This window comes from Nymphalis io, chromosome 7, assembly GCF_905147045.1.
Source record: "Nymphalis io chromosome 7, ilAglIoxx1.1, whole genome shotgun sequence".
NCBI lineage: Eukaryota > Metazoa > Arthropoda > Insecta > Lepidoptera > Nymphalidae > Nymphalis > Nymphalis io.
Genome location: NC_065894.1, coordinates 8,625,053 through 8,697,141, shown reverse-complemented (window position 1 = coordinate 8,697,141; position 72,089 = coordinate 8,625,053). Strand labels below are relative to the sequence as shown.

General features: G+C 30.8%; 4 protein-coding genes and 1 non-coding gene across 6 annotated transcripts; 3 read left to right on the top strand and 2 right to left on the bottom strand.

The window, feature by feature from the left end:
* The first annotated feature begins 27,449 nt into the window (after positions 1-27,449).
* Positions 27,450-34,801, top strand: LOC126769532 (uncharacterized). Of its 2 annotated transcripts, none has more exons than XM_050488393.1 (5): positions 27,450-27,697; positions 31,167-31,253; positions 31,950-32,162; positions 32,937-33,066; positions 33,944-34,801. In XM_050488393.1, the coding sequence occupies exons 2-5, from the start codon at positions 31,185-31,187 to the stop codon at positions 34,036-34,038; spliced, it is 507 nt and encodes a 168-aa protein (XP_050344350.1). In that variant the 5' UTR covers positions 27,450-27,697; positions 31,167-31,184; the 3' UTR covers positions 34,039-34,801. The 2 variants fall into 2 exon arrangements, with proteins under 2 accessions (XP_050344350.1, XP_050344349.1); XM_050488392.1 differs by lacking the exon at positions 27,450-27,697 and adding an exon at positions 30,572-30,700.
* A 1,619-nt stretch (positions 34,802-36,420) lies between these two features.
* LOC126769477 (uncharacterized) lies at positions 36,421-38,139 on the bottom strand. The gene has a single exon (XM_050488322.1). It carries the CDS (start codon positions 38,112-38,114, stop codon positions 36,504-36,506), a length of 1,611 nt encoding a protein of 536 aa, XP_050344279.1. The 5' UTR covers positions 38,115-38,139; the 3' UTR covers positions 36,421-36,503.
* Positions 38,140-51,086: 12,947 nt separating this feature from the next.
* LOC126769509 (uncharacterized) lies at positions 51,087-54,462 on the top strand. The gene is made up of 4 exons (XM_050488367.1): positions 51,087-51,564; positions 52,466-52,586; positions 53,790-53,970; positions 54,329-54,462. Exons 1-4 carry the CDS (start codon positions 51,193-51,195, stop codon positions 54,435-54,437), a joined length of 783 nt encoding a protein of 260 aa, XP_050344324.1. The 5' UTR covers positions 51,087-51,192; the 3' UTR covers positions 54,438-54,462.
* Positions 54,285-59,378, bottom strand: LOC126769534 (multiple coagulation factor deficiency protein 2 homolog). Its single transcript, XM_050488394.1, has 6 exons — positions 59,282-59,378; positions 56,870-57,026; positions 56,275-56,410; positions 55,444-55,534; positions 55,031-55,174; positions 54,285-54,457 (listed from the first exon to the last, which is right to left on the bottom strand). Exons 1-5 carry the CDS (start codon positions 59,292-59,294, stop codon positions 55,035-55,037), a joined length of 537 nt encoding a protein of 178 aa, XP_050344351.1. The 5' UTR covers positions 59,295-59,378; the 3' UTR covers positions 54,285-54,457; positions 55,031-55,034.
* Positions 59,379-70,748: 11,370 nt separating this feature from the next.
* Trnar-acg (transfer RNA arginine (anticodon ACG)) lies at positions 70,749-70,821 on the top strand. Its single transcript has one exon. It is a non-coding gene; the product is annotated as a tRNA-Arg (tRNA).
* The last annotated feature ends 1,268 nt before the right edge of the window (positions 70,822-72,089 follow it).

Here is a 72,089-nt window from a genome sequence, read left to right as displayed (position 1 = left end):
GTAGTTCTATCTACTGGGCCATATCAGCCTTTAATATTATAATTATTAAATTTTAGTTTTTGAAAACATATTTTATCTTTGAAGTTTGTTTTGTTATAACATTTCGCTAACAATAAATACATGTAATACAAATAAAACTATATACTAGATATATATATACGTCGAGATAATATTTAGCATTACATAGATTATTGATTTCACTCATTCTATCCTTTGTTTATAAAATAACCCCTTGTTTCAATATATAATACAAGCTTTAAATATCTCAGTGTGAAAACTAGGTTATCCAGTGATGAGTTTTAACAAAGATTATAAACATTTTAACCTCCTATAAAACATTTATCTTAAGAAAATAAAAGTATGAACGAAAAATATTATGTATATTTTTTCAAAATTCAACGGCCAACATATTTTTGTATGGTACATTGTGCATATATATTGTACTAGTTTTAATATTGATAATTGATTTAGAATATTACCCCGAAAAGAGATATCTTAAAATTGCTCGAACTAACCCTAACAAAATAAAGAATACTTTATATATAATGCTTAGTTGAAATGTCAAAGGCAAATGTTTATTCATCGCTTAACTACAAACAAAAGTTACGTATAAGACAAACTATTTGCACATTTACTAATACAAAGAGTCATTATAAAGTAAAAATTCTCTACTTTGCGCATTCACCCGAAAATACTGTATCATTAATTTAGCTATAACTTGCCTACAGGAAGTAGTTTTACGATTTGTGGCGTATTATACTTAGATCGATCCTCTCCTGTTTGGCGATTTATAACATTGTAAAAACTTTTAGTTGCTCGTTTGTTTTGTACGAAGTTGGCAAAAAGTTATAATTGTTTGTGGCATATTATTGCTTCTATTTTTTGCTTAAATTTATGCATTTTATTCGAATGTAACTATAAGTTCTATTAACAATATGATTATGGTGATATTAGGCCTATGTTATGTTTGTTTTTTACTTATAAAATATTTTTATCGTAATAAATCTGGTTTAAAACATAAGATATATGTAATAAATACACTATATATAAGTACAAAAAAGGTTAATTTGAAGCAAAATATAAGCAAAAATATTACACACTTGATACAATAGCTGGGTTGTTTGCTGAAACGATATCATAATTGTATTTCCGGTAGCATCCACACTAAGCAAGCTTGTGTCGTGTATACCTTGCTACGATTTACAGTGTTTCCACCTACGATTTATAGCGTGTTCTTGAAACATTTTGTAAACCTTATACAATTTTTATATTTTTTAAGTTTCAAGCTGTTACGTTAGCAATGTTAACCATTTGACCGCGGTGGTAAGAATAATAAAATCATAAAAATTTATTTTATTCATTCGTATTTGCTCTCACTCATATATTCGGATTTAGTGAGTTTACAATTATTATACTATTGAATTCTAGTAGTACTCGCCTATCGCTTAAAAGTTGCTCATTGTTGACAATTGAAGTAAAACATGTATGAATTAACATGTTTCACACATTTATTATCTACTATATCCATTTTATAATAATAATAATATCCTGGGACATTTTTTCACACACGGCCATCTGATCCCAAATTAAGCTTGTACAGAGCTTGTACTATGGAAACCAGACAACTGATATACTACATATACTATTTTTCTTTTTTAAATACATACTTATATAGATAATTACACCCAGACTTATGAAAAACAGACATGTTCATGCATACAAATATCTGTCCTGGGTGGGAATCGAACCCACAACCTTTGGCGTGAAATGCAAGCATCCACCAACCACGCCAACCGGCTCGACTATAATATTAACCTCAATATGAAAACAAACGCATACTGTCTCGACTTCGTGGAAATCAATTGTTTCATTACGTAATATTTTGAATATCAAATAATACACAATTATTATAATAAAATGAATATATCTCTTTTTCGGTTTCCAAGGATTGCGTCTTATGTTTACGTTATCTACATACGAGTTTATAGCGGGCGCGGGCGGGCGAAATATGATAGACGTAAAAGGCACGTGGAAAGTTCGTAGCAACTAACGACGTAATTTCATGTCCAACAAGTTTGTTACTATACATCATCAAACATGCATCGTTATTATTATAATTTATAAGCAATCACTGATCTAAATAAAAAAATAGTGCAATCGTTAAGTAAAAAATAATTGGGTGAGATTATTTCGATGGGAGTAAAATCACAAAGTCAAAGTGAAAGTCAAAAATCTTTATTCAATCTTTAGAAGCGTAACACTTACTTATTGATTATCATCAATCTACCACCGGTTCGGATATAAGTAATTTTAGTGCAACGTTTTTGACAAAAAATCTTAACTTCGGCCACATGTATTAAGTTCAACGCCGTCTTCCTTATAGTTTCAAATCGAACTACGCAATCCTGATTGTAAAATTAGTATGGACTAGTTAGCTTAAATCAGAACACATACCGACCCCAAACGTGGTTACGAGGTCCAAATTCATTACGTTCCTAACAAGCTTAGTCGATAGGTAGTAAAACTCAGCGATTGTTTTAATTGTGCTCCCTTCTCAAAGATATCTTACACCAAAGCCTGTAAGCCCCCAGGACCTTTAGGTCTATTCGGGAGAAATTCTGACCTTCTAAGTCTCAGTACTCGTCTACATTAAAGTAGATGTGAATTTATATTTATAATCCAATCCGTATGTTTTTAATTCATTAAATTATTTCGCCAATAACGATTCTTTAAATATTTGATATATATTTATGATATTCGTATTAATTTCAAGGGAAATAATAAATAGGCTTAACTTTATGATAATTCATAACATTCAAGGAATGAACTTTTCTTTTAGCTCATTTCATTCAAGCCTCAAGCATAATTTTCTCTTTATATTTTCAATCATAACAACTTACAATATAAACTAGAACGTTATAAGACTGGTCTTGTATAATCAACTGCTAGTTGCTACCCGTCCATTTGGCTAACTCAATTTAAATGTAATCATTTTAATATTATGAATTAAAAATATTATCTGAGTCTTCCAGCATAGTCGTCTGTATTGTTATTTTTTCGAATTTTATATCGTATCATATATGCTCATTTTTTGCTACTTTAATCAAGGACTGTAATTACAGTAATTGAAGTTTTTCTTATAAATGTTTTTTAGAGGGACGAAACCCCATGGGCGGATAAGGGTTAAAATACTTCTAGGTGCCCGAAATATATTAGATTTTTAACATTATATTAGTAAGATCGTAATATTTGCTATATTTAAACACTACAAATCATTTAATAATGATTAAACCGCAATTGGAAATTTATCAATAGCGACCAAATTGCCAATGACATCAGATTAATTTTATAATAAGCCAAATAACACGCGAACAGTTTCCTATTTAAATACATTTGTAATTACTTTTGCGTTCGACTGATTTCATTTTTACACACACAGTTATAAACAATACATCGAAGTTTGTCATTTAATATTTTTTGCCATATTGTATGATTGGATGTATTTTATTCAAACACGCATAAACGGCTGGACGAATATAAATGAAATGACAATGCCATATTTTCAAATGTTTCTTAATTAAATAAATTGTATGAAAATAGGTCATATCGTAATGAATTGTGACTGAAAAAATGAAAGCACAGATACTTCCTATCTTTTCTCGCATTTCGTCGTATTTTTGTATATTACTTCCTTGCATTATTTTTGTTTCAAGATATTTTAGTCACCGAAGTAAAGCGTTATGTTATTTTGATAATAATTATCAGTGTTTATTTTAAACAATATAATTGATCTGAAATAGGCTGAGTACATAATCACAAAAACGCCAATACATGCAAGTACAATGAACAAAATATATAAGTTACTCAATTTTTCTTGAAGAGTTGTCCGTCAGATACTGACAGGCATTTCGGCAGTATATTTAGGCTAACATTTCATGTCAAATCTATTATTTCGCTAAAAATTAACTTGCACAGTATATATACGATAGCGAAGAAAACAATGTTATGTTTTATTTGGAGGTGATTTCGTATCGTCCTGAAGTTAAAATGGAATGTGTATAATAAATTCTCATTTTTTGGCATATAAATAACTAGTGAGGGGGAGGGAGAAAGTATTAGGTATCTTTTGTCATTTTCTGTACCCCTTACAACGTCTATGCAAAATTTCGTGATGATCGGCTTAATAGTTAAAACGTGAAAGCGTAACAAATAAATAAACTCACTTTCGCATTTATAATATTAGTGTAAGCATGCTATTTTTAGAGGCTTGCTTTGCTTTGCGTTAATTATTTTTATAAATTATCAAAAAGTTGCTATGTGTAGTGTATAAAACTAAAATATTCAAAGTCATCGTATATTTCATCCAAGTGGAAGCGACGATATTCTTGTTTCATCAGCACTTTTCGTGTTCATCCAATGTGCATGTGTGCGTGCATGCATGAGCCGAACTATTGTTCCAGCTCGCCTATTGGAAAATGCTCGCCTCGTTTATTTGTGACACAATAGAATGATACAGGGCATATGACAGGTAAATAACAATATTCTAAATTATATTTTTAATAATATGTGTAAAAATAAATAAACTATATAAAGACGGCATTAAGCAGCTATTTATTTCTTTAAATAAAAAAGTAAAAATAATTTAATATTTAGGTAGATATGCGTCTGATTTTTATTAATTGGGTAACAGTACTTTATATACGTACAGTACGACGGTACGGTATATCTAGAATAAATTGAAATTCTAAAAAAATTGCAAAAAGCAATTTTATATGTTTATTGAAAGACAGACGAAATAAAAAAATCCTGCTATACCAAGGTTGAAGAATATCTTTTAATTTAATTAATTTATTAATTAAGTATAAATAACAAGGAGTTATAAATATTTAGAAAAAAGGATATAACAATTAATGTTTATTAACATTAATCCTAACTGATGTGATAAATGTGAAAGTGGGTTTTTTTGTTTGTTCTCATATCTTAACTCATCAATCATTATGAATTCTGCGACTTTAAGAGGGGGAAATGGAAAACATCGTGCGATCTGCAAGCGTCTCTTATCCTTAAGAAAAGAAAAGGCGGCGGAAAAAACGCTTCTATTTTCATATTCGTTACTGGTGTCTACACTAATAATAAATCGACGATAAATTGAAGAACCGGTTGGCGTGGTTGGTAGATACTTACCTTTCATGCCGAAGGTTGTGGGTTCGATTCCCACCCAGGACAGACATTTGTGTGCATGAACATGTCTGTTTGTTCTGAGTCTGGGTGTAATTATCTATATAACTATGTATTTACAAAAGAAAAGCAGTATATGTAGTATATCAGTTGTCTGGTTTCCAATGCACAAGCTCTGCTTAATTTGGGATCAGATGACCTGTCGTGAATAATGTCCCAAAATATTATTATTATTATTTATATAGAAACAAACAAAACGTACGATATTTGAAATACTTAAAAATAGATTGAGGTCTGAAGACCGTTAGTATTACTTAAACATTTTGATTAGCCATATCAATATTTACTTTATAAGAAGGTAAAAATCCATAAAATAGAACAGAAAAATAGTTATATTAGAAAACAATCTCATAAAAAATATTATAGATATAGAAAAGAATATACCATGGCATGAAGACATCAGTAATCGCTGTTCTTTATATTGGTCCCTACTAATACTGTATATGCCAAAGGATATTTGTTGATTTTTCCTTCTATCATCAACATGAATGTTTTACATAGATATAGCTTATATGTCGGTCTTTTGAGCCCGGAAAATGCAAAGAAAGTAATGCTGGTTAATATTATTATAGAGTACATTTATAAAGAATCGAAATAGCTAAGTGGATAGAACATATGAATATTAATCGATGATTGCAGGTTCAAACCCGTTAGCTCCACTAATATGCTTAATTTATTTGAAATTTATCTCGTACGCCGTAAAGGATAGCTCTGTGGAGAAATCTCCATGTGCCAGATCAAAATCTGTCAACTGGTGGTGGGGCTTTGTGCAAGCTTGTCTGGGTAGGTTATGCCTATGTCTGTGGGCGTTGGTGACTACTTACCATGAGGTGACACATATGCTCGTCCTCTTACCTATACTATAAAAAAACCGTATTGGTGTGACAGTATAAGCTCAAAGTAAAAAAGGCTTTAACGTAACAGTGGGACATTTACATGTCCTATTACTTTACTTTACTTACATTTTCAAAGCATCTATAGAATGAATATGTTTGTACATGATTTTGGTTTTAAAGATTATTTGTAATCGACATGATCTATAGGTAGAAATACGGGAGAGAATTCCTTAAACTATAGTCCGCGTTGCTTGGATATATGTAAATGATATAATATTACTAACGTAAATTGTATTTAATTTTTTTATCTTTCATATAGCGTAATTCTTTGATATTGTTTGCAATAAGTTGACTTATTACTGTACGATAGTAAATCATACTTTCATTTCTATAACTGTGGTGTTTAATAGCTTGGGAGATAAACTTGTACTTACAGACGAACAGACAGATATTTTTTTTATCGCCCACGCTCGTTTTTTGATACTTTTATTTAATATACAGTTACATGGTTTCTACTGTTTTATTATACGTAAAGATATCACATGACAAATATGATATTTATGTTTAATAATCAACAAAATATAATTAAACATAGAATTAATATCCACTTTTAATGTCCAATGTACAAACATTGTACTAAGAAACAATGAAAATATTAGAATCGAAATGTTTCGAGGAATTCAATATTCACTGGTCAGGATAATTTGAAGCAAAAGTTATGCGTCTCGAAACACCAAAATAATTGTATTAAGATTGTTGTTGTAATAATATTCTACTTATTTTATTTATATAATAAGTATAAAGTAATAATCATAATAATTTATTTTCAATTAGGTGCCAAACATAATCACAATGACGTCACTGCGAATACCTTAATGAGACAAATGAAAACTAAATGGCGTCATGAATGTATCTCAGAGTGCTAACTACTCTTCCAGATGCATCATTTCAAATAAGTCATAAATGTGGAAAATAATTCATAATTCACTAATTTGTATAAATTATATTTTGTAAGTATTGTAGAAGCTTGTAAGTAATAGTGTAGTGCTATTTATTAACAGCATATAATTATTATCAATGTGAAAAAATTCAAAGGCTAATCGCTATATTTTATGCATTTATTCACAACAGTACTTTTTTTATTTTGATCGACGTTTTTTTCTTTTTTCCTCAGGTTCATACGGTACGTTACATCATTCTCATCGTATTCGTTAATGGCGAACCTTGATTTACTTAACTTTTACTTAAGTAAGATAAGGATAATTCTGTAACAAGGAACGCTGCAATTTAAAGACAAATTGTTTGTCTACGTATAAGAAGGCTTTGCACAATAATTTCCAAGTCGACTTTTTGTCCCTCATAAATAGAGCGGTAAAAGTCACGTCCTAGTTAAACTATATCTTCCAAGCCTACTAAAAAAATTACATGTGATTAGATAAGACTTGAGAAGATCAGCAAGGTAAAAGCTGATCCACAAGTGCTCTTCCCGGGCGAAACAAACACTGGCTTCCAGACAGGATATTGTCAGTCACGTTTCTTATCCTCTTCTCCTTCTTCATCTCATAATCCCATCACTTGGGGTCGGATCTTCTCCCTTTTCCGACCCATGTCAGATAATCTTGGGTTCTCAGTTCATGCATATGGACTTTCTTAAGGTCTCTTTGTATGTTTAAAAAGAGACCTCAAGAAAGCCCATTTGTCTCATGGTCGCTTTTTTAACCGAACATCTAAAATATTACATTAGCATATTTCATAAACAGGAATTTCGAGTTATTACACTTTTCCATTCTCTGCATTTATCAGTCTGCCTACTTATTTTAATAAAAAAATTAAACCTAACAAACAAACTTTACAGTACAGTAACAATCTATTAATGTCCCACAGCTGGGCTAAGTCCTCCTCTCCCTTTTGAGGAGAAGAAACAAACTTAGACCTTACAATATTAGAAAGTTTCAAGCCTTTTACTTTGTATGTGTTCGCGTCGTTATAAGTTTTTGACGTGGTATTTTTTTAGTTTTGTGTTTTAATCATTATCTAGGAGTACCTCATTAAAATGAAGCGGATACTATTATTATATATATATTATACTATTTATAAAAAAGCAAAAATATAAATTAATTGTATTATATTAAATTGCGTATTCGTTAAGTTTAACATGAGTAAATAAATTTTCTTATGCCAATTTTACTATTTTTTTGGATGTAAATGAGAGGAGAGTAAATACTTCAACCGAATTGTAAAAAGAAGTTTCGTTAGATTTTTAAAAATTCAGCATTCTACACCTATTAAATAATAATAAAGTTCAGTGGAAATATATTTGACAAAATTACAACCGACTCATGCCTCGTCTTTGTTCTCGTGTGAAAGAAACCTTAAGTGACTTATAAACACAAATTAAGCACATAAAAATTCAGCGGTGCTTCTATAAGCAGATGGACAAGCAAATGGGCCACTTGATGTTAAGTGGAGACCATCGTCTCCATATAGACATTGGCGATGTAAGAAATATTAACCATTACTTACATTGTCAATGCGCCACAAGTCTTGGTGACTGTTACACCGGCTCCTCCATCTTTTAAACCGGAACGCAACAATACTAAATATTGCTATTTAGCAGTAGAATATCTGATGAGTGGGTGGTACCTCCCAGACGAGCTTGCACAAAGCCTAACCACGTAGATGCTTGTCCAGGCGCGTATTTAACACGATCTTACCGCTGGGCTTTTACTTATTACACCTACTATAAACTATTTTTTAATGAAAGAATATTTGAATTAAGATTTACATGAACTATATACAATTAAAATTAATTAAGTGAGCATTTTCATCATATTTAATAATTATTTATATAATAAAATAAATAAAATAATAAAAATATTAAAAAAAATTACACTTATATCGAGTATCGTCACTTTGACTACAGCTTACATATATTTACTGCCAGTAAATAGTATCTACTTTGATAAATAAAGGCAAGCGTTTTGTTGTAAGAAAACCTCCATTTATTTTATGCCTTTTTTATCTTTAATGCTATTCCTTTTTCCTGTTCGAGGGATCGCCTTAATATTTTTGGGTAGCGCAAAACAAAATATATTAAACTCTGAAAACGCAAACAATAACATGTACACTGTTAGCTATGAATAAAAATAAATAAAATATTTTGAAATTCTACTAAAATGAAATATTAACAAAAACACATGTCGGTTGGTGGCAAGCATCGCCATGTTGTTGCTGTGTTAATAGCCGCTATATTAAACTTTTTTTGGCATGAATAAATAACTTATAGCAGTATAAGAATTACTATATCAATGTATGGATTGCTGCTTGCTCTATAATTTGCACAGCAGTCGAAGAATAATAAAAAAGTAATATGCTAACTTAAAGTGTTCTTTATTCTTGTCTTCTTCAGTAAAATTGCTGCGTTCATTGCGTGTTGAGCCTATATAATATCATCTTGTGGTCAGTATCCAACTAATAAGTTGGTTCACATTAAAATGTATGCTATGTTATAGACTTTTAAATAAATAAATTATAATGTTAATGTATGAAACCAAAAATAATAAAATTTGTTTGCTAATATGGGTTGGAAACGGATATTAAATATTCAGTACATATTAACTTTGTTGTTGTGAAAATTTCGCTATAACTGGGAAATTTAAGTTGGCTATAAAAAGTTTTTAGGATCCTCGCATAGACGCAACGCAAGTATTACAAACTTCGCCACTCGACTCCGCGCCCGACCGTACCTTAGTTAGCGCGTTAATATTACAGGGGCTGAATCCGACAGCGTGGGTGATGACGGCCACAGTATAATATTTTTATTGCATTACCATCTCTGTATTCTATACAATAAGGTCTAAATTTCCTATATAAAGTTAACGGTTTGTGCGTAGGTAAAAAGGCACAAAGGTCTTAAGATTACTTTTATTTTTACAAGGTGCTTGGAGAGGATTTTTCGTCCACCATTATTCTCCTTAAATTCTGTTTTATGTTGCATAAAGAGAGCCATAAAATTACTTTATTGTTTTTTTAATACATTTATTACGATGTCCTTAACTTATGTAAGTATGCCAATATGACGGAAGCTCATGACTCATTTACACGCTGTGAGCTTTAAGGTTTTATTGAAGCGAGAAAGATTTTTTTGTTCGTTTTTATCGTTATCGGTGCTTAGTTGAAGCAGATTTTTATCGATTAATACTAATAATTCAGTGAGTTTATCTAGAAATAGCTACTGGAATATGACAAATACGAGTATTTGAGTAAACAATTTGAACGTGTATTTATTAAAGCTAACCACGCAAACGTATTTGTGTTAGCCTATTCGGATTTCTATAAATATATTTAGGTATTTTCTTGTGTAACGATTTTTTTAGAATTGGTTTAAAATACTTTAATTAGAATAATATATTCAAATAATATAAGCTCATAAAGTATTATTAGGCTGTGCATACGATATATAGGCTAACATGCTTAAAATGCTTGTTTTTGCTTCGTATTAATTGCGTTCGCGCATCATCCGATGATTAAGTTGTTTGTGTTGGGGCCATGTATCATCATTAGGTATTTAACAGGGTGTAAGCATGATGTAAAAAATAAGAAAGGATTTCCGATATTTTACAATTTTATACCTAGTATTTACGCAATGTTTTACTATAAAATAAAAAAGTAGTTTCTAATTTAATTAAAATAGGAATTCATATACATATACTAAATTCGAATCCCGTTATTTCATTGGATTTGAAACCCAGAAGACTATCGTATTACTACTTGTATAATAGCCTCTTTCATGCAAACGATCCTTTTATATATTTTTTAAATTAATTAACAGCTTAAGCCATTTCTTAGGCATTGTTGTAAAACCGCCACAAAAGGATTACTTACTCTATGCAATTGAGTACAGTGCAAACGTTTCCAAAAATTTACAATAAAACAAATAAAGGTGTTTATTGCACCTAGCACTAAAACCATAGCATTAATTATCAAATAATGTTTTATAATATATTATTAAATATAAATATTTTAATTATCTTTTTATGATGTAGTGTTTATGGTTTTGTTGATTTCTTAAATATTTTATAAGTAAAGTCTCTTCGGCGATAGTTAATCTATATTCCACTTTTCTATCGTAAACTCGGTTCCTGCGTAAGACAGTTATTTATAATGGCAAAGATTAAATAGAAACCGTTTTCTAAAACATTAGTAATCGTGTCTAAGAGTCAAACATATCAAAATATGGACAGGCAATTTTGGATGAAATGTGAAATTACAAATATATGAGTAAGAGTAATGGGACCTGCTCTTAAGGAGCTTTGGAACTCAATTCTTCACGCTGCTACAATGTGGGGTGATGGTGGTCTGGTGATACATGATAATCACCCGACATATACAGGTTTTCTTACGATGTTTTCCTCCGAGCAAGATTAATTGTAAACACAAATTAAGGACGTAAAAACTCACGGTGCTTGCTGAGGATTTGATCCCGCAATTCGATTAAGATTGTCATGTTCTAGCCTTTTGGCCATATTGGCCACATTTATAAATAAATTGTAAAAAGTAAATTGAATTACATTGCGTTTTATATAATAAATTTATAGTATAGTTTAATTATTCAAAATGTCTTCTTCATAATTCTATACATGTGTGCCTATTAAATTTCATTTCGAGTGTTTAAATGGTATTTTTTTGTAAATTAAACGTACGTTTTACTCAAAGTAAAAAAATATGAGTAAAACTGAAAAATACAATGACCTTGATATTTTTTTAAACTTCGACGTTACAAATGCAAGTCTAAAATCGCAGCATCAGCTTAATGTACTAAAATATGAAGTTCACCGAGTACTGCAGATGTAGTTTATGTAACAGCGAGCTCTTGGACCGGACCCAAAACTTAATACACCTGCTTACATAATCATAGCGCGAAATCTCACCAAATCCTCGTCATCGTCGGAGAAAATGTTGTTACGCTCCTGTGACGTCATGGCTGTGAGAACACACACAATAAATGTACGGAAAAAGGCCTCATGGCTCACTAACACAGCACACTGTGGACCATCACAGAATAACACAACAACTGCATCCAAAGTCGACCGTTCAAACTTACACGTCCTGTTTGAGACATTGTAAATAATAATATCTTAATTTTTTTTAATTAAAAAATTCGAAAAAGTATGTACCAATAATTTTTAATTTATGAGATATTTTTTAAAGTAATATTTAATTAATAAATTTTAAAATAACATCGAGGGATTTCGAAGCGCATCGAACAATATGTCCGTACTGAACGAAGTGCGGGAGCTTACTGCGGAGGGCGGGTAGGAGTACTGCGGCGTCTAGTAACTATAGCAACGCCTAGGCCTTACTTTGGCTGATGAACTCCACTATTATAATTTTAACCTTTTTAAAAACCAATCACTATGAGTGAAATTCGCAGTATTAGGGATCCGTATACAAAATTTTAATCAGCAGAAACTGAAAGTTCTTTTTTATACATATTCTAAACATCTTGTAAAAGTTCATCATGAAAATTCAAACAAAGTAGATTTATATGATTATTTCATTTTTATAATAAAAGCCAAGGAAAGCCTGATGGCTAATGATCACTCTGAGGAGCCACTTTAAGAAATCCATTATGCTTGTTATACAATAATTATACTGGCTTACTAACCCTTCAAATTGGAACACAGCACTACGAGGTGTGTTATGTTGCTTGGTGGAAGATAAATTTATCAGAGTATGGTTATGGGTACCCAGATGAACATGTATAAGGCCTATCATTTGTAAATGGTACTGTATTTTTTTAAACGTGGTAACGTAAATTTCATGACTTGGTCATAGTGAAATTCATCTCTTATCGTTTCTACGTTTTGACACGTATTTACGACTTACCGAGGAGACCACGACCCCAGGCAAGGAAATGACTCCATTGAGCGCCTTGTTATTCAAGGTAAGGTGGATGGCATCAGACCACGTGGAAGGACGTCCATGCGATGGACCGACCAAATAAAAACAACTGTTGGCGGTCGTTTGCATGAACGCACCAGGCTCACCACTAACAGGGACTTATGGCGAAGGCTCGTGAGGCGAATAACATCTGCGCTGAATAATTCATAATACTTCATGGCGACCACGACCGCTCTGACAAGAGTGTCACGACGAAGAAGAACGTAAATTTATTTCAATAAAAAAATGTGAAGTATTTGGTGTGATCATTTAAAAACAAAAAACAATACAAGTATTTATTGCATTATTTATAAAAGAATTTCTTGCAGTTCATGACGAGCCGGTTGTCGTGGTTGGTAGATACTTGCCTTTCACGCCGAAGGTTGTAAGTTCGATTCCCACCCAGGACAGACATTTGTGTGCATGAACATGTCTGTTTGCCCTGAGTCTTTTTTTTTTTTTTTTATAGAATAGGAAGGTGGACGAGCATATGGGCAACCTGATGGTAAGTGGTCACCAAACGCCCTTAGACATTGGCATTCTAAGAAATGTCAACCATCGCTTATAGCCAATGCGCCACCAACCTTGGGAACTAAGATTTTATGTCCCTTGTGCCTGTAATTACACTGGCTCACTCACCCTTCAAACCGGAACACAACAATATCAAGTATTGCTGTTTTGCGGTAGAATATCTGATGAGTGGGTGGTACCTACCCAGACGAGCTTGCACAAAGCCCTACCACCAGTAATTCTGGTGGTAGGGCTTTGTTAATTAAGTCTGGGTGTAATTATCTATATAAGTATGTATTTACAAAAGAAAATTATTATGTGTAGTATATCAGTTGTCTTGTTTCCATAGCACAAGCTTTGTACAAGCTTAATTTGGGATCAGATGGCCGTGTGTGAAAAATATCCCAGGATATTATTATAATTATATTAGTTGTGACTTAATATAATCTAAATAATTGTAACGGAATAGTAACAAACAGTATCCAAATATTTTATCAATAATTTCATATAACATCTAAGACAATATATTATATTATGTATGTTACCGATTGTAACTCTGACTTTTCTCAAATGTTGGAGTTTTTACTGCGATGAGTTAGTTCCACGTAAAAATATAAAGACTAGAAAAACTTAGTACTCCAGCTTTTCTAAATATGTTATTCCTTACATTATATAATAAATATATAATTTAAGTTAAGGATAAATTTAAATACTTATATGAATTAAAAACTTATTAGTAAGTAATTTAAGCGATAATTTCCATATTCGAATTTATTCATAGTTTACACAAACTTTTGAAAATTATGGTATGTGGTAATAAATAACACGTGAATCTTAAACGATGATCGTGGGTTCAAACCCGGACAAGCTACACTGAAGTTTTTCATGTGCTTAATTTGTGATTATAATTCATTCGTCCTTTTAGGTGAAGGAAAACATCGTGAGGAAACCTGCATGTGTTTAATTTCAATGAAATTCTGCCACATGTGCATTTTACCTGCCCGCATTGGAACAGCGTGGTGGAATAAGCTCCAAACCTTCTCCTCAAAAAGAGAGAAGAGGCCTTAGCCCAGCTGTGGGACATTTATAGACTGTTACCTTTATTTATATTGGCTTCCAAAACATAAACTTATACCTCGTAGTTCTATACTGTATGACAGTTATGGATAAAGAAGTGTAGAGTGCAATTTTTCTCTAATCAATGTCAATACAATGTACTGTAGTATTTATTCAGTTAAAATTATGATGATTTCAATTTTCCACTTGTAATATAATAAAAATATATTTCATATTTATATGTCTCATATATGTTTTGGTTTACAAGTAATGTATAATTCTAAACAAAGCAGGCGCTGGACTGCCGTATTAAAGTAAAGAAAACACAGAAGCACTTTGCTTATACTGTTTTATATAAAAATAAAATAAAAAAATATATTTCATTTGTATCATAAAAATGGTAAAAGAACATCCTTTGTCCGGAAAAACATTTCATAATTCAACTCTGAAACGCGCCGCGTTTGTGCGGATACAAAAAGATGTTACGGAAAGTCGAGTTTATCAAGAGTAAGAGGAACTTGTTTAATTTATTGTCATTAAGTATATTATGGACATTATAAAATCGCTTAATATTATGATACTATTTAATGAGAAAATTTTAAGTATATAGTAAGAATATCTTAGTAATAAAATCCATTTTTTAATTTATTATTTTTATTGAAGCAATAATTTATCAGTCAAATATATTTACAGCACGTTTTATCAAAATAATACTCCATGCAAAAATAACATTGTTCCACTCAGCATATCCATTTGTTGGCGTAAACGGTAGAGTAATAATAAACATAATTAAGGTTTGTTTCAGAGACAATGTTCGGTAAAAAGAGGCTTAAAATAAGACAAAAAGAAGGATCTAAAAATAAATCTCGTCAGAATAACAAATTAGAGGTATTACAGTCGAGGTGGAATCTCATAATGTTAATGCTCAAATGCTCGTGTCTCGTTGCATTAATCTGCTAGCTTCGTAAGGGTTGCCACTGTATTTACAAAATAATGAATACATTTCTTCATTAAGTTACTTGACTATTTAATTTACAAAATATCTATAATTTATATTTTTTTATTATTTACGAACAGTTATGATAACTATTTATTAGCGTAGGCACCAGTTATTTGAAAAAAGAAGTGTTTTTTCCGCCTCCTCTTCTTTTCTTAAGGATAAGAGATGCTTGCAGATCGCACGATGTTATCCATTTCCCCCTCTTAAAGTCGCAGAATTCATAATGATTGATGAGTTAAGATGTGAGAACAAACAAACAAACTCACTTTCACATTTATAACATTTGTTAGGATTAACGTTAATAAATATTAATTGTTATATAATTTTTCTTCTAAATATTGATAACTCCTTATTATTAATACATAATTAGTAAATTAATTTAATTACACGATATTTTAAATAAAACCTTGGTATACCACCATTTTTTTTCATTTCGTTTGTCTTTCCTATAAACATATAAAATTGTTTTTTACATCTTTTAGAATTTCAATTTATTCTAGATATACCGCATTATATTTTAAAACAAAAGAACGAAAAACAGCATTTGTTTTTATTCTGAAACATTTAACTTCATACCCTTTTATTACTATTATGTACACATAAAATTTCAAGAGTTAGCTATATTGTAACTGATTTAAGATACTCAGTACTATGAATTTATAGATACAAGCGAGCTTCGATTGAGGCTCAAAGGCCACACAACCTTTGTAGTCACTTGCTTGCACTAACTGTCCTTTAACCTGCAATATCATTTATGAGAGTTCTGTATACAAACAAGGATCCCTTTTTATTATATTATGTCCCTTTGACTGGTTATTATTTTAACGGACTAAGTTCAAATAGTAAATAAAATAAGTGACATTTAAAATTATTACAAACTGACTGTTTAACCAATTGGATATTCCAAATCCTCAATTTACCTCGACCACGGTGCACTATTCTAACTATTCTATGCCTTGAGAGGCAAGTCTTACTAAAATACTAAACAAAAACGAAGCTTACATATCATTTACGGTCAGAATAGTTAACCAAATGATGAATAAAACACAATTGAAAAACAAAAACAAAACACATATTGCAATAAGCTCAATGGGATATCTTATCCGATATACGGCTAGTTTTTCATATTTATACATACATATATTACTCGAGCCTGTTAACCAATAAGCTCATAACCACGGCAGATGCAACTGTACTAATGATAAAATAAAATAAAATCTATGACTGAGATTAAATCAACATCATCGTTGTCATTATTTTGGGCGTCCACTGCTGGTCAATGGCCAAGGAGGCCAAGGATTTCTACGAAGACCGGTATTGCGCTAACCGCATCGAACGGCTTCCCACGACCTTCTCAATATCGTCGGTCTACCTTTATGGGGCCTGCCCAGGCTGCGTCTTCCGATTAGTGAGCCTAGAATATTTCTACCCTAGCAACCGTCAGTTTTAATACTATATTATGAGGACTACCTATCTATTAATATAATTCAATCAATTACTAAAAAACATAGATGATTATTTCAATTCCGGGTTCCTTTACGAGTAAACGTTATTTATTATATGAGCTGTTTCGTACTTTATTATGACGAAAATTGCGGAGCTTTATCTTTTTGTTCACAAAACTAGAGCGGCTTTTATGTATAGAAAAGCCAAATGCCTGTAAAATACTTTCAAAAGACGAAGACTTGCCCTCCAGGCTCTAATGTTAACTTTGATGTTGTTTGAACTGTGGTAAAGAATCTGTCTTTGTGACCAGCGCAACTATAATAAAACATGTATTTAATAACATCTAAAAATTAATATCATAAAAAAATTATATAAAGCCACAAAAGAATATATTATATACATCTGACAGAGAGAACTTGTAGTAGTAGGAACAGAGAAATAATTTTGAATTTTATTTATTTCTCATTCAACTCTTTATAAATACTATATTGTAAAAAAACCGAGATGGCCTAGTGGTTTGAACGCGTGAATCTTTATCGATGATCGTGGGTTCAAACCCGGGCAAGCACCACTGAATTTTCATGTGCTTAATTTATGTTTATAATTCATCTCGTGCTTGACGGTGAAGGAAAACATCGTGAGGAAATCTGCATGTGTCTAATTTAATTGAAATCCTGCCACATGTGTATTCTATCAACTCGCATTGGAGCAGCGTGGTGGAATAAGCTCCAAACCTTCTTCTCAAAAGGGAGAGGAGGCCTTAGCCCAGCAGTGGGACATTAACAGGCTGTTACTGTAAGAATGACTTACATTATTAATATAATAAGAGTATACTCTTGTATATGAGTATAAGAGTATGAGTTGTAGTACAGTACAGTAACAGCCTGTAAATGTCCCACTGCTGGGTTAAGGCCTCCTCTCCCTTTTGAGAAGAAGGTTTGGAGCTTATTCCACCAGAGTAAGAGTATAAGAGTATAATTAGCATTTAATTAAAAAAAATCGATGTATTGTTTTTTTCCAAATAAATATTCCAATAAAAAATTGATTCATATTTGCAATTATATTTATAACCGTAAATACGAGAGCTGCGAATAGTGCAACTAAGACAGCACAACCTACTTTTTTTTTATGTGTCCAATAATAGTAGGAATTATATTTTATAATACCCTTTTTTTATAGTATAGGTAGGCGGACGAGCAAATAAGCCAGACATTAGCATTGTAAGAAATGTTAACCATCGCTTACATCGCCAATGCGCTACCAACCTTGGGAAATAAGACGTTATGTCCCTATTGCTTGTAATTACACTGGCACCCTCAAACCGGTACACAACAATAACAAGTTCTGCTGTTTTGCGGTAGAAGATCTGATGAGTGAGTGGTACCTACCCAGACGCCTACTACTACTATCTATTAATGTCATATTATGAAACAGAAATTGTAGCGGCTCCATAAAGGTTATAATTTGCGATTTATCCCGGATTTATGCGGATAAAATCCACATCAAACTTGAGGATCCTTACTTTACTTAAGTTTTTGACTATATGAGCGTTTATATGTTTTATTGCATTCGAGGATCATGAATAATAAATACAAATACGACTTAGATCAAAAGCATACACAAAAATGGGCTTAAGTAGACAATTATTAATTTGACATCCATTTTGATCATTTTATGCAATTAATATATAAGTTCAATGATTGGTCTAGTATATAACAATATTTGTGTACAACTTATTGTGGAAAAGTAAAAGTAATATAAGGAAACAGCCCAACTTTCGACATGGTTCGTGTTTTGATCCTACAAAACTCTTTATTTAGTTTCCGCATGCGACTTCGTTTGCATTTGAAACGGGAACGCTCAGGTGTTAGGAATTTAATCTTTGAAAATTAAGAAACAAATTTGAAGTTGAGAGCTTCGGAAACGGTATTTTTAAATTGAATTTGTCTATAAGAAAACTTCTATAATAAAGTACTTATCTTTTAAATTTTACCGTTATGGTTACAATTTTAAACAAAAGTTCAAAATCTCATATTAACGTTAAATATAATTCAACGTCTAATGGACGGACGGCCGGATCAAAGGCGGCAATCGCTAATCCTTAGTAATAGTCTCCCTTGTGAGAAAGTCGCTAATTTGATACGAACGAAACTAGTAACTGAAAATTTAATGTATTAAAGTAGCAGAGAACATTCATTTCATGTTATATATATTATTTAAAACAAAATAATCAGTTCACTCGTATCTAAATAGAAAAAAAAAATCTACAACTTTAAGTATAAATAATATACTAAGAGTAATGAGATAGGTATTTCAAAATACATTAGAAGAAAATGACGGCAAGACTTTGAAGGTACTTTAAATATAATTACTTACTAGCTACCCGTCTCGGCTTCCAGGTAGAATAAGGATGAAAATAAGAACAAGCATATAGTGAAAATAAAATATAAAAACCAAACCAAAGTGTCATCATAATCGGAACAGATTGGTTTTGGAACATATATAGTGTCTTAAACATACAAACATTCATATTTATTACATAGATGGATTACAAGATATTTCTGTTTTTCTTAAAATGCGCTTCGTACTAACAGAAAAGGTTTAAAAATAACATTACTCAATTAAAGTTTTTAAATTACTAAACTAGGTACCCATATTACTAATTTAGTCTTTGTCTTTAATGCTTTATATCTATATCAAGAACGATAAAGTATCGTAAGGGTGTAGACGATATTGCTTACTCGAATGTCTAGAATGGTTTTATATGAGAGGAGAGAGGCGCCGCGACGCCGCGTCATTCTGGCGTCTTCGAAACATGGCTTGCGTTGCTCGTGAAAAACTATCTGGCACGCGTTCAGAATATTGTACTTGTACTATATTTTCAAGGACAATTATGCGAATATTGCGTCATTTATGTAAGGACAACAAGTAAAATTAATCAAAATTTAAAATATTTTATAGACTTTTAAGTTTACTATTGAATCGCCAAGCTTTACCACCGGTTTGGAATGTCGATTTACTACTTAATATCTAGACGAAATCCTGTAATCAATTTTGTTAGACATATGTTTCAATCCAAATTAATAAATATATTTTGTTTATGAGATTATTTGTAAATATATTGTTAAATGTAAATATACTGTGATGCAATTATCATAATCAGTTATCATCACCAGTTTTCTTAAAGACATCTATCGCTGAGGGAACTCCGTTTGACTTTTTTATGAAAAATGATAATTTGTTTTAATGCCAGCAGCCTTAAACCAAAGAAGACTGTCGTAAAGATTGATTGCTTAAATTTTAACAATTTGGTTGAGTCAACAATTAAAAGAATAACATTTTACTTTTCCAAATTTAAGTTCTTTTTATACTAGTAACTATGCAAATAATAATTGTTACCAATTAATTAATACTATATTTTTGATTGTGTTATTCACTTTGCCATAGTTTTTATTATGTTTAAAAAAATGCCCATATCCGTTAGATTCTTTCACATTGATAATGATGCTAAAAATAATATTTTAAATAATAAAATTAAGTAACGAAAGTATTTTCAATAAAAAGTCAGGGTTGAGGATGAGTCAGAATATCGACTGTAAAGCTTTGCCAAATGTATCAGACACAAGGCCACGGGTAAGTTCAGGCGATGCAGTAAAACTAGCGCTGAATATTTAACATTGGAATTTATAATAGTCTATTTATTCAACAGCGCATCTGATTTAACCTTAGATATAAACGGTATTTCATTTTTGTATGTAAATAATGTGTTATAATAAACACCAGTCTAATATAGTACAGTCATTAGTTATTGTTATAAGTATTTAAACCTTAGAAACTAATAAGCCAATTTAAAAAATATTTAAGAGAACACATTTATAGAGAAAGGGCTACGGTTATTAAGCTTCACTGTACGTCAAACACTGTACGACAAATTTGGTATGTATTTAGTTCATAAAATGAACTTGGCAATATACACAATCACGTACATGTGTATTAAACATTTAATGCAAGTTAAAAAACATCTATTTTCATATATTTCTTATTTAAGCATTGACATGATAAGGATGTATCCTACTAATATTATACATATGAAAGTTTGTATATTTCAATGTTTCGATGATTGTTACTCAATCACTCAAAAAAGACAACGGATTTGGACGAAATTGGCACACATATAATTTATAATTTGAACACGTTTCATCCCGGTAAATGGCATGATTTAATGACTGAGATAACAGTTTGAATGTTTATACATTTATATTAATGTTTTATTAGGAAAGTAGTCCTACTAGTACTATAAGCCCGCTTGTACCCGCAATTTCCATGGAACGTGCAGAGAGAAATGAAAAATGTGTTAGTAACAAAAATATATAAGAGCTAGTTAAAAAAAAAAACGTCCGGACTATTAAAACTAGCCATTCATATACAATTACCACTATTATAGTCAATCTTATAGTATTAATATATTAATTCTTGAACGTGGAAAACTTTCGTGATTTTCTATAGTTTTTATATAAAAGGGGGGAAAATAAACTTCTATAATTCAAAAGGTACCGCGCCATAAATGCACCAGCTAACGTAAACCTAATATAAAAACATGATTTCTCCACATAAAAGATGTATTGACCACCTTAATGTTTGTGTAGGCGTAGATCCTTTTATTTTGCCGGCAGAAAAATATATGATACTTATCGTAATAAGATACGTTTAAATGTAAATTGAAATTATTGGTCGATACCAATAAAAAGGCTGTAGACGATTAAGAAATCATTCAATATGGGGTTATTAAACCAAGAAATAATGTAAATTAAATGAGGCATTAGCTAATTCCTAATCAATCGGTAACCTCATTGATATTGTGTTTAGAAAACAGCAATAGGATAAGAAGATACTGTAGTATACGAGGCTGTCTTATATATACACAAATTTCCTGTCAACATTTGTTGGCAATCAATTTTTAAACATAAAAGAATTGCTTCAATAACATTATATTTTATATTTAATGAATGCCTACATATATATAGACGTTCACAAACTCGCTATACAGACCACATCTGTCATAAATGTTGGAAATAAATAATGCTCTATATATCGGATATGTACAATTACCTGCTCTTGGTCACCTGCACGTTTGTGTCAATTGCGATTGATCCCCTTTGAAGGCCTGATCGCATAGACTCAAAAGCTCAATACTCAGAAGCATATAGATGGAAATACATGTCTATCACGGTATCGCAAATTGGATTAGTTTTGATGTCTGATTTGTATTTTCATCTAGGAAATAGAAATTTGTATTCTATAAAATCACATTTGTCATCTTTGTTCAGTGCGGTCTAAGCTACAACAAAATTCTGCTTCATCAACTTCACAAGCTCAATTCATCCTTAGTAGTTGTTGAAGATGTTGACGATGATGAACACGGTGTGATACTTACTGACACCGCCGGAAATATCGTGCCACATGTAACTCGTTTAACCGACCGTGTGATTGATTTATTTAATTTCAAAATTAAGTGCCGAGAAAGTATTATACTTATAGTGGTGGTTAGTGGGTATATTATGTGCTTCGGTTCTGCGACGTTTGACACTCCATTTGCAATCACTTCGTATATTGAAGTGTCCTACCCACCTACACTAAAGGCTCCTAACTGCACATTCGATATTTCGAACTTTGGGTCGTCGTCAGTGGCAGTGTTGCAAACTTGGGTCTTACAATTTTCTATCAAGCATGGACCTCTTCATACCTCTCCTGAACTGATTTTGTGTCATGTCAATGTCAAAGTCAGAGTCGATGTTTTAGATATAGCTTCCTCAAGTAATTCATATAGATGTATATCTAGTTACTTATTAAAAATGAGAATTACGATACACACCTGGTAATAACAACATCAACATTTTTACTATTCTGATATAAAGCACATATCGCAGTCATAGCACGTCTCATTGATTGACTCTTGGCGACGCAACAATCTTACATATTAATGAAAGCCTCGTTCTCATTATTACAAAGACGCGATACATATATGCAAAGAGTGGCAATTTTAAGTTAAAAAGAAAAAAATTATCATGTAATTACAACAACTTAATACTATCTAGACAAAGGTAATCTTATTTAGTCAAATAAAATTCGCCTGATAATTATTCGAGCAATTTTTACTAAACAAATATTTTAGATATTGCTCTTTATTAGTTATCAGTGACAGCATCTTCTACGTAACGATATATAATATAGTAATTGGTAGTTTGTGCCAGATAGTCTATGTAGATATTGCTCTCATTATCACAGATTATATTTTGCCTTGCGGTAATTATAAAAAGGCAAACATCAATACTTGTGGACGAAGGGAAAGAAAAAACGTCTAAGCCAGCGCGTCGCTTTTAGTGTTAAGAATAATTTTAATATTGTTATTCTATAAATAAAATAAAATATTTAGTAGATATTCTGTAAATTAATTACTCTTTATATGCCATGTAATGTCATTTGCGCCCCAATGAAAAACAAAACCACTTTCAGAATTTTAGACTACTACCATGTAAAATATTAAAATAAACACCAACAAAAGTTTTTGACACATTTGGGTTAAGACTTTATTCTTGACGGAACAGTTGCTCACAATATTTAAAAAAAATGTTGGTAAATAAGACGCAAACCTTTTACTTACAAATAGGAAACGGCTTAGAGTAAAATGAACTAATCGACCGTAAAATGAAATCGTTCACGTTGAAATATTCAAGCTGCGGAGATTCAATATCTCGTTGTGGAGTAAACATTCCATTTCCTTGAGGCGACGGGCCAAGACTTGGTACTAAGATGAGTTTTTCTTAACAAAATGAGTTTCTAGCGAGGGTTACATATATTATTGTTTATTCAGTATATTAGTCATCGAAATAAATTTTCATTTAAGATGATCTTTATATATATTTATAAATTTCGTGTATATACGTGCTTGCAGGGCGATATATAAATATTAATGTGGAAATTATCAATAAAGGGTTTATAAAATAATTAAAATTCAATATATTTATTATTATAATGTAAATTGTATTGAAACAAAATGGAGACATTTAAACAACAATGTTTTTTAAGATGTGTTTTTGTACCAAAGCACAGTACAAAAGTCAGGCTTCAATTTCTTCCTTCACGCAGTCGAGCGCTCTCTTTATTTAATTTTTGATAAAGTAATAAAGTTATTAGATACATTTTCTGCTCACTTCATCATCCCCGTCCTTACAGACAATCAATAACGTCTATACGATTAACAACCTGCCCGCCCAACTTCACATGGTTTTATATGGTTTTGCATTGAGCTAAATTGACCATTTATCATCAGGGGACCCATTTGCTACAAACAACTAAATAAAAAAGTACATTCAATTTACAAGTAAAATCCTGTAAATTTCCCACTGGAGGACAAATATTGGCTTTGGATCATGTACGACAACATTACTGTTCTGTGGTTGCATAATGTACATGTGTACATATGCAATTGTTACATTATTAATTAATTTGATTGTTGCCCAATTTCATCTGACACGTGCAGTAACCTCACGATTTCATTTATCGCAAGTGACGAATTATATTATATATTACAAAAATTAATAACACGTACAATATAAATAATTTTGTTATTAGTTAATAATTAATAGAGAAGTAGTATAGGGCCTTTTGAACATCAAGCTCTCGTCTGAAGGGCTCTTTGACCTCTTAAGCCCTCAACCCTGTCCGTTTCTTGATTTAAGTAAGCGAGCCATTGTCTTCTTTGTAAACCGTATTAAGTCTTGTTAGCAGCTCTTAGCTATTTCGTTGCGTTTTTTTTTCTGGATGATAAAAGCAATGCCCTGTTTCCAATTAGATTACAGCATAACAATATACAATATTTATTTTTGCAACAAAACATATGCTTGGATTTTCATATATAGTTCGAGGGAACTCCTTTTACTCTCTTTACACAGTCTCTCAGAATTAAATTGTAAAAATTACTTTAAAAAAGAAACGATAAGCTAAGAAAACAAGTTTTTTATTATGAGAATTTTTCTTAAAAGCAAACAAACAAAAATGAGAAACAGTATCTCAGTACAAGTAACAACAGTAGAAAACCGTCAATAACTTTTCATTTTTAAACGTACTGCTTTTAAATTTTATCTTGAAATTTAACTTTCATTGCTCCCGCAGGTTTCACTTGAAAATTATGCTTATACATGTTACAAACATACCAGACACACAACACGTGTAATTTCTATCAACTTTTTATTCTCATACGAAACCCTATAATGGAAAGTTGAACTTGATCTCAACTGGTTTTTATTAAACTAAGCAACTCGTTCGCAGCAACTAAGTTGAACGACCCTGCTTTTCCCACATTACCACACAATTGCCTGAGGTTGATGCTCCACAATCTTAAAGTAATTAATATCATCATAAATATGAGTTTAATACTCATAACCCTAAGGTAACTAATAAAATTATTTATGTTGCAAAAATTAACACAAAAAAAGTTAACAGAATTTGCGGACTGTTTGTATGTTTCATGTATTTTCCTAGTTTTTAATTATGTAAATTATTACAGGCACAAGGAATATAACATCTCAGGGTCCATGGTTGATAGCGCGTGACGGTTAGTGATGTTAGTAATAATTTATATTTGTCACAGAATCAATGTTTCCTGGAAGTACATACCATCAAGTGGAATATTTGTATCACTATATTCATCATAAATTAAAAACAAATGAATATCTAAACAAAAGTTCCAGGTAATCAAATAAAATATTATGAAACTTTTACCTCGATAGTCTAATTATTATCCCTTATTTAATAAATGTCACTGACACATGCAATTGTTTTTTGTAAGACTCACTCGCTGTCATGATGATACGCGTTACGGTGTTGATGATATTTCACCAGAAAACCTTCATGGAAGTACCAAAAATAATTGTGCAATGTTTTCAACTCAATCTGATGAACTATGCGCGAACAGGTTGATTCGGTATAAAACTATGCTTCTCTTATAATTATGAAAATATTAGCCCGAATCGTTTAAACGATAAACTGGCAATCTAACGGCCCCAGTTCTAGTCTGCCCTGGCGGGCTATTAACGTACTTACTCTAAGCTCACGTTATTGTTTATATTTGGGTCTGGTAACAATACCATTTGTACTAAATTTATTTATTTTAAGACAAAAATGAAATAAAATATTTCAAATGTTTTTCTTGTTCTAATTTACTTAAACTTAATTATTCTAACGAGTGCTTAGAAGATAAAAACCTAAAATTCATAAAATTATGTTCAAACATGGAACATAATAATAATTCCTATTTAAATTGTATAAAATAACATTTTAACAGCGCAAATCTATATGTATGGTGTTTTTTATTATAATACTTTATTTTGAAGTCTTAAATGTATTTTGCAAATAATGTACTATTACTTTAATATCCGAACTGGTTAATCAAGTTACAGAGAATATTTAAAGCTAAATTACGTTCATAAAATATAGTTATGCAAATGAATTTAAATATTAAAACCATTAGCAAAGTGTAATAATAATTGTAATCTAGATTAGGTTTAGACAGAAACTGTATGACGAAGCTGTTTCACACTGTAGTTCCTTTACTATACAATAATCTTGTATAGCCTTTAATTTACTTTACGGCGTATCATCAATGGAATGGCGGTTACGACGTCACCTAATGACTCTCTATTGCGTTCATGAGACTCCAAGGGCGAAGATTATAGAGCTAAGAAGGAATATTACTAATAATGAAAACGAGGGTACTCATCTGATAAACATAATCTAAAGAGAGACACTCGCTACACATATAAATAATGTTGAAAAGTTTGGCCAATTAAATATAACAACTAACAATTTTCAACATACTCGCATCATATGCCAAAGTAAATATATCTACAAATCTATTAAGATATGCATACAGTATAGATACGTCCTGATTTAGCGCATTCAATTTATCCAAATTAATAACCTTCTTTTTTGAAGTCTGCTGCAAAAGTGCTTAATCCGTACAAGGAATAAAAGGGTTCGTTTAATGAAGCCATGTTTGCAAATTTTAGACCAATTATATTGAAGCTTTCCAATTTTATACCTTCAAAGTTTTTACAACACCTGCGGCTATGACAAAAAAACATTATCACTTTACTCTTCATAACGCTTAGTCGATAGCAAGGAAGACTTTAGCAGCAAAAAGTTTTAATACACATATATAGATAAATATATATGTGTGTAAATATACATATATTATAAGTGCTTAGGAATATATTCCTGTTGAAGTTATAACTTCTCTCGTTTTATAAAGGCATTAAAACAAAAACATTATGAGTCAGACTAGTATTCGTCCCCGACCTTGATCGATGTATGTAAGTCTTCGATTCAAGTCGAGATCGCGAGACACAAGACTAGTCGTCTTTCGTGACGTAACCCGCTGTTTCGATCAAACCGACGTTAAGGTTAGACCGTGCGCAGGAGCAATGTAAATAAAATTTAAAAATTGTTAAAACGAATTTACTCATTTATGAAAAGTAATATTTTATAATAGCAGTAATTGTAAGTGTATTAAAGTTTCCTCTATTAAAGTGTTACGTGAAATAAATGTTATATTTATTTTGGATGAACACATTATATTTTGCATCGTTTTCTGCATTTTTAGCAACGTAAGGTAAGTAAGGCTTTGACATTGTTATTTTTCTAAAGAATATTTATAGTATTCATTATGTAAATATTAAATCGAACAAAATTATGAAACAAAAGCGTCTTTACACGTAACTGGCTGTATTTAACAATTAAATTGAATAATTTTATTTAGAAAAAATGTGTCGTATTTTAATCGATAGGCACGCGTTGTATTATATATAGAAAAACCACAGCTATTGACCTTTTAATCAATGTCAAGGCAAACGCAGCTGGCCATAACTGTACAGGTGTATGATAAAATAATAATTCTCCCTACCAAGGACTTGCCTACATATATATTTTTTTCTCTGTTAATATTTTTAATTGAAATGCCAAATAAAATAATAAAAGTATTTGAAGAAGTGTTATATAATTCAAATTAAAAATTACTTTAAAAGATTGTGTTCACGCAAAATTTATTTTTAGTACTATTTTAAAATTTATTCGATTTAGGTGTTATTGAAAATGTCAAAATTATCTATCTAGTGACCGACTTACTAATAATGGCTTTTTGATAAAGTTTATTTAATGAGATGTTACATCGATCAATGTATTGCTATTGATATAATATTTAGAACTATGACGATATTGTTAATATTGAATTCTAATAGTTTAGTAGTTCTAATTTGTATATTACTAGTTTTCGTCTGCTTTTTCGTGCTTATGTTGGTGATAGGCATGTGATAGATATAAAAAAGTAGCCTAGTCCTACCTCAATTTTCAAACTTGCTTCATACCAAATTTTATCAAAATCGGTTTAGTTGTTCGGCCGTAACAGTCAGGCCGAAGAGTTACTTTCGAATTTATAATATTACTCTATAGTAATAGCATAGCATCTATATGCTATGCTATTATAGGAATAGTATTCTACCCACTTTAAGCTACATTATTCAAATTTATTGTCAAAAATAGGATGGATGATAATAGTATTTTTGCCTTAATTTTTGTTTCAATTGTAAACAACCATAAGTTTATTTATGTCTCTTTATATTATGTTTATTTATGTCACTTACTAATATTAAGTTAGTATCCATATTTTTTTTCTCCTTCACATAAGAGGTAGAAGCAAAGAACTTACTTCGTTAGTCACTCGTAAATGTAAGAAAACGACTTATAGTGTATCTTCAAATGTTATAATTATTAAGAGCAATGTCGTATATCCGTTTCCGTTTTCTGCGGTGAGATTCGAGTTTGTTCTTACAGAAAAGCCGTACAAGTTTCAATGGAATATATACTACTATTTTTTTATTACCTAACTGTGATATTGATATAGTCAACCATATTCAAAAATTCTTCTTGTGCACCCTGCACACTATTTAACAAGCTCGTGTCACAAACGAATTAAGATCATACTTACAGTTTATTTCAAAAGAAGTAGGAATTTATCATAATTACTATGAAAATTAATATTTTATAAAAAATTTCAAAAACCAATTTTTTTTACAAGGACCATACCGAGTTTCTGTAAACTTGATATGAATGGGAAATTTTTGAATTGCATAGAAGATTTTTGTTTTCATTTTCTTCGTATCTTTGAAATGTCTACGTATTACCTTGTGTTTTCTGTTACGATTTTTCATTTTAAGCCCCTATTTCTAAAATAGGCTTGCACAGCTGCTTGCTTTAGCCTTCGAGCCTATATTTTTAACCGTATCTGAAAATCTAATGTACATTTCGGATTTCCTAGGGAGATATACTTCAAAATTATGACAAAACAATATTAATAAAAAAATAAGATGACTTGTTTCTTAATTAAAAAAAAAAACAGTAACTAGAATGACTTAATAATCCGTGATCGTTTTTCAGAACTTGTAGCCATTTGCATGTCGAAATGAATAAATTATATTTTCAATACGAATTGATGTTATTTGATTTAATTTTTTGTGATGTATACGGTATAACTTTATCGTGTTGTATTATTATCTGTAGTGCTATGTTATTGTTAGTGTGATTACTTTATAATGCGACACCAGAGACATGACGTCTGTTTTAACTAAGGCTGAATATCCATCGGATAAGCGATACTCTGAATGGGAATTGGTTCTTTGCGAATGAACTTTTATTAAAAAAATATAACAATTTTTTATATTTCCTTAATCAATATTTTTTTTCGTTTATAAGTTACCATAATCCAAAAAAGCAGATTAGATTACAGTAACAGTCTGTTAATGTCCCACTGCTGGGCTAAGGCCTCCTCTCCCTTTTTGAGGAGAAGGTTTAGAGCTTATTCTACCACGCTGCTCCATTGCGGGTTGGTAGAATACACATGTTCAATGTATGTTACAAATTTCAATAAAATTAGACACATGCAAGTTGCCTCACGATGATTTCCTTCACCGTCAAGCACGAGATGAATTATAATCACAAATTTCATGTGCTTAACATTAAAATTCAGTGGTGCTTGCCTGGGTTTGAACCATCTCTCCTATCAGATTAGATTATGAATAATAATTTTAGAAAAGGTAGATAATTGCTATTGGCACGGCGCCGGATAAGGTCCCCGCGGCTAGTAAGTAAAGCAAATCTAGCTATTTATAGTTTTAATTTGATATTTTCCTTTTATGCTGTACAAAAGTATTATTAATTAGGTCATTTTTTATTTTTATAATGATTGTGTTGTGTTTACATTCAAATGCTACCTAGGAACTTATATAAGACGGGATGACGCGAGAATTTAACTGCCTAGAGGTTTACTCGGTTTAATTTGGCACTGAATAGAAGCACATGTTCATATTTTTCTAAAATATAAATAGTACATTTAAAAGAAATGCGTTCGGGTTTTTATATTTAAGGGACCTAACGTGAAGGTGAATAATCATTCGCTAAAGGTCACTGGTCATTTAGATAACATTAACCCTCTTGTAACATACTGTAAAGCGGTTCTGAACTCGGGAGTCGTGTCACGTCGTGTGTTTTTAGATTAATATATTTTTTTTTCTTTTATTTTGGAGTTTAAAGTGCAACTAACTTAATGCATCGTTTCGAAATTGTAAGTGATAGAAATGTAGTATTTGTTTAATATTTATAGAGAAAACAAATATTATAAACAAAAAATAAATGCGATCAATATTAGATGTTACAGTTTTATGAATATATTAGTTTTATTAATTAAGTAGTTTTATGTAAATGTCTCGTTTCAGTGGCTAGTTTTTAAAACTTCAGATACCGAAGTCTTAGTTTCCGGTTTCAGGGCCCATACAAGTAAATGGTTATTTCTGTAAAGAAATTCTTACTAATATTCTTAATAATACACAACTTACGTATTAATTATCACTGAGTTAACTGACATAGACCTTACACGTAACCTCGTGGCAGACTGTCAAAAGTATTTTAAGAATATGGGGATGAGTCCATAACTTTTTAAGGATTTGTCGTATTCTTAACATTCAAGATATATTATTATTATAAAAACATTAAAATTAATGTTGCATAACATTTTATTATTTTAATTTCAGAACCCCAAGAGACGGAATATGTCTAGAAAATTTTTATTCTGTTTTCCACTTCGAGTGGGAAATATCGTGTTCGGATACATTGTGATTGTAAGTATATTAATTCTAATAACAAATTATTTTACCGATATTTGTTATACTGTTAAACCCTAGTACTATTATAGAATACTATTGTATTCTGAATAAAATTAGAAGTCAGGCAGTTTCATCACATAGGATTTTAAACGAAATCCGAGAACGAGAAACAAGAAGCCGAGTTTAATCTGTTTTTAGAACAAGTAAATTTTAACCAGAAGATTAGAAATCCGAAAAAGAGAAACCAACCTTTTCCTTTAAAAATTACTTACTGTTATTCAAACGGTAGATAAAATATTGTTCTTGTAAGAAAACAAAGGCTTCAACTTCTTACAATTTCTATGTCTGCGTCAGAATAAAGTCTTACCATAATATGTTGTTTTGCCCTATTTACCAGTTTTTCTTTCTGCTATAAACGTCGACGGAAATCGGTTGTGAATTAATAAAATAATACAAACAGTAAACTAGAGCAATGAATGTTGTGTTTATCGCTTAAAAAACAAACGATAAACTCTATGAAAGACTCGCACTTCTACATGTATTTGCTATATTTTTAAAACAGTTTCTTTCAAAGTAATAATAAAAATTTACCACGAATCAATATTCGAAAACCTTTTTATGACATATATACTTTTAATATAAGTATAAAATCTAAATATCAATGTTGTTTGTCAGAGTAAAAATGTATGTAATAAAATTTTCTGTTTTCAGATGTTTGGTTTAATTTTACTACTGTTCGAACTATACCAGCTATATGTGTTCCTCTTGGGTAGTAATATTTTACGGGAAAATGTGAACAACGTGGACTCTCGCACTAATGAAACTAAAAATGACGTTGTGGTTTTGTCATATATTGTAACTTACGCGACCATTGGATTTCTGTTATCACTGTTTGCGACAATATTTACAATTGGTGCTTACAAGGTAAACTATAATTGACATTTACGATATATCTAATGTACTTGTTCGGTGGTAGGGCCACCATTTAGTGTTGTTGTGTTTATCTTGGTAGGGTGTGTAAGCCAGTGTGACTACATGCACATAACATCTTAGTTCCCAAGGTTGGTGGCTCATTGGTGATGTAAGCGAAGGTTAACATTTCTTACAATGCCAATGTCTATGGGCGTTGGTGACCGCCTACCATCAGGTAGCCCATATGCTCGTCCACCTTCCTATTCCTATAAAAAAAAATACTCAGTATGGTTATTTCCCGGCTGGAAGTCTGAGTGAGCTAGTGAAACTTCAGGCAAAAAATAAAACATTTTAGTAACCTTTGTAAGGGTGGTGGCGCATTGGCGATGTAAGGAATGGCTAATATTTCTTAAACCACCAATGCCTATAGGTGGTGGTGACTACTTACCATCGGGTGGTCCATTTGCCTGTGCGCTATATTTTATAAGCAGACGGGCAAAAAAGTAGTAAAATTTACTACACTTAATGTTTTTTAATTGATTGTCACATACTACATTCAGTTCTTTTAAATTCCCATCAAAAGAGTAAATACATAAAATGCGATTATAATATTAAACTATTCATTCATATATTTTATTATAATTATTTATATTATTAACATTGTACCAACGAACAAAATAGAAGTGTTTGTATAGACAATAAATCATTCATAGACAATAATCGATAGAATAAATTCGTAACAAATATGTTTCGTAAAACTAAATAAAAAATCTTTGTACGTTTTAGTTGAGGTTTAAAGCTATCAAGACATTCTTCGTGTACAGCTTCATCCATATCTTCTTCACTATTGTTATGATCGCGTGGGAGGCCATGAATAGAAATTGGTTGATGCTGGGAGTGCTAACTGTATCAGATGGTAAATAAATCAAAGTATTATTCATTTTATTGTTAATAACGTGAAAATGTACATCACGTAATACATTATGAATTGATCTTGTCCTTTCGTTCATCTTATCACATACGTAGGACTTCGTCGCCTCTGCGTCGTTTATAGGGATGAAATACCATTACTATAAGTATAATTTTCAAAAATTATAAATAGATACAAATCTGAATATCAAAATCAAAAATCTTTCCTTTTGTATAGATAAAGTCGGAATCCATAAAAGCTTTTGATTTTTATTTTTGAAATACCTGCATGTTGTATTATTTTGTCCCCTATCATGACGAAAATGAGACAAGATAACTGGGTTTAGTTATGTAGTTTTTCAAAAGTAAGGTCAATGATAATTGATATTAATCGTTAAATAAAAATTTTTTTTAATAATTTATAAAGAATTATTAAACAATCTTTATTTTAACAGTCTGCATACAGTTTTTATTATACCAACATAAATTTATATATTCATATAACATTTTAGATTTTTTAATAAAATTCTTCATCATACATATTATTTTAATAAACTTGACTACTGAAGTTACTGATTCAATATGATAAGATTTTTAATAATAATTTTTGTAATAATATTTTCAATTAAAAGTAGCTATCTATCCATTACGCGCTATATCTGTTTGTCCTTGTATATTAAGTATAATAGCAATTTTTTCAAGTTCGGCCTAATTAACATTCCGATGGTAACGATTGCCGGTTCAAAGGCACTTATAAAATCTTATTTCAATAATTTTTTTTATATATTTTGTTAAGAATCAGTATTAAAATTATTTACTATTTTTTTGTATCGGAACTTTATTTAATGTTAATGTTATAAGATGTTATTGTTTAATTGTTGCAGTGATCTTGATAGCGTCGTTGTTCGGCGTTAAATATTTCATAGATGCTGTGAAAAGCGGCAGAGTCTACCATCGCCCAGAAACTGGAAGATATTAATAATATAAAAAAAAAATGTAAGCTTTGCTGCGAGAGCCGCTTAACGCTATACCCTTAACCACAATGAATTTGACCCTACGAGAAAATATTTCGTGTAAAACTCTGTGCTGGACCAACATTCCCTTAATGTAAAGATAAGAAGTCAGGGAGTCCTTGCAGTTTAACTATAATAACAATAAAGAAATGTACTGATTTAATAATACTTTGTTACTTCTGACAATAGACTATAATTCTTGGTACGACTTGTGTTACAAAGCCAATTAAACTACTGAATTTCTAATATATTATTTCGCAATTGCGTTAATATTACATATATAGACATTTACTCATACAATAAATATTTAGGAATACTATTAAAATTAAATTATAAAATATGACTACTTTTGGATGTAGTGCGCAAACTGCTGTGCCAATCAATACTTTACTATAGCGCTGCACTCGCATGAGAGAAATGATGATGCCAAAATATTGAAATTTGAAGTCGAGTCTAGTTAATTCGAAATCGATAGTTGTACGTTTAAAATATATCAATGTGTGCTTATTCAATAATTTATGTGTGTTTAGTAAAAATGATTGACAAATCAATCAAAAATCAAAAATATTCAGGCTTGCACGGATTTTGTGTTACAGTAATTATTGTAATCTTATGTATTTCATATGTATGCTTTATAAGCAAAATTAATATAAGTTATATAAGATATTAATGTTTACCTTACTAATTATAAGACTATATTAAATTATCTTTGATTCTTGTTAAAGTGTTGTGTTTCAATTTAATCGTTTTTGTCTCAGTAAAAGTATTTATTTAAATGAATATTTTTATATTTAAGATCTTACAGTAATTTTTATAACTATAATAGTGATGGTTTTGTACACATTATCACAGCTAAACTAATGCAGAAACAAAAATACTACTATCTCACTCTTATATTTAAGATTAACAAGGAAAGCAACATAATTAAATCTGTTACATCAGTTTATAGTTTGTGTGATGATGGTTGTTTATCCTGGCCAATTTCGGTCATGGTGATCAACAGTCTCTCAAGGCCGGAGAGGTCGAAGGAGAAACGCCAACAAGAAGATGTGTGCACGAACTCTCTATTCTCTCTCTGATAGTTCGACGAGTCGTGTTCCATTGCATACTCCATAACTTGGTACTGTGAATTTTTCGCCCCAATAAGCTTATTGGACCAACCCAGTATTTAAACTTAGAAACTCGTGTCTGCATAAGGTAGCCACTAAGCCAAAGCGATTGTATATATTTACATAACCAATGCTACTATAAAAATTGGCTAAATAGATTTAGCAAATAAATAAGAAACAATATATCTTAGTTAAGTTTTTGAATGTTTTTTTCGTAATATTTTCAGTTTGTTCATGATGAATAGTTATAAAATCTTTGTTCAATGTTTTTGTTTTATTAATAATATACGAGTAATTTAAATTATTAAATACGATCCTCTATGAACTCATAAATATTGTTATTTGCTTATAAATAACTTATTACGTATACTCTATTTTTAATTATTTCGTACAAAGAAGAATTACATATTATTTTATTTTGTAGTGTCATATGTAATAATCTAGAATTAATAAATAACTAATATATTTTAGATAATTACCGTTTAATGAAATTGATTCACTGGTGGTAGGGCTTTGTGCAAGCTCGTTTGGGTAGGTACCACCCACTCATCAGATATTCTACCGCAAAACAGCAATACTTGATATTGTTGTGTTCCGGTTTGAAGGGTGAGTGAGCCAGTGTAATTACAGGCACAAGGGACATAAAATCTTAGTTCCCAAGGTTGGTGGCGCATTGGCTATAAGCGATGGTTGACATTTCTTACAATGCCAATGTCTAAGGGCGTTTGGTGACCACTTACCATCAGGTGGCCCATATGCTCGCCCACCTTCCTATTCTATAAAATAAAAAAAATCTCTACAAAATAAACTAAAAAATTATAATCACGTAGCATAACCGAAATAAATTTACATGTATTAAAAAATTTCTTTTGTCTTAAAAGTTATTAGACCAAAACACAACTTTTGCCAATTTTGCAAACAAAAATATCTTTCTAATTTTACTTTTTAATACGTTAACTAAGATTGTATTGCGGCGATACATTTTAAAAATCTGTAAGTTTTTTGTTTCACTTTCATATCTAATACCCTTGTAAGGTTTGGCATATAAATTTATTTTCGAGACGCTCGAAATATTATGCTAAGAAAATTTTCAATTTAAATACGTTTATATAGTACAATCATTCATCTTCATACAGTTACAAAAATATTTGAACGAACTAAATGGATAGTGAGAATTCATTAAAAAAATATATTTTGTATAAATAAATAAAATAATTTATAGAATTAATAGGTGCATCCAAATTAAAACTACAATAATAATCACAGACATTAATAACTCTCCACTATAACTATGTCAATAAATAAATTAATATTTCTAAAACCTAATGCCTATACATAATATTATCAAAATGCAAATTCTGGTGCTTGAGGTCGATGTCTCGCTTCCGACGTCTGCCAAGCATCATTGGTACGACCATAGCCATCGTTGCAGGAACCATGCCCGCACCAACAGCCGCCATTACCGTTGAACTATCAAGCGGGTTTTTGTGTCCAAATATTTTCTTCTTTAATACTTTAGTTTTAACTGGTCTCAACTGACTTGCGGCAACTTCTAAATCATTTTTTAAATCCATATCCCTCTTAGCTTCTTCTACAGTCTGAAAACTTCTTTCGACTTCCAACAAACCTCCATGTGACGTAGTCATGTTTATTTGGGATTCGTCATTAGCTGGTAATACAGTAAGCGATACAGCTTGGTGTGATACTATTGACGGAATATCAGATTTATCATGAGGTACTTCCAGCGATCTTTGTCGCTTTTTGTGCCTGTATCCTTTCGTGGTTGATAGCAATACCCACTGTCCATCACCGTGTGGGGGTCTCGATGAGCGATCACTGTCAAAATCGGATTCACCGGCATAAACAACTTGAGTGGGTCTTCGTATTGGCCGCTTCTGCATCGACGACGACTGGTGAAGTGCTTCGTATTCATGTGGAAAGTTTGAAGGACGAGAATCAGTCATTAGAGAGTCTGACATTCCGTAATACATGGAATCGTCATTTGGGTAGGCTTCGCCTTTATCGCAGTTTGGTCTGTAAGGACGTCGGCTATCATCAGTCGCCCAAGTTGATTGAAAGGTTTGCATAGGCTGCTGTGGTTTGTTTTTGGTCCAAGATGGTTTCGACGGTAATTCCGTGTCATACTCTTGTGGTATATGTAGTTTATTATTAATGAATCCAGGACGAGATAAAGTTGGTCTTTTCTGTGGGTACACGTAGCTATTCTCCATATCTTGGTAAGGTGTGTATCGATCATCATTAGAAAAATTAGTGTCTTCATCTTCATTCCAGTAACTTGGCTTTTGTTTCTTTACATTTGGTTTCCATTTCGATATTTTACTTGTAGACCAAGCCACTGGTTCCAGTGTTACCCAGCCATCTTTATCATCATAAGGATGCTTGTGTTGTTTTACTTTGAGACGATTCCACGATGTATAAACTTTCTCCTCATTTTCATCTTCTTGATTCGATGTAGAAGAATAACGGTCTGATTTTACCTTTTGTTTTTTTAATTTTGCTGCTAATGCGGCTATAGCTTGTAGACGCTCATTAGAGAAATCACTGAAATCTTTTAATTTATCCGAATTCCCCATCACATAATCTTCAAAATCTTCCTGAGGTCCTTCATTCTCATTGAATCCTTCTTGACAGGACGGTCCATAGCAACGTGGTCTGTTATCACGAACACCATCGATTAAATGCGTCATGAGATTTTTAATATCAGAATCATTATCTAATGTCGTTTCAGTAACATCCCACTTTTTATGAATATTATCTCTTAAGGGTGAACTTTCAATTATTGTAATCGGTTCTTTTCCCGGAACGTCTAACTGATACGTTTTATAATTTTCATTATTTTGTATTTCATCATCATTTGGATTACCAAGCGTCAAATGAATTAAACAAATTTGTAGAACCACTGTCAATTTCATTGTAAAGATTTCACTTTCTTACGTTCGCGTGTAAGCGCGCAGACAAGGCGCGTATAGACTGAGCGGTGACGGCAACAAAACTCCTCTGATATAGTTTTGATAGTAGATGCACAATAACCGCCTCCCCTGCTCTCTAATGCAATGGTAATTTCAGTTTGGTCACGACGAATGAGCGACATAATTGCACTGTGACTGTCGTTTGCTAGCGGCTTATCTTAATTGACTATCGCATTTCTCTCGGATCCCTGACCTGAGTCGCGGAGAAAACGTTTTTCATTTAGTAAAATGTTTTCTCAGAACGAATAATGCTGAAATGTTTTACAGACTTAAATTTACAATGATTTTTATAATAGTTTTTGATGTTATCGTAGTGATTTATTTTCAGTAAGTGTATTATAAAACTGAATTCACGCGTAAACAAATGAAAGTGAAAGCAATTGATTTTTATTATATCTACTATATCTTAACACAGTTGTCTTTAGTTTCATAGTAATTGCATACGTAAATTAAAAAAATATATAGTCATTGCATTTACTGCGTGCAGCTCTCTCCCCGCAATAAACCTATCATTTGATCAACTCCGCTCTAATTGTGTGATTTTACCTGCCAATCTCACAGACCGCAGCTATTTGAAAATAAATACCACTTGCATACCAATTATAAATAGTTATGCAACTTTGTAAGGTGATAAACATTGATATTTATAAAAAAATAAAAGCCTGTAATTGCAGGGATTAGGTCTCCTTTCCTTTTGTGGGTATGAAGCTTATTCTAACACGTTGCTCCAATGCAAGTTAATAAATACTCATGTAGCAGAATTTCCTCCGACGCATGCAGGTTTTTTTCAGAATTTTCCCTTCACCGAGATAAATTATAAACACAAATTAAGTACATAAAAATTCAGTGGCTTGAATCCGCAAAAAAAACTTTTAAGATTCAAGTATTCTAGCCATAAATGTAAATGGTTCTTAATTAGAGAATTTATATTTAATGTTATATCAAAATATTTTCTATGGACAGTAATTAAGAAAACTTTTATATTATTCGTTATCCATATTTAAATTATAAACTTGGAGAGATAATATGTTTGAACGCGTTAATCTTATGATTTACTATCAGCCCGATTTGAATAAATCTTACCGTGAGAAAGTCCGTTCATTGAGAAATGTAGAAGGTTACAGGGTGCATAACTTAATTTAACGCTAAACTAAAGTCATTATCAATTTCATCTCATTACGCATTTACATCTTACCATGGAAAGCTGGACATCCAAAGACCTTAGGAACGGAGCGTGACGATAAACGTAAACCAATAGATAAACTGTATGAAGCAGGCAAGAGTACAATCAATTTAATGTGTGTAATACCGTGGAGCACAGCTATAATATAAATAAAGATTGTTCATTGCTTTGCTTTTAAATGAAAAAATTAAAAATAGTTTGATTATGGAAATATACGTACGGTACGCAATATATTTACAAAAATGGTCGAAAAAAGTAAAAGTGAGGTTAAATACGTGAACTAGAAAAGACTGGACTTAATTTTTACGTTAACGTTTCGTTGTATTTTAAGTTATTTAAATTGTATTAAGAACCATTCTCATAGTTCGTGGTCACTTTCGAGATTTCGTGAGTACATGCAAATGGTCGATTTGTGGCGAATTAACTGTTCAATTCGAAAGGCATAAGTATTATAACAAATGGAATTTGGTTATGATTTAGTTACATAATATATATGTAATTCATGGAATGATTGATTACAACGACTTTCTCTGTTCACAAATAAATATATCGTAGAAAAACCGAATGTATGTACATATATCAGTTATTGCAATCTAGCTTTAGCAATCATTATGCTAAGTAGATATTCACGATGGTAGCATAAAGATGCCCCTTAACAAGGGAAGCATTATCTTTACTACATAAGTTAAAAACATTGGTCTTCATAATGGTATTGTACATTAATAATATCATGCCAACTCTCGGTTTTCCAACTTCGCTACTAAACATCTATTATATTATTTAATTTTGCCTTATATCAATAAAAATAAAAATATTTTGATCAAGTTCGCTCTTAAAGGCATTTTTTAAAACGTAATGTTATAAGACTATATATTAAATGTAAAGCTACCACCGTTTCGGAATGTACATAATAGCGAGGAGAGCCAGCAAGAAACTTAATAGTTAGTCTTATTTCACCAATTAAATGATAAAGGATATTACAGTACAGTACATTAACGGCCTGTTAATGTCCCACTGCTGGGCTAAGGCTTCCTCTCCTTTTTTGAGGAAAAGGTTTAGAGTTTATTCCACCACGCTGCTCTAATGCGGGTTGGTAGAATACACATGTGACATAATTTCAATTAAATTATACACATGCAGGTGTCAAGAACGAGATGAATTATAAAGGATATTGATAAAATGCAATTAAATTTATTTTATACATATATTAAAATATAATTTAAAATCATATTTTAAATGAAAATTATTATCATTACTTAAAAAGTTTGAATATCAACGAAATAGAAACTCCACACTTTTTTACCATCTATATAATCTTGTATTACGGTTTACTTATTAGAATATTTAGACGTAATTGCCTAAAAATAATAGAAAATAAAATAATATATCATACGTGTTCATTTTAAGATGAATTTTAAATTAAATAAATCACATTTAGATATAATACTAAATACATAAATCTAGGTAACACGTAAACACGTCTATCAAGGTAATCTAGACAAGTTCATTATTATAGTATTAAGTACGGTTTCTTTATAATAATATAGACAATGTATTATAAAAAGTAGTTATTATATTGTTATGTTTGTCTTATACATTTTATTTAATTTAATACTATGGGTATTGTAAAAATAATCATATTTTTTTTTCTTTTAATGGCACAAAAAAACAGAAATTTAATAACTTAATATCCTATAGTAATATAGTAATAATATCCTATAGTTGTAGATTTGAAAAGCATGTTAAGAAAATACTTTTATCCAAACTGAGATAGACAACTACGAATACGTGAATTATAAGCAAAAGTTGCGAGTTAAAATGTGTGTAAGCACCACTGACTTGAATTTTCTTATTTGTAAAACTCATGTTCAGCGTGTACAGCGGTAACCTGTATGTAGTAGGAAAAATTCCACAACAAATGTATCAATTAACCCATTCAAGCATTAGAGCAATAATATCCGAATCTTCTCCTCAAAATAAGCTTATCCATCATTGGGAACTTCACTGGTTGTTACGCAAACTAGAAATTATATATTATTAGTTTCCGCCCACGATTTCACCCACGTGTGAGTTGAGAACGAGGGGGGAAGTTATTAGGTACCGTATGTCCTTTTCTGTACAACATAACGTGTATGCAAAATTTCTCGATGAGTTGGGTAGTTAAAAGGTGAAAGCGTAACAAACAATATTAGTTAGGATTAACATACCAACACAAATACACGTTCATAAATCGTATTACACCTTTTATAACCAGAAAATGCTGTTTCTATCCCAGTTTTTCTTTTCATTTTTACACAGAAAGTCCTCTGCTTGACCTAAGCTTTGATCATTTATGAATTGTATAAAGCATTTAGCTTCTTGCTTTAGCTTTAGTTTTTGTAAAGGAAATTTACCATTAAAATTTTCTAGTTATATAACTATGGCAACGTTTTTTTAAATAATTGTGAACTAGAGGGAACTTGACAATAATCATTGCCTTAAGTTGGTTCAGATTTGTGACTGTAGGAATGGATAGCGCTCTTACATTGTATATACACTATAATATGTATATATTGTGTATTCCTGATCGTTGTCATTAACATCAGTCATTCTCAAAGCAGGCTAGCCAGCTGTGTACATATAATTATTTATTTCCTAAAATAAATCTCGTTATTACGAGATTTATTTTAGGCTATTATTGTCTATTGCCAAATTAATGAAATAAAAAGGAGTAGTCAATCGGGACACTAACAGACCTGGATTGCATTTAGTTAAAATCATCATTACCTTTGCCATGAGATAATAAATGTGATCATGATTTTAACTAACTACAATAGAGTCGAGCAGTATGTTAACTGCATGAAATAGATTTGTCAGACGAATCCGACGCCAGTTCTCTTCGAGAATACTTTTGTATATGGTATCCCGAAACTATATGGTTGAGAACATTGTTCAAAAAATACATAATCAAGCTCTCCGAATATGAAATTTATACGAATAAAAACTTGATAAAAAAAGAAATTTATTGCTTAATCTGTGTAACTATTGTTCCTAGTCAGTCACGGTGTTACCTTGTACTCTCTTATTTAACGCCCCGCGATTCCTTTATGCTTTCTAAAACTTACAAAATTAGTTTCGATGACAATTTCTTTGATTTCACTTGTTACTTTGTTATTATGCAAATGTGGTTGAAATTTTATTTATAAATGCATTCAATATTTTAAATAACAAAACACCTTATTTGAAAACTGATGAACTCTTTAAATTTACAAAAGTTACAATTTTAATTTTATAATTCTATCATTACCTTATTTATACATGACAAAGGTGTTATGGTGTTTCAGTTTTTGACAAAAACGAGTTAAGTAAAATTATTAGTAAGGGTTTAAAGATATTTCACCTTTGATAAGTATATTTAGAAAAAAAATCCCGAACATACACGACAATTATTAAATATTTACAGAAAAACATATATACAAGATCATATCAACTTCAAATGTTATCTTCTCAAAGCTTACTTAACGGTTGGGATCTGTGTTAGCTCATCAGTCTCATCTCATCATATTCTACCGCCAAACAGCGGTACTTAGAATTGTTGTGATTCGATTTATAGGGTAAGCAAGCCAGTGTAACTACTGGCACAAGGGACATAGCATCTTAGTTCCCAAGATAGGTTGTGCATTGGCTGTTTAAAGAATTGTTAATATTTCTTACAGTGCCAGTAACTATGGGCGTTGGTAATCATTTATAAAACTATTATACTAAAAAAAGCTTAGGTTAATTTATATCAAATGATACAAATTTCTTTCTTCATTTCATTCTTTAAAATACGAAATAAAATGACGCTCTTACAATAATAGCTTTATTATGGAATAATGTATATTATGCACGTATTTTAAGTAGGGTAACCATATCGCAGGATATATACCACAAGTTATAAATCGATACATAGGCATATGATCTCTAGTTGAATGATTTTGATCTTCAGATATCCTTTCGAAGCTTTTGTTTTTATTCAGTATTTATAGAATGCAATTTTATTCTCTTTTAAAAAAATACAGTTATGTTTTGTTGTTTTTATACATAAAAAAATATTATTAATGCAAGTATTTTATTATGCCTTTCATTTACTTATGTTTACAATTTTATGTTATTTTTTTTAGCCCTGGGCCTGGTTTAAAGTGGAACGAAATTTTTTAATGATCTTTGCATCTCGTCACACAACCCGATGGTTATCTTTGATATCCTAAACATCAGGACGTGTCCAGGTAACAAACTTGATGGCAACTGTAGTTTACAGGAAGGAGAGAAATGTATAACGATACAATAGAACGGAAGCCTTCCGTTCCTTGTATCAATGTAAGCGCATGAGTATTTATAACACAATTGAACAAAACAATTGGTTGACATTATTGATAAATTCTATTGTTTTCCATAACTTTGATTTTTTAGGTTATTATTTCATGACATTGTTACTGGACAAAACAAGAACATCTACATGATGAATATAAACTTCGATTTCGTACATATTCTCTGATCTCGATTAAGAAATAATTTATTTATAAAAATATACATAAATAATGTCAGAGGAGAACTTATTATATAAGTTATGCTCATCCCTTTAAGAGATTTCTTCCAGCAGACTAAAAGGAAAGAATCATTTAGATAGATCATTATAAGGTCAACAAACAATCATACAAAATAAAATCGAAATAACGATGTATAGACAAATTAATTATACAATCTAATTGTGTAAGTTGAGTATTTAATTGAAGAAAGAGTGACAACTGAAATTCTTGCCAGTTCTTCGAGGCAAAATCTTCAATCGAAAAATCGAAATCGGCGGTTGCTTCATATTCAACTTAATGTAGTAACATTTTATTGCATTTAAAAAAACTAAAAGAAAATTATTCAAAATTATAGTGCCTACTCAAATAAAGATGATATATTTATTTAATACTTAATCATTATATACGGTGAATCTGAAACTCTGTTCAAAGTTTTTAGTTTCATTTTCTTCCTCATATTATATATATGCGAACGTCTTAACTATTGAACCGTATATTAAGAAATTTTGCGTACTCGTTTTCAAGGACAAGGAAATGAACAAACGCGGGCAAAACTGCGAGCGGAAACTAGTATTCCTTATACCTACATAATAATAATGATAATGTCGGCAATCCGACACGACCAGAAAGAGTTGAGGCGCAGAACCAACGGCTTGACGTGCTTTCCAAGGCACGGGAGTGTACACACTTCCAACTTCCAGACTCTGGGATGCTACTGAGAATTTTCTGACAGAAAAACCCGATAACTTTTTATTGGCCCGACCTGGGAATTGAACCCCAACCTCCGGGTCTGTGGCCTTCTATCAAGCTACTAGACCAACGAGGAAGCCTAATGGCTTCCTCGTTGGTCTAGTAGCCTGATAGAAGCCTAATGGCTTCCTCGTTGGTTAGTAGATATAATATCTACATATATCATGGCATAACAGACGTACTGATAAACAGTATACAAAAATTTCAGACAATAAACCGTTATTGTACCGTATCCGTTTCATTATATGTTAAAATTGAACGGAGTTGCTTTTGTCTGCTTCATTTCCAATAAATAAAAATCACCTATTTCCTCTTACTGTAATATCAACAGTTAGACATTAAGTAGTGTATAACTGTTTACTATTATCGATAGTATTTCTAGTTCACTTCTTACGTATCTGTCACACTTACTGTAGTTGAGCGCTGTTGCATCACGGCTGTAAAGTTCGAAAGCGTAATTGCCCCTTGTTTTATAATAGTAACAAAGCACTTTCCTCGATTTGCCTAAACGTTTTACTAAAATGAAAACAGAGGCGTGAATGGAGCATTTCTTATAAAAAAAATAAAATAATTACGTAAATATTAATAGGGACGTGATTTTACGTTTTTAACTGATAATTCTATAATAATAACGGATAATTTTTTTTCGAATTGACTTGTTACTGTTGACCCAAGTGGCTTCGACAGCGTCACTGGGCGGGGCGCGAGTCTTTAAGATACTCACGCACTTATACAAAAATATGATTATATACAAGAAAACATCTCTTTCGTATCTCAAAAAATGTTATCGTTATTTATTGTATCAGTCCGCTCATGACCACAACAGCTATTCTGTCGAAACGACGGATGAAATACATAAAAATATATAAGAATTGAAATCCCGAACATAATATGTAAAATAGCCATTTTACATATATTATTTTGCCAAAAAATAAAAAAAAGTTTAAAGTTTACAATCATCATAATAATTCAACAAACTTATTACATAATATACAATACAGCTCCGAAAAATACATGATATTAAAAATAACAGTAATATATTGTACAGTCTACGAAACAACAATACAACAACAATAACAGCCTGTTAATGTCCCACTGCTGGGCTGAGACCTCCTCTCCCTTTGAGGAGAAGGCTTGGAGCTTATTCCATCACACTGCTCCAATGCGGGTTGGTAGAATACACATTTGGCAGAATTTCAATGAAATTAGACACATGCAAGTTTTCTCACGATGTTTTCCTTCACCGTCAAGCACGAGAAGAATTATAAACGCAAATTAAGCACATGAAAATTCAGTGGTGCTTGCCCGGGTTTGAACCGACGAACATCGGTTAAGATTCACGCGTTCCAACCACTAGGCCATCTCGGCTTTTTATACGAAACATTAAAATGAAAAATTTATAACATTAATCATAGTAAGTAATAACTATTAAAGCGACTCCACAGCGTTGCGGTCGTGACGGTCAAGGCCCGGTTTCACTTTTTACTACCAAAACAATTTCACCGCTCTCACGTTCTCCGTTCACAGCATCAGTGAAAAGACGCTGCAATCGACTTAATGCTTAACAAAAATAGTTGAACCGCGACCGACAAAGTGGAATGACCGGGAGCATATTTAATGCAAGTAATATTGAAACTTGTTAAACCAATATTGTTTTAAGGTCATTGTACTTTGAGTATGTTACTTACATCACATTTAGTACTAAATTATACAGGACTTGTAATAAGAACGATAGTCAATTAAAACGAATAAAATATTCTTAATTAAAAAAATTACATGTTGCTCTCAATCAGTAGGTTATGCTGTAAAAACGAATTTGAAACTCATCACAGAAAATGTCAGAAAGTAACATGCGACATTGACCATAATAATAATAATAATATCCTGGGACGATATTCACAAACGGCCATCTGATCCCAAATTAAGCAAAGCTTGTACTATGTAAACCAGACAACTGATATACTACATATACTACTTTTATTTTGTAAATACATACTTATATAGATAATTACACCCAGACTCAGGACAAACAGACATGTTCATGCACGATATCTACCAACAATGAAAGGCAAGATATCTACCAACCACGCCAACCGGCTCATAATTAAAACATTTTAAGAATACACGCATCAAAATAGTATATCAACATAAATCTATTATCAACACTTCACACGTGAGTAATTAAGTGAGTTCATACAGAACAGCAATGCTGAGCTTTTTTAACACTTAAGACAGTCATATACTATTAATTACGAGTAAGTTAAACAAACAAATAGCTCATCCTAAACTTTAAGCATAGGTTAGCACATTATTCAAAATAATTACGGTATATAAGTATATTATAAACAAAACAAAATGAATTTTATTAAAATTATTGGAAAAATATAAGAACTATTGACTTAATACTTTTATTAAAACCTGGTTTATAAATTATTATTATAAAAATGATATTAGTGATATGCCTGACCGTATTTCGCGCTGCCTCCCGCCAAAAGTGTATTTCTTTTTAAAACCAATCTGACAGCTTGACGTATGACGTTCGGAAAGATTGACTTATTCTGTTTATAATATTATATTTTTACCCCCGATTTTATTCTCTGGCTTAAACCCATTTCAGACAAAGTTACTTTATTATAGACTAGTAAAGTAATATAAAACGACTTTAATACTTCAATGTTTTATTTGTATATGTAGTTAAATCTAGTTTAGATCAAATATACGACTCAAAAATAAAATAAATGCAATAGTAATTAGATAAATCGAAGTATCTCTCAAGATTCTTTAAATATTATGCAAAATGATATAATTATCATAATATATATCACATAAATAAATTCCTAATAGTTAATATTATTTATCGGTTACAGTTTACAGGTTATTATTTTTCAATTTAATTAGTCATTAGAGCAAAGTAATTAGCCTTAGATGTGCATAATATTATATATATAATATACGACAAGTGATCAAAAGTGGAAAAGTAAAGTAATAACTCGTAGCGCAGGGTATTTTTGAGTTAACTTTGAATAAAGATTCCTTAATAACATACATTACAAATGAGTATTTTTATGAATGATAAAAGCACGGTACAGTATATATAATGCAGTCATGATATATGTATGTATACAATATGACGAGGTTTTAATATTTATTTATAAATGAACAAGCAATAATTTAAAACTTAAAATTCAAAGCTATTTAATGATCTACGAACAAACCAATGGATTTGAAAGTACAGCCTTTATTCATTTTTAAGACCAGTCGGAAGCTGAAAGCGACATCTATGCCCCATAAATTTTACTACTAAAGAGCTTTCGTTAAACATCATGTAGGTCGTATAATTTAAAGTAATACAATAAGCTATTAACAGATGTCACTACAATCCAATTCAACAACATTGAATTTTGCACAGTGACATCTAGTGGTACTTTACAGAACAATTTTCATTAGTCCGAATTTATAAATCCAACTGACAGTAAAATTATTACAAATATCACAAAAATGTTATTGATCTAATTTATCTATAATAATAATTTAAAAAATAAAATTTATTTATCATAATTTAGGTAATTTCTTCTGCAAGTTATTAGTTGTAGGTAATACATTCACTCATAAATAATTTAAAGATAATGTAATTTACATTTTTTACAAGCCTTTAAAGTTTAAGCTTGTTATTTTGTGTGGGTCAAATAATCAAACTAAATATAAAGGAGTCACATTTTGATCAGATCATATTTTGATTTTAACTATAATTTTTTTATAGAACTTTTTTTATAATATATCTAAAGTAATTAATACTCCGTTCAAATATGAATTTAATTAAGCTGAATGAGCGACTATAAAATAGCTGCTGTAAGTCTTTGAAAAATTTTCTAATTCACAGAATCTCGTGTAAGCAAAATTTAAGAATCAGACGAACATTTTATTCATAAATATTTGATTCCAACGACAGCTATATTTATAAAAGACAGATATTATTATTAGATTAGATATTTACATTTACTAAAATGTTTTATGGTCTGAAGCACTAAGTACTATAAATAAGCGTTCTCAAGAAAGAGCACAGTCAAATTATCTTTTAATAAAAATATAACAATTAAATTGTTAAAACAAAGGCTCATACAAGTATAGCTTATAATCCTTTGATCGCGAGATTCACACACTTTTCATCTTATTTAACTGGATCATAAAATTATTACAATCAAGTATTAGACCCACTTTTGACTTTTTATTTTATAAATAAAACCGCATCTTAATATGTTCAGAATTTAATTTAAAAAATTGGGTGAACAAATATGTCAGATATTTTCAATTCCTTTACTAAATGCATATGTAGTGCAAGCATCACGTCATAAGTAACAACGTTGTTACCGGAACAATGTTTTTATTTTAGGGAAGTAGAACAAGCATTATAATAATAATAAACATAACAATATGACATAACGCGCCACTTGCTCGCCCGAGTATGTCTAAGCGTTTATTGTTTTAACTCATTCAGTTCGGCGCACACGATCGTTGTAATTTCATTTAGGTGAGAAACTTGCCGATAGTAAATCAAAATTGCTTACTATTTACCAAAAACAAGTAAGACTTATTACTTGTAATTTCTTATGAATTCGGAATCAATAAGTTTTCGATCGAAATTTATTTTTTAAATCGTGTTTCCAGAACATATAGGCAATTCATGTATATCCCAACTTAATATATTTTATTTACAAATTATACTATATAATGTTGATAAAGTGATTTATTGAAAAATGCCATTGTTATGCTGCATTATACGAATACATTTGAATTTATACAAACCCTTAACCCAAATTCATAACGACATTCTGAGATCTGCGATTTATTGGATGTTACCGGTAAGTATATTACTTCAAAATATAATTCAAAATAAATAATAAATACGTTTTTGAAAAAATAGTTTATTAAGGTTTATTATAAAATTGTTTTTGTACACTTAGTTCAAGTTATTTTAAGCACAATGCTTAGCTATATTATAATCTATCTTATCTTAATAACATTATAAACTCGAAAGTCCATAATTTTACATTCGTGAAATAAATCAAGCATACCTTTTCATTTATTTATATATAATAAAATATTATTTTACTTTAATTTACTTAACCCTAGACTTTTTTGCTACTATCAAGTTAATATATCATATCCACAATCAACCAAGAGGAAAATTGCCTATTTACGTCAATTTGTCACAATAACCTTACTTTCACTCAATGAAAGGAATATTCTATTTCAAAGATTTCCAATTCTTGAACAGTAGGGGATTCTTATTTAATGTTTCGATGCTACTCTATTAACTTAAACGAATTTATGGTATACAAATTTTTTAAATTACCTCTGATTAACATATTCAATCGGTCTTTTGGTTGCCAAATTCAACTCGCTTCTCAATTCTCGATTCTTTTTTTGCAGATCCGTGTCTATAACCGTGATGACTACTTACCAACAGATGAGTTATTTCAACATCATTTATGTGATGTATGGTGTAATCATGACGTTATATATAACGCTCTGAAATAGAATAACAGATCGACTTTTACGTTCCATTATTTAAAAACCGCATGCAGACAAACCAATAGACCTATTACCCAAAGATATGTACGTACATACGTACTCTTCTGAAGAACATATCACTTGGATAACAAAAAATCGCAATACAAAATAAACACGTAATACTGAAATTATTAGGTCTACATTCTTTGTTTATTAATTAAATACTAACTTTATGTGCGTCAGAGACAAATTATACATTATCATTTATCTCTAGGGAATTTTGTATTCATACAAATACAGCTCAAATTATACTTTAATTTACACAAAGCAACAAAATACAAGTTATACTAATGCACAATGCAGCCATTTTGCTAAAACCGCCATTTCTTCCAAACGATCTTACATAGAGGACATGACATAATAAAAAATATTGCATAATGAACCCCAATTGTATAATTTATATGATCATATATATTATATAATAGGTTTATTACCAAAATAAAATGCCTCGTTTCGGTGAATAACTATTACGGAACAAGATCGACATTTCGTCATTACAGTAACAGCCTGTTAATGTCCCACTGCTGGGCTAAGGCCTCCTCTCCCTTTTGAGGAGAAGGTTTCATTTCGTCATTATCGCCGTTCTATTATAATAAGCTTTTATAAAAACCTATATCATATTTTAAGGCATATAACTGACTATCATCAATATTTTCTGGCATCTAAGCAAAATTAAACTAAAACTATGAAGACAATCAAGAAAATTAATAACTATTAATATACTATTCTGGTAGAAATGGTCTTTTCAGTTCCTTGCTATCTAAATTTTGAAACACTCGGAATAAAACATTGTTTAATCTTACAAAGTAAACATTATATCGAAAGGTTTCATAAAAAATAATTTGTACGATAAAAACAGCTGCCTCTTAAGCGCAACAACAATAGCTCCATTAAGGGATGTCATCGTGCGTGCAATAAACAAAAGAGAGTTGGGAGAGATAAAATAGCGAAATACAAAGACCAACGCAAAATGCACAAGAACGCTACCTGTTTCCTTCCAGTTGTCTTCCGTCCGCGTCCAAATATGGTTGCTATCTACTTACTCCTGCTGATCCCTATTGTTGCCTCCATGGAACATTCCGGGGCTTACTCATCGCCACAATATGCTAAGAAGATGTATCCAAAGAACTACGATTCCAGCGCGTTTTTGCCCAAGGAGACTGCATCAAACTTCAAGAGCCAAAGTGCAGCAGATAGATACGATAGTGATACTAACGATACGTCCAATTACGCAAGATCCTCGTTCCTTGATACTGCTGGAAATTTCCTAAGCGGGACCGGAGGTCAAGTTGTGTCAAGCCTGGCTAAGGACTTTATTGCCAGATCCACGGGGAGTAGCCAGGTTGGTTTTGACTGCATGTCGCAGGTTCGTATCGCACTTAAAATTTCAAATTGCACGCATTCCATTGAAGCTTAACAGAGATAAGATTCAACGAAAATATTTAAGAGTGAGTCATAGATAGTTCAACGCTATCTTTTCGAAGGACTTTGTGAATCATTCTTAAAAGCAAAGAAATATCCTATTGCTTGAAGGGAGAAGATTTTGACCAGTAAGTAAAGCTTAAATTGTTACCAAAAAACACAAATAGGTATCTTCCAAATGTTTTTCTTCATTGGTGATCACAAATTGGTTATGAAAATGGAATATATTAGATATTTCAATACTCTAATTGCGTATGTTAACATACATATATAACGGTGTGTTTTTAGACATTACAGCTTTTGGACTTTTTCTTTTTACTAACAATTGTAAAAATATTATGTGTTTTATATACAAAAATAACAACTCTGTAAGATATTTTATTATTTACAATAATAAAAAAACAGGAATTGCCAGTTTCAGTAAGTTTAAGTACTAATATTAAAGAACTGGCATTTCAGGAAAATATTTTTTTAACCGTCCACATCACCTTTGAGATTTAATGAAGAATAAAAGCAGCGATGGCCCATTGGACGTAAATGTTAACCGAAGCTCCACTCAATCAGGACTACTGAGTTTTCTTATGCTTAATTTGTTTATAATTTATCTTGTGTTGGGCGGTATAAGAAAACATCAGACACAATATGCCTGTGCTATAAAATTCTGCTACACGTACATCCATCTATTCTTTGGCTGTTACTTTACATTACACGCTCTTTACCTAATGAAACTGCAATAAAAAGTAATTGAATTTATTGGTAAATTCTAATGTAAATCGGGTAATAATGTTCACTTGGTTTTCATTCGTTTCATTCATTTTCAGGTGCTTAGTCTGAACCTGACTAACCTGGTGATACTGATCGTTCTCAAAGCATTGATACTGGCTGCTGGTTTCTTTGGAGCCGGTGCTTGGAAAGGAAATCATTATGGAAGAAGCTTAGACGGTAATCATTTAAGTTATGTTGTTAAAACTATTTATTAACTTCTAAGGTAGTATATGTTTTTCTATACATTATTTTTTATATGTTTATATATTTTTATTTTATGTTTATGTAATTCGATATATTATAAAAATACTTTGTCGTACATGATGGTGGTGATGATGATAATGTCCTTCTGAGCGTCAGTCACCTCGAAGACCATTCTCAAGGAGTCTAACTGCGCGTACTTCATTATAGTGCACAATTGTGCGCGCCAACATACAATACACACTCATGATCTGATAGGACAGCAATCCGATGCAATCGGAAATAGTTCAAACGCATGTTTTATGTGCTTTCTGAGGCACGGGAATTTAAGTAAAGCCACCTTCAAAGGTACGGGCTGCCGGATAATTTTTTAACAGAAAGTCATTGACTTTTTAATTAGCCTTAGTAGCTACAAGCTTGAGGTAGAATCGTACAATAAACATACAATGACAAAAATGTATTTATAGTCAAGATTCTATATTTATATTATTTTAGTCAGTAATTAATAAATAATGATAATAATGATAACTTCATGGTTTACAAATATAACAATACGGTTAAAAATACTTTAAACTAATGACAGTGTTAACTCAGTATACACGTCCTGAATTATATGTTAGTATAAATAACATTTATATCATTAAAACCATAAAAATGGTATAATGATGAGGAAATTTCGCGAAACGGTGATAGGTGCATCTATACCCTAAACACATCTGCCTACGCGTGACACCTTGAATCCTCAACGACACATTTTTTCCATTCATAACATTTTGTAATAGCAATTTGAGAACTATTTAGTGACAACTCGTTCTATTTTTCCTTAAACAATCACACCGGCTACTGTTTTTTTTCCTCCAACTAATGGTCAGTAAGGGTACTTACAGTAAATCCAATAGCACGTGATGCGTTTGTCATGTCCATCGGGCAACCTAAATGTAATCCTATTTGTGAAGGATTATCTGACCGTCAGCAGACTTTACCACCTAAATGACCAACTGCTTTAAAATAAGAATAATTAATAATAGCTTAAGCTTTGCACGACAAAAAATACCCCCTATTAAAATAGCCAATATACTTGTTGTTATATGATAAGTATTTTCTTTAAATAAACAATAATTTGATTAATAAATGTTTTTACTTTTTATTCCACACGTACATTATTATTTTTTTGCTTAGAAAACAAAAATGTCAACTACCTCACTGAAGATGAAATTATGTTATACCTGAGCTACCTCGCCGGACAACAGAGCCAGGATTACGGCTGCCTTTACCGTTTATCTTGTCAGAAGCCACATCAAGCAACGCTCTATGCTTCTGGTGCTGAACTGTTGTTGCAGGGAACTAAATTGTTTCGAGGGTATATATCTTTGAACATAAAACAGTTAAGAATCACATAACTTTGTGAATGATACACAATTATTGTACTTAACATCTGCTTTCATCTAACAAACGTAACTTCTATGCCCTATCTAAGTTCTTAGTATATTACTAATATACAACATTATTATTACTTTATAATATGTTCTATTTTGGAAGACAACAAATTTTTAATTCCTTTAATTATGCTACCGATGCTTTTATAATCTTTTAAAAAAAAGGTATTATGTAAAGCAATAAAAAATTTTTACTAGTAAGACAATTAAATTATTGTGTTTACTAAAAAACGAATAATATTTTAAAATTATTTTAATTCATTTCTTTTTTTTATATTCCAGTAACAGCATCGACCTGGAGCCCTACGAGGACATATCGAACGGGATTAAAGAGGCTGCAACATGGGGCGAGCGCGGGTTGCCCTGCCAGACGCGCTACCAGTGCACATAGCACTATTTAATAGCTTAGACCTGTAAAAAGTTTTGAAATTCTGTAGATGAATTATATTTTAAGGATCAATGTTATGTCAAGTATATGTTACAACTATAGTCATATAATAAATTTTCGCTATTTCCTTGAACTTTATTTACATCGCCTACGATTATATAAATAATAATAATAATATCCTAGGATATTTTTCACACACAGCCATCTGATCCCATATTAAGCTTGTACAAAACTTTTGCTATGGAAACCAGACAACTGATATACTACAAATACTACTTTTCTTTTGTAAATACATACTTATAGAGATAATTACACCCAGACTCAGGACAAACAGACATGTTCATGCACACAAATATCTGTCCTGGGTGGGAATTGAACCCACAACCTTCGGCGTGAAAGGCAAGCATCCATCAACCACGCCAACCGGCTCGTCAATAATAAATAAAGATATATAAGTATATATAATATTTTCAATGTAATATCTTTTTAGTTTAGTTTGCTTATAAATCAGCATTTATAAAAATTGGTCCATAATATTTGTCGAGTTAATACGTATAAAAATAAAGATCATTGATAACGAAATGCGTTGTACTTACAAAATTAAGACGGAGATTTCCCAGAAACTATAACTCTTGGACTTCGGTCAGTTGAATTGTTTTGACGAGCCGCGCGATACTCCAAGTATGAGATATATCCATCCCTATCGCTGTCATCTGACTCCAACGTCTTGTCTACAAGAGCTGAAAAACATATTATTCTCATCCATACATTATATCGTCTATGTGTTCATATGCATTTGGTACTTGAATTTATTCTAATAGATTTTATTACCTATTGAACCTATCAATCCATGTTTATGATCTAGTTATGTATATTTTATTTTTGGTCTTATGTACACACACATTTTATACATAAATTAATAATATTTATATTTAAATTAGAAGATTAACGTAAACCTTCATTTCACGTAATAAATATTTATATTTGTTAAGATAAGAAATTTACAAACCAATGTAGAGATTAATATCATTCGATTCTGGCTCTATGGGATCATCATTGTCAGTATCGGGAGCTTCATGTTCCATTGTATGATACACTGCCTAAAAATACAAAAAGAAATAGTTTAAATCATCTTTTTTTTAATTTGTATTAATAATTCATCTTCTGTTTGATATTAAAAGTAAACATATTGACATCCTATATGTGAGGTATGTAATTAACAAACTCGCAGTACAGCAGTGTTATGGAATAAGTTCCAATAACTTTAAAGAGGACAAGACCCGCAGCTGGACATATACTGGTTGTCACTGAATACTCTACTGACCATATGCAATGTAACAAGCTATATAATATTTTATTAAGAGATTAATAGATATTGAAAATAGATTTGAAAAAAAAATTGTATATTCTATAATTGTATTTGAGATATTCGCTCTATATGATATACTCTTCCAATCGTAGAATCTAAATTATATCATTTGTTTGCTTTGAACACATTCGACTTTTCTAAAAAAATTGCAATCGCACACCATCATCAGATATTCTGCCGCTAAGCAGAAATACTTAGGATTGTCGCGTTCGGGTTTGAAGGATGAGTGAGCCAGTGTAACTACAGGCACGAGGGACATAACAGCTCAGTTCCCAAGGTTATTATATCTTACGTCGCCAATGCCTATGGGCGGTGGTGGCCACTTACCATCAGGTGTCCCATTTGCTCGTCCACCTGCCTATAACATAAAAGAAATCCAAAAATTGACAAATTAACTCTAATATTAGATTCAGGCTAGACTATGTTTTAATTATTGACTTTCTGCAGTGTTTACCATGTTTGCAATGTTACCTTTAACATTTCTAATCCATCCAGCTTAGAATTTCGATCATAATCGTGAGCTGAAAAATAATGAAATTCTAATTCCTCTGGTGACATCTTGGCTAAGGCTTCCGGAGTCAAAACCATGTTATCTTCTTCCAGATGTCTGAAAACAAAAGACAATCGATATCAACACAAATGTAGTGCGTAAAATACACATGAATATGAGAAATATTATAGTTATTACTTTTTTAAGAACTACATAACCAAAATCGAAATATATTTTATTCAAGTACCTTTCAAGCACTTTAGAATCGTCCATTTACTAGGTTTTATTAAATGTTAAGATAACACTAAATTCTCGTATCCGAGAAGATCCGGCAATAAACTCATAAAGAAATAAACTCAGTAGTTACCCTTTTCATCAATCAAAAAGTACACATACATGTAATAATGATATACAATTGTGCTTATTAATACTTTATGAAAACCAACTAATACTAACTTCATGCTTTTTCATCTATTTAATCTATGGTATTACAAAAATACCATAATCCAAGCAAGAAATTAAGGTTTCCAATCAAAATTATTTCGTTATTTAAAAAATAAATTTAATCGGTATTACTTCGTATCGTGTAACAGCTGCGAGTCTCTAGTGAGAGACTGCGAAGATTTTGGTTTGTAGTGATGATGCTTCTGATCCACTGGCAGTTGTCCGTGCGGGTGATGCGGCCCCCGACGCATAGATGACACTAGTCCATTTAGTATCAATATAAGAAATGCTGAAATGATGTAAAAATAAAGTAACAGCTTGCAAAGTCTCACTGTTAGGTTAAGGCCTCCTTTCCCTTCTCCTCGTTCTTTAAGAAGAAAGTTTGGAGCCTATTCCAACACGCTGCTCCAATGCGGGTTGATGGATACACATGTGGCAAAATGTTCAGTAAAGATACATGCAGATTTCTTCACGATGTTTTCATTCACTAACGGCACGAGATGAATTATAAACAAATAATTATTATAAGGTTAAGATTTAGACCCACCGGGCCGTCTCGACTCGAAATTATGGTAATTCTTTCAAATAATACAAGCGCTCTCGAAATCAGTAGCATGCTTTGGGGTGCAATATATATTATTATGACAAGATCAATATAACACAAAAAAATCTCGCTTTCTTACAAATATTTTATAATTAAGCTAGTTAAATATTACGTGTAATATCACCACTTTGGGAATAGCATAACGGTTACACTAAACATACAAAAACTATCGCCACACGTCCTCAATTAATTTGACAATTGATAAATAAATTGACAAAGCAACATTCAAGATCGGAGCCTATACCTGTGTAATTGAGGGGCACTGTAACGCAGCATAAAGGGTAGGGGTGATGGACAGATGGGAGCCACCCCCCTGGGGCCTCGGTCCACGGGGTAGAATACATCCCGCGGAGATGCAATATTCACACCTCATTTCACAAGTACCCTGGCTATTACATTTGTCAGCGCCCAGAAAATGAAGCAAAAAATCCATGACTTATTTGATATTTATTAGTTTCTGCGACTATTTTCTATTTTCTTTGACATCATTTATAGATGATGTAAAAATAAATATGTTATGCCGTTTATATTAAATAAATAGCATAATAAGTAGATCAAATATTGAGTATATATGAGAGAATTTATTACAAATTTCACTGTTAACTCATACCAAAATCAAATCAAATGCAGTTATTTATTCAAGTAGGCTTTACAGCAGGCGTTTTTGAATCGTCACTACATTAACTCTACAATCGACTCGGAATGTACTAATAAATAATTAAGTATTAGTAATTATTGACGTTCACTATTGTCGTTGATGTTTGTCTGAGAATACTACCCTCTAAAATATATGAAACCGGTGCATACGATTTCTGTAACTTCAGTAAACAACAAACAGGTGTCTTAAGAGTACCCTTTCAAAAATCTATTACAATTTACTTTCAATACATCGAATGAATAATTTATTTTCGTCCCCTCAATCAAACTGAACAGTTGTTCTGTAGAAAGACGAGACTGGTCTTTAATCGGACCCTACTTTATTATAGAGTACAGTGTATAAAATGAAGCCGTAATGGAGGACAAATTATGCGCTCGCGGTGACAAGTGCGCTCCGTATGTCACGGTGTCCGTCACAAGCGTTGACATTCAACACACACGGGTATGAAGAACGATATAAAAATGTTTCTATACAAATTTCTAAAAAATTAAAAATCAACACGATAAATACACTAGATCGTTTTTTAAGATATTAGTCTTTTTCTTGTTATAATAAACAAAATTATAAACCTTTTAATTATTGAAAAGAAATAATTTTATAACGTTACTAAATTTTTTAAAGAAACAAATACGTCAAAACGATTTTATCGCTTATTTATAAACGTAATAAATATAAATATTACATTATAATAATATTTAAATCAAACGTCATAAAACATGATATAACACATGGCGATTTTTTTATATTTATTGCACTTTACATAAATGGAACGATTTCTCTAAATGCTATAAATAATATCAACCAAAATAAGTATAATTTTTAAACAGTTTCAAAAGTTTTCCAAGCAAATCGTTCGTGTGTCTCCCACATAAAAGTCGGCCGCCAGCCCACCATATTATCACTCGATAACACCCTAATCCTATACGATTACAATGCATACTATACACGGATCACGAATTCCTTTATTCATCACAAAGCTCTGGTTACATTTCGCACACAAAGCGAGAAATAGTCACTTTTATAATAAACAAAATTTTAATTAACAGAAATATTTGTTTTTAATTTTATTGATAGACATATAATTTTGTATCGAAATTTTTGAACCTTATTTATTATAAAAAAAATAGTATTAATATAAAAAAAAATGTACTCAGTATAACTAAAATAATTGTATTTTTTAGGAGAAACATAACTTCCAAAACTCTTGTCAATTTTCTTGAGCTTAGTTTTAATAAATATGGTTTAAAATAATTGCACAATGAATAAACGTTTTTCAACTTACCTACAGCTCTCATTTCTTTCACATTACTAGGAGCCTTCGTTTATTTTTGACAACAAATAATATTTTTCCAACATTGACCCCTTTTCAATAACAGTGCGTCTGTCAAATGCCACAAGAAATCAATGTTACGGCGCAAGCGCAGATAAATTAATATAAAATGTGCTTTACATCCTCAGCATAAAGTATAAATTAGATTGATACAGCTCTTTAATTTTCAGCGCATGACTTTCAGCCGTCTTTTACTACATCTAACGTGTTGTTTTCACTTCTCAATAGATGGCATTACCAGTACGTAAAATAATTGCATATCCAAAACTTCGTAGAAATGTCTCGAGAAAATTCATACTTCGCTGTACTTTTTTGAATTAACTCATAATTTTTTTTGGCCTTAGTAGATGCGAACAACCTTTCTATATGATCCCACGTGGCAGATATTATTCATAGTGACATAAAAAATACAGTGCTTTGTATTTGTAAAAGAGGGTATTTACTCGTTTGTTCAGATTCCTTCTAAAAACAATGATTATCGGAATAGACATACAGGGCTCTAACTTTTGTAGAAATAAAGTTGTTGTTGTGTTTTTTAGGTTACTTTTATGATAGAACATGTACATCTAAAAAATTGATGAAAATATTTTATGTTATATGAGTCGATAGGAGCAAATTCAAAAACAAATATAAAATATTCTAGTTCTTAGTATAGAGAGATTTTAAATATTTACAGCTCAAAATCAGTGAGCAAAATTTCTTCTGTCATGACGAATTAAATACACGCAACAATAAACATGAGTAAGACTTAGTAAAATATTATTTTTTACATTTTTACAAATACGTCCCGCGATAATAACCATCAGCCTCAGAGGCAGACAAGCAAATCATTATGTATCCTTTCTTATTGTTACAATTTTTATAAGCTATAAATAAAAAACGTAGCAACGTGACTTCGAACTTTAATTTATTGAAATACATCGATTCTTAATGATATAAACATTAATCGTTGTCGATATGAAAAAATAATGAATTAAATATCTAAATGCTCGCCAGCCAGGACAGAAACCCAAAAAGTGACTATTACCTGATCAATGATAATAAATTTAAATCATCACTAAGAAATTTTTAGAAAATTGGAACTCAACAATACTATGTATTGCTGTGTGGCAGTAGATTAGGTGATGAGTCCATTCCATACAATACCAGGTAAAAATGAGCTTATTCCTTCACTCTGCACTGCAGGTAAATCAGATAAAAGACAAATTGGTTAGTGATTAAATGATGCATATTATGTTACAATGATGACAAATAATATTTCTGTATGTTATTTTAATTTATGCGAGTAAGATTAAAATTATATGTCCCACAATTGAACAAAGGTCTCCACTTTTGTCTCTTAAGGTAAAATTAAACTATAAATATAAAAATAAACATATAAAATTTAAGGTAAGTTCTATATACTCGTACAAGTGGCTATTTTTATCCTCGTAAAATGTAGTTTTCTGTACAATTTTCTTCACCGCTCAAATTAATTCAATGCTTACTCGAATTTAAGCCGATCTTAATGCACCCATTGCACCATCTTGCCTATGAAGTATATTCACACTATGACAATTGTTAAGAATAATTCGAATCTATAACACAAAACTCCTTGATATTTGAGCTATAACTTTGAATGAATAGAGATTCAATATTGCTAAATATAAATAAAATATCAGTACAGAAAAATGTATGAATGTGTAGAAATATCCGAAGATTTCTTATGTGATAGGGTATGAAACGGCGAATCAACATATTCGAATGGCGACAGATAATCTAATTTTACATATTCGACTTGCTGAGGCGGTCTTGCTAGTAATTTTGTCTGCAACATATTGTAAGTACTATTTAGTAATAGTAAAAAAGTACTATTTATTGTCGTTTATAAATATATACTATATTTATATTACTTTATATGCAGTGTATATAACACTGCCACTAAATAATTTATATATGTGTTAAGTTAAAACCAACAGTAATTTGTACACTAGTACGTACAATATAAATCATTAAAAAAAAAACAAAAACAACTGAACTATAATTTTCTGTTAACCTGTTTATTACAAATACATTAATAAAAAAATGTATCGCAATGCAGGGTAAACCTTTTTTATTACTACAACATGCATTTGAAACTAAAAAAAAAACTAAAAAAGGGTCACATGAGAGCAAAAAACACTTAAATCATACGAATGTTTTAATTATACCATTACAAATAAAGGTCATTTTTACGATACACGCTTATTTAATTAAATATATTAACTTATTATTGTAAGTCAAAAATTATTAATACGAACTACTAGTATTTTTATTTTATAGTTATATATTTTATTATTAAGTTTAATTGGTATATATTTTGAAACACTATTTTTATATAGGCAACATGAAAATGTATTCCTAATATATAACGTTGGCTTCTTAATTGATAAAATAATGTCAACATTATTGTTGTGGGAATAACTGATGATGACAATGTACATATTTAATCGACTTTTAAAGATCCTTCAGTATTACCATGTTTCAGAATTCTAAAGCAAAATAAATAATCACCCAATTAGTTAGTGTAGGTAAATACCCAAAACTATCACAACAAAATTTGTTATATAATGTCAAAAACAAAATTTACGAAGCAATTTACATAGAATCTACAAAACTAAACATGTCAACAACTGAAAACAGCTCGTTACTTCTCACATCGATAATAACCTCTGAAATTACGATATACGATTCATTTTCTCTTAACTCATCGCTGAAATAGATCTTTATTCCTTTAAAGATAGGAACAGAATTTACTGGCACAACAAGGGGTTTCCTTGCAGGGAGAACGGCTTAAACGCCAACTACAGCATCTATTCAGAAAATAATTTTACGGCTCTTGGTATAAGGTGCTTTTTTGCTGATTACTTATTTAGACAAATGTCGTTTTAATACTAAAATTTTCATGTTTATAGCGATCTGTTGTGGGGAAGTTAAAAAGAGACGGGCGTATGTAAGCGTGTGAGGGATCGTATGATCAATACATCGGGGGCTGCGTGGTCCGTACGTAAGGCATCCCTAATGGTCGTTTTCTTACATTTGCATGCTAATTGACTTCACCGCTCAGGACATTCCTTTTGTCTTGTATGTGTGACGTAAATTGGAGCTAGTTAACGTCGCCTCGGATTTTATAGTGCAGTTTAGTAATTTGCCATTTCTATGTCTCGTTCTTTTATTTATTGGAGGTATTTTATTTATTCGTATGTAAGTGCATACATGTAATTAATTTATAAAGCCACTGTACATATAAAATATATTCTTGCATGTGAGTTTATATTATCGAAGAGTTCCTAGCCTATTTATTTGTTTGTACCCGCTGAAATCGCTAATTGTATTTATTGAAACTTGCTAAAGCAACCTGGATCAACTTAGATAGTCCATAGCGGAAAAATAATATTCAAGTCCATCTTCCATCATCATGAAGGTCGTCATGTAGTGTATATGAAAATAAACACACATTTTAAACGTCTAACAGATCGATGATTCCTAGGGTCGAATTAATCCAAATATATTTATTATCTTAAAACAACGTGAGAGTTAGCTAGCATCAAAACCCTTGGCCTTGTCAAAAATAAAAATTTATTTATATATTTAGTTAGTTAGCTTCTGCCGTCGGGTATACGATACTATAAGTTTTTGTAGCTTAATCAAATAATTAATATTTTATGTCAAAAATATATTTTCCAATATGAATACCGTAACCGTAACAGCCTGTGAATGTCCCACTGCTGGGCTAAAGGCCTCCTCTCCTCTTTTTGAGGAGAAGGTTTGGCGCTTATTCCACCACGCTGCTCCAATGCGGGTTGATGGAATACACATGTGGCAGAATTTCAGTGAAATTAGACACATGCAGGTTTCCTCACGATGTTTTCCTTCACCGTAAAGCACGAGATGAATTATAATCGCAAATTAAGCACATGAAAATTCAGTGGTGCTTGCCCGGGTTTGAACCCACGATCATCGGTTAGGATTCCCGCATTCTTACCACTGGGCCATCTCGGCTATAAATATGAATACAATTAACCAATATACATAAATCATTCTACGAAGGCTATATTTTTATATTGTACTCAATAGATAAAAATATTTTATTTTTATACAAAATTATTCATGTCGTATTACAGTACTATTAAAGCTACAGAACCCTATTATCATAAATTAATCAGTACAAAAAACAAAAATCCATTTTTTATTTATATTTTCTAATGCAAGTTTAAATCATTGGTACATATGTATCCACTATCGTCTGCAAAATAAGGAATATAGAAATTGCCATGAAACAATAAATATTCGTATTTCTGGCAGCGACCGAGATTTGTGGCGTAACCCGTGTTAGAGGTGGGCGGTTGCTAGGCAACGCTTCGCCTCCCTCGGATCACTTTTAAACTTTCATGTCAGGAAGTTTTTAAGGTTTGCTTGTGGCTCTTAAGTTCTTTTTGTTTTAAGCCTATCTGTAATGGAAAATGTTTCGAAATAAAATGAAACGAATAAATATGAATATTGTTATTTTTATTTGATTGTTAGTTGTTATATTAATAATAATAATAAAGAAATTACTGAAGTCTCATACTATGTATACCTATTATTATAGTATATGTATCACGCAGTAGTGTAGCAATATTAATTTTATTATGCAATCCGCGCCGTTTAATGCACTCGAAAAACTGAATACATTGTTAATGATAATAAAATAAAAATAGTATAATCGAACGTATTTTCGTAAACTAAGCACCTTTTCCAAATATAAAGAGTGTCATTAACAAGAATTACTATTATTTTACTCCCTTTATTTGGGCTTAAAGCAACATTTACACATATTTTGTATTTTTACAAGAAAATAAATCAAAATATATATTGTGACTACGCCTACTTCATATCTATATGAAATAAATACCACGAATCACTGCGTCACAACCACTAAAATGCGTAAATTGTTGCCATAGAGTGCTCGTAATATGTGAAAAAGGTGAAAAACATTTTCCCGCTCATTTAATCTTGGAAAGTGTCAGATAATTCACAACGCCACTTACCTGAGTATGAAAAACGACAGAAAACTCACGCCGCTATTATGAAAAATGCGGTCCTACTACAAGTCATTTCTAAAAAAAAATCAAAGATTACTGTGGAAATTATACATATACATATACTTTTAAGACATACCTATATATATTCCATGATATTCATAAAATTTCGAAAATCTGTATGTTTCTGCTAAGCTGTATCTTTAATGTTATATATTTTTATTCTATCGATTATATATTTTTATAGAAGTTTTTTTTATCATAATTTTCAGATGTTTCTGATAAGAGCTATATGAATTATTAATATTCGAATATAAATCAATGTTAGAGGTCAAGGTTCAAGTCGGAAAAGACGCTGACTTTGAGTCATCTTATTAAATATTAAAAAAAAAAGAAATCCATTTATTATACGACTTGAATAATAAACTTAATAATAGGTTTTTTCTAAGTTCCTGTTAAAATATAAATTTTATCGTTACTAGAACTTTCTTTCTTTGTAAATAATAATGTTAATAAGTAATTTTAATTATTCAAAACGTCACTCACAAATGTAAACAGAGAACTCGAAATTATATCCTACATTTTTCTATACAGGAAAAGTTCCCGAGCTAAGAGAGTGTATCGTACAAAATTGATGAGAGAACGAAACCGCGTCGCGGCCCGAAGGTGCTTTTAGCCCATAATTGGCCGGCTTTTAAGACTACCGAGTTCGTTTGACGTCGCATCGAGTACTGGCGGACGGGAAAGTGAAGGTTTTATGAGCAAGTCATATTTAGGAAAAGTATAAAAGAACAAAGAGTAGAGTCGAGTTTATCGATTGATCTACTAAAATTCTTTGAATAAATATTGGCACATGCGTCCTTTAGAAAAAAAATAAATAAATATGCAATACACACTTCATACTCCATAGTTTAAAAAAATGCATATGTGATTTTTTTTTTTCAATAGCAATTATTTCTTAACATTAAAGGTATTTAAAAAAATTACCGCGTAAAATACCTTTTTCACTTTCGCCTTTTTCACCTATTCAAGGTTAATTTAATCAACGAGTTTTTACCACAATAGTACCACTCAATTGAATTTGAAAATCCAGGACCAAACATTGGATTATTATCGAAGATTTAAGTGCTCATATTACATACAGACTAATTTATACATTTGGTATTTAAACGAACTTTTATTTTTATATCATATATTTTTTTTTATATAAAATAAATTAAAAAAAAATTATTGGCTCTTGCACAATTTTTCTCCGTCCAAACCACTAAATAGATATCTATTATAGCATATACAATATCTACAATAAAAAAACTGCAGTATTAAATTTAATTAAAACTTAATCAATTATTTATTAGTATACGTAAAATAGATTTAAAATAGATATCATCCTTTGTTCTATAAATACGAACGATACATAAGGCTGAAACTTAAAAAAATATCGCATGAAATCTGCGACCACGTGTCACCAATAAAAAAAGTAAACCGTTCTAATTTCAAATAAAGAGAAGGCGGTAACCGACGCGTGCACATAATTAGGCGGCAATTTTGACAGCGGGCTAGGTATAAATTTTCCTGTCAAAATATTTTTGCAAACAATCGACTTTTATATTCAACAACTATGAGGACCACACCCATTTTTAAATAACAAAACAAAACCACAATTAGCATAATAGCTACTTGCAACTGTGTTGTGAATACAACAATAAAGTTTGTCAAATAATGAAATTTCTGTTAAAGCGATTGACAGTGTTTTGAGAGAAAAATATTAGCAATTTCAGTCATCATGCGAATAATTAATTGCGTTTCTCAATTAACCTGCCTAATAAATTCGGGACCTAATATAAATATTTAATGGTAGAAAATGGGCGGAAAGGGAAGAATTATAAAATTACCTCTCAAACGTTTCGCGGCAACGGGAATGGGTAAGCTTTTAGGAGATTTGCACGTGATTTGCTATTTTACGTTTATTTTCTCGTACATTCCTGCATTGCTAGTAATTAGGAGCTGTACGTTTTTTCATATATTAACAAAGCAAACCTAATAACGTATTAAGGTCGCATTACAAAAACTATTGAAATATACACGAAATATATATTTTAAAAAAATTACCTATTCTCAAACTTCATTTAAAATTGATATTGATGATTGAATCTGATCTGAGAACAATCAATGAATCTGTATACTCTTTGCCGAACATTAAAGATGTTTTTAGTTTACTCGATTTAATGGTAATTTTAATTGATTAATTAAATTAGTACCTATTAAAGTTCAGTTTTTGAACAGTAAATTTATTCTTACTTATACAAACATCCATACATACATACATACATACATACATACACACATAATTCAGCGCTTCCAGTTAATAAGTAACATTAACAACCAGGGATAAATTCTAATAAATTAAAACATTTTTTTAATGAAATTTTTATAATGCAAAAAATACGTTTGAATATTTTTATATAAAGATATATTTAAAAAATACAGAATGTGTATAATCCTAAGAAGCTGTTATATTCGGGTTCGGATAAACGGCTCGTCCGCCCCGTAGCAGCTATTAAAAACTTATTAAACATCATCTCGAGCAATTACCCCCCTCCACGCACCCCTTTCTAGTCAGGGAAACTTGCTGGGATATCATTGGGCCATCATACTGCGAGGAATTTTGAAAATTAATCTTCGACAATTTTGCTTTAAAGCCGTTCCGAGTAGATTTTTCTCTTTTATCTGTATTTTCAGAGAGAATGAGGGAAAAAATAAAAACGTAAATTTATATTATCAAATTTCGCTTAAAGAATTCGTTTATAAAATAGAATAAAAAATATTTTTGCTTCTACAAATATAATTCGTATATTACAAAATCAATAAAGTTTTTGTATATGTATTTTTAAAGCGTACTCAGATATAGTTAAAATAAATAGAAAATAAAGAATATTCAAAATAACTTCAACGAAACAGAAATTCAATTATATAAAACACTACAAATTATAGAAATGTATGTAGATCTGTAAGAGCTGAGCTCGGAACTCGGATGCGGCCATCCACAGGAAACAGTCATGTCCTAGCTACGAACGTTTTCCTTGCTTATAAGATTGCTATATTTATACTTACTAACTTATGGACATATATTTACTTTTAGTTAATTTTGCTTTAATAGAAACGTCTTTATTTTTCACAATTTAAACTGATGTGGGTATCTCTACACAGAAAAGCACATACTCTTTTTTTACACCAGTATATTACAAGTACCATATTACATATATTACAAAATTTACTAAATGAAAAACCTATGTCATCTTAATGGATTATAGCGCAAAGGTTGCTTTAGCAATGTATTTCATAACATATTTTAGAAAAACTTACTTGAGCAAGCTTATAGACATTGTAATCATCATCTTAGAAATGAATTACGACGTTCCACCAAAAAGAAACAAGAAACTCTGTAATTCCTTTATTTTACTAATTACAGTATATATTTTGAATACTTATTAATTAAATCGCTTATGTAATGCCATGGTGATTAAGAAAACAAACTACACTATTTTTTATTATCTACATATTATATAATCTTGTTTACAGTATTTACATATCTGATATGTTAGATGTTTTTCGGACATTGTATAAACATAATATGCGTACGAGTTTAAATTAAATCTTAAAGTTATTGTTCTATTGTCACGAGTGCTGAAAAAGAAATGAAAGGATAATGAATTTTGTTTTTGGTAAATAGTAAATAAATACAAATTAATTATTATTTAAATGACAAAATTATACTTAGTTATAGTAAAAAAAAAAGTCAGTGTCTATAATATAACAAAAATGATAAAATAAAATAAAAAGAAATGAAAAACATGTTATACCTATAAATTTTAACATTCTTTACAATTTTAAGTGACAATTTATCATGTATCAAAGTACGAACGTCATCTGACACGTGGCTGAAATAACAGATGAAAGCCGTATAATTTTCGTCTTCTTTGCTGTGCCAATATAATGCATTTCATAAACCGAACTAAAGTAAGGGGTGGAAAGAGGCGGTACCGACACATGTCCCAACAAATGTCACCAATTGTTACTGATTTTCCGTCACAAAAACCAAATTATCTGTTATATTATATAAAGCTGAAGAGTTTGGTTAATTGCTTAAAACTTGCCATTCTTAATAAGAAGACTAAGCGGTCTTCTTATTAAGAAAGGCAAGTTCAATATACTACAGATATAACATCACGCTACGACCTACGGGGACGGCACAGTAACTATTATTGCGGGTAAAACCACGCAGAGCAGAAATTATCGTAGATATTTTAGCAAAGCACAGTTTCTACCAGATTTAGTGAATGAATATTTATCATATTTATGCTTTATCAATTTCTCTAAACATTTTTTACATGTGTAAATACATATCGTGTGACGGTAAATCGAAACTGATGGATTCGAGAAACCTGAACTACAACTAATCAAGCAGTATATTGAATTTCCGGTGCATTATTATTGTTAAAAAAAAAAAAAAAAGCCGAGATGTCCCTGTGGTAAGAACGCGTGAATCTTAACCGATGATCGTGGGTTCAAACCCGGGCAAGCACCACTGAATTTTCATGTGCTTAATTTGTGATTATAATTCATCTCGTGCTTTACGGTGAAGGAAAACATCGTGAGGAAACCTGCATGTGTCTAATTTCAGTGAAATTCTGCCACATGTGTATTCCACCAACCCGCATTGGAGCAGCGTGGTGGAATAAGCTTCAAAAACTTCTCCTCAAAATGAGGAGAGGAGGCCTTTAGCCCAGCAGTGGGACATTCACAGGCTGTTTCGGTTTCGGTATTATTGTTTATTTTAGCTATTATCCTATATCTATCAAATATTTCGGCGAGAAAATTGAATTACTCATATATGCATATACATATGTATTACCTAAATTAATTAATGTTATTAGGAAATAACTGCGAGATATATTGCATGAAGTCAGGTACGCTATTTAAATAAATAAACATTTTCGTTGCATTTTAGTATATGAAAAAAAAATTCTACAATAACTATTATGAAATAGTAATATTCGAAGAAAGGATGTTGTAAGATGAATTTACGTTATTAGTATGTATTAAAATGAAGGCGGTTATCAATTACGCCATATTTTTGTGTATGTTCGATAGCTTCGTCAACTGTATAACTTATAATCATAATTTTATAAGTTGCGGGTGCTATTATTAATTTGAGCAATAAAATCCAACCACAGACCAACCAAAGAGCATAGCCAAGGTAAAACAAGGCCAATGAATTTTTATATAAACACATACTGAAAAAGTTTCTATATTAGCTAAAGTTGTATTAAAAATATCATTTATAAGTCTTTAGTTTAAATTAAATTATCTAAAGTCAGTTTTTATCATCTTTGAAATTACTTTTTTATAGTTACTGTACATTGATTTGTTGGTAGAGCTTTGTGTATCTATCTAGGTATATCTTACTAATCACTTATACCGCCAAACTTAAATACTTACGTATTATTGCTTTACTATGCTTTAAAAATAACCTGAGTATGTAAGGTTAATTATTCGTTAATTAAGTATATCTGATAAAAAAGAAATTTAAACAATGAAAGTTACCGTAGCTATTTTAAGCAACTAACTAGTAAGTAATGTTTTGGTAACCGTACTAATTTTATATATTGCTATTATTTCTTAATTGTTTTTCTTTGATTCGTATAACAGTCTGTAGTAACAAAAAATATAAAAAAAAAACTCACAATAGTATAATATAAAATATATCTTTTAGATCATCTTATATATTATAAATAAAAATAAAATATTAATAAATAATTATTGATGGAGAAGGAAACATTATAGACATAACTACATATGGGACGTAGTTTTGCGTTTCTGTGTAGTGCTATGAATTGAAGGGCGAGGGAGCCACTGTCTCAAAGGCATAGAATAACAAAGGTATTAACAATGCGTAATCAATGCTGCTGGCTTTAAATTTTAAATTACAAATATACTTAGTAAAAGTGATCAGTGATCACTGTTTAATTACTATCAGGGCCCTCTGCTAGTTATTACATAGTTACCATACAAGATGCAATGATCTTTAAATTTTCGAAATGAGTTTAAAAAAAGAATACTTATGACTTTTTTATGTCTACGAGACTGAGCAATAAATCTGGTGAACAAACAGCTATTATTTTTTTTAAATTTAATATTAATGAAATTCTAACTACTTTTTTTTCTTATGTTTGTTCTTGTTTTACATTTTATTCAAAACAAAAATATATAGTTAAAATAAGAAAACAGAAATTTAAAGGTAGGTACTATAATATAATTTAACTCGAATATGAAATAAAAATGGGATAACATTGTTGCTTATTTTTAATGACTTGTCATATGGCCCTGTGGCGCAACGGATAACGCGTCTGACTACGGATCAGAAGATTCCAGGTTCGAATCCTGGCAGGGTCGATCTTTGTTTTTTACAAACAGAAAAAATATATAATATACTAATCCAATTTACATAAATTTGTCACATTATAACGTGTAGTTTAATTTGTATTTTAGATGAAAACAATTAGAACAGCAAAAAAAGTTGACATTTTATGAGATGATTATTTGTGTGTGAAAGTGGTGGAAAATAATAAGAATAAGGAAACTTTGTTTTGTTATAATGATGCCTCCGCTTAAAAGAAAAAAACAATTGATGTTGCTTGTATATTAATAAATTAGTTAGTATATATGACATAAAGAATACATATTAAGAATATATAAATAAAATAAATTCAACAAACTTTAATTCTCGAAGATAATTAATTCATAATAATTATTGTTGTAATTTATTTAAAAATACTTTTTCATCAACATATGTTATTCTATTTGTTAATTTAAGAATAAAATTACCACTGCTCACGGTTTAAAGATTCAATAGTAAAATTCCTTATACATAATTGTATTTACGAAATCATGAAGAGGCAAATCCTTTATACAAAACGATGCACATATGAAACTTCTCTAAGCTCCGAAACTTTGATTCCAAAGAGCGGAGAGTTAATTAAAACTACTCGTGTAGTTCTGAGACATATCTCTTATATATTCGCACAAAATTTTCCTGGAATATATTATAAGAATCGTGTATTTGGATTAAGAGGAAGTTTTTAAAGTGCTTTTAAGCCATCTTTCGAAATTCGTCAAAAAAAAAATTTAAATTACAAGTTTAAAATTATACCTTTTTTATTAAAAGAACTTAGTTTTTTTTTGCCTTCAACGCATTAACTGTATTTACACATTACTATATCAGATTCTTATCTGATAAAGTAATGTATGTGCTATGTTCTTAGCACATATATAGCAAATGGATTTCAGTGGATATTTATAAAATAAGCTAGTATATTCGTATACACGTCGATACCAGCAAACTCTAGTAGAGCATTCTTCCGTACAATATAATTATCAAATCATACTATTTTGATTTACTATATATTTTCTCCGTCTATCTATGCATGAATATTGCGGAATTAAATAAAACTTTGCAGCTTTGCCTTCGTTGTAGATCAATATCTTTCCAAATCTTTATGATCTTTACAAAAACTAATTTAGTAAATTATTTAAAAAAATTTAACATATACACAATATAGTTTATACAAACATCCGTCTACTGCAAATACTTTTATGTTTTGGGTTACTAATTATCTAAACGGTTGAAAAAGTGTCTAGAAGTAATATTAAATATTTGATTG

What these genes read in the sequence shown, in the direction of transcription:
- LOC126769477 (XM_050488322.1), bottom strand. Translation starts at nt 38,114, where the DNA reads ATGAAATTGACAGTGGTTCTACAAATTTGTTTAATTCATTTGACGCTT.
- LOC126769532 (XM_050488392.1), top strand. An exon ending in TGTTCGGATACATTGTGATT is followed by an intron (nt 31,254 to 31,949) that starts GTAAGTATATTA and finishes TTCTGTTTTCAG; the next exon opens with ATGTTTGGTTTAATTTTACT. An exon ending in AGTGCTAACTGTATCAGATG is followed by an intron (nt 33,067 to 33,943) that starts GTAAATAAATCA and finishes TAATTGTTGCAG; the next exon opens with TGATCTTGATAGCGTCGTTG.
- LOC126769509 (XM_050488367.1), top strand. Translation starts at nt 51,193, where the DNA reads ATGCACAAGAACGCTACCTGTTTCCTTCCAGTTGTCTTCCGTCCGCGT. An exon ending in TTATGGAAGAAGCTTAGACG is followed by an intron (nt 52,587 to 53,789) that starts GTAATCATTTAA and finishes TTTTTTGCTTAG; the next exon opens with AAAACAAAAATGTCAACTAC. An exon ending in GGAACTAAATTGTTTCGAGG is followed by an intron (nt 53,971 to 54,328) that starts GTATATATCTTT and finishes TTTATATTCCAG; the next exon opens with TAACAGCATCGACCTGGAGC.
- LOC126769534 (XM_050488394.1), bottom strand. An exon ending in ATGGATTAGAAATGTTAAAG is followed by an intron (nt 55,535 to 56,274) that starts GTAACATTGCAA and finishes TTGTATTTTTAG; the next exon opens with GCAGTGTATCATACAATGGA. An exon ending in TGATATTAATCTCTACATTG is followed by an intron (nt 55,175 to 55,443) that starts GTTTGTAAATTT and finishes TATGTTTTTCAG; the next exon opens with CTCTTGTAGACAAGACGTTG.